Consider the following 72,089-nt stretch of genomic DNA (forward strand, 5'->3'; position numbering starts at 1 on the left):
ATCTATTTGAATTAGCACTTGTGATTTTTACTGTAACAATTCTTTACATCTAATCTACTAATTTCAACTAAGTAAATTATTTTCTTTAATATTCAGAAGATAATGAATTAAGTCCTGCTAGCACAATCCACAATAGTGTGGATTTTAGTTGCTGATTTAAATAAAGTGAAGCATTCTAAATTTGATGATTTCATAAAGGGCATTTTCTAACCAAATGGCCTGCCTAGATTATAGAGGTAAATATGATGGAAATATAACACTGCATTTTGACTCAAAGGTTTAACCTTTAGGCTTAAAAATAAATGATCTGGAGACAGATATTTGTCACATAGACACCTTTACAATTCAGAAAGGAGACTGATTTTTACACTATATGTGGGTAGTGCCCCCTGGTGGAAATATGCTAAAAATAAAAACTTTAATAGTTAAATGCTGTGTAACTTTTCTTTTTAATCTAAAATCTGACTCAAAGATTTGAGTTGGTATTATGGAAATAATAAACGCTATGCTAATTATTAAAATGAATTAATTAGTATTTGATATAAACTTCAAGGTAGTACCTTAAAATATTTACAGTAAAGCAGCTGGATTGCACATGGTAATAGTTCAGTAGAAGTTCCTTGTGGCTCATTTCATGGATTCTATCGAGACACTGGATAATGGGACCTACACTAATTTGCATGCAGAATCTGCCTTGCGAACTGAAATCGATGCATTAAGTACTGCAAAATATTAATTAACTCACTCACACTGGGATATTTGCTGTCATGCCCCATTAGTCACAAAGCAACACTAGTGAACATTCTGTATTCTTCAGCCACACCCCCAAAATACTCAATATTCACACGGAGTATGTAGAAATTTGCACCGTAAAGCCCTGTCAAAATCTGAGTAAGTGGCATGAAACTCAATTTAAAGGATTAAAGGTAAAGTGTTGGACCTTCTGGTTCGAGGGAGTTAAATTATTCTGAAGCAGTATCAGTAAGTTAATTCGATAGCAAACTGTTTCACTGCTTCAAAGGCTTATTTGTTCTTGTCCCTGGCTGTGGAAGGCAGAAATTTAAAATATATACTGGAAGTCTGAAATGGTATACCTGTATCAAAATGTAAACATTTGGTTGGGGTAGCCCACAAATATTTTTCATATATAAAAAAAGCAATGCTCTAAGGTCTTGGACTTTGACTATATAACATTTACAATAGAAGCAAATTTCCAGAAGCTGTGAAGTATCTATTGTGAAGAATCATTATGTATGACTATCAGTCACAGATTATATGCAAGAAGGAAAAGTTTAAAAAGTGCATTTTGGCTTCTTCATAAGAAAAGCTTTGAATATGTATGTATGCGAAAATGTTCATACAGAGTGACTTCAACACCTTTATTTCAGTCTTCTATTCTGATTATACATACAAGCACTTGAAAGTCAATGATAAATTCAGCTACTATATTTTCAAGTGTTTATTTCATATTCTGTTTAAAGAGCCATAAAAATAATACAGTGATTTGAGGGCTAAATTCCTTGGAGTAAATCAAGAGGCATGCAGAAATGAATATCATTATTCCAAAGTGAGTATTTAAATACAAAGTGAAAATTAAACATGCTTACAAGCTCTCAGATCTTTGAGGCATATTTTAGTGTGCATCACTTTCCAAATGTAGGAATAACTTTTTTATATTATTGTTTAAAAAGTTATTTCTGTGATGATGAAAAATAACAATAGATAATGTTATTATCCAGGACATACATTCCTTTTCTCTCTCTCTGTCTCCCTCTCTGTGTGTGTCTCTCTCATGCAGTAGAATCTTTCATTGAATTCTTTCAATTGATGTCAAATAAAGCTAGAATATGTTAGTGATTATTAAAGAAAATGAAGCTTGTGTTTACTTTTACTTTCAAACTGATCTGAAAATTATTTTGACTGTGGATATTGTAAATGAAATCGATCCATTTGAAGTGGATAGGACTTTAGCAAAACTCCATTTGCTGTTACAAAAGAGCTAAGTCTTGAGGTAATCTAACTATTTCTTTTTCTGTACTGCCAAGCAAGAGAAGTCGTATACAATGGGAGCTCTTGGTAAGACTATATGCCCTGGATATAGTCTTATAAGTGCAGCTAAAAGCAAAGATATTAAATTGTAACAATGCCTTTTGGAGGTAACATTTACTTTGGGCTCAATGATAAGTGTTTTCTCATCTTTTGAAACCGGTCAGTTGGCAGCTATAGCATTTTTATTTGGCACGTAAGTCAATAAAAGTACTAACTTTCCCAATATAGCTAGCTCCTGCTTTTCATCCATTCTGAGAATTTTTGATCCCATCAAAGAAAAATTCTTATTTGACAGATTCCTTTCGTAAACAGCAAAGCTGATCACAAAGTTGAAATTTGATTAACAAAATTTAGATCAGGAAGAAAATATCCATGCTTTATGCCCAGTGCTTGGGAATGCATCCAGGTTCATTTGACTTGATTTAGGTAAAGCTCTACCTGAGATTCTGCCACACTGCTCTGGTATCAGAGAGTCTGCTAATAATCTACGTGGAGTCTTACCCTTCACTCCAAACATCATTAAAAACATCATACTCAGCAACGCTACACAGGTTTTCTGCACTACAGCTTTTGCATCTGTATTTATAAGTGACATTGGTCCACAACTTTTCATTCTTACCTTGTCCTTGTCTGATTTCAGTTCAACGGTTATTTCAGCTACATAAAAACAGTTGGGACATATGCTATCACTTATATATGGAATCTGAAAAAAGGACAAAGTTATTTACAAAACAGAAAGAGACTCACAGTCACAGAAAACAAATTTATGGTTACTGGGGGAGAAGGGGATGGGAGGGGATAAGTTGGGAGTTTGAGACTTGCAGATACTAACTACTACATGTAAAAGAGATAAACAACAAGTTCATACCCTATAGCACAGAGAACTATATTCAACATCTTTACATAACTTATGGCGAAAAGAATATGAAAACAAACATGTATGTTCACATATGACTGAAGCATTATGCTGTACAACAGAAATTGACACAACATTGTAAACTGACTAGACTTCAATAAATATATACACTAAAAAATAGAAGATAACAAAATAACAACAAAAAAAAGTTCCTGACAAGGATGGCATAAATATATGCAAATACACTTCTTTCCCCAGTGGAAAAAAAAAATAGGTGGGAGATTTTTACCTCCTTTTCTATCTCTAAAAGAGTTTCTATAAGATGAGATTATCTGTACCTTAAATGATTACAGAGTGTGCCTCTAAATCTGGCATATTATTTTCTAATAATTTGTATAACCTTCACTGCTTCTACGAAAGCAGGCATTCTTATTTTTACAGATTATACTGATGTAGCCAAGCTGAATCTAATACAGCTCTGAAAACTTCTCAATGACTGATTTTTGAATCCTTGTATATCTTGACGGGGTAACAAACATTTTGCAAATATAGCAATATTGTATATTAGTACCAGAATATTTTCTAAGTAAATAATAGAAAGATGACGACCTGCAAAATGAACAAGCGATTCACAAAATAAATACAAATTTTAAAAAACACATTTAAAAAAAAAACTCTCCAAATTGAGATATCTCTCTCTTAGAAAAAGTTAAATAATGGAAACAGTGCAAATAATGTGCAAATAGCCACTTTTTATATACAACTAGTGGCAATATAAGTTGATACCATCCTATTTTGTTACCTAGTCCAAACTCGGTCCACTCACTGCACAACAGGCTAGTAAATCAGGAGACAATTGTTGAGGCAAGGAATAGCAGCTTTATTCAGAAAGCCAGCAGACTGAGTATATGGCAAGCTAATGACTTGGAGAACCATGTTACTCAAGTCAGAATTCAGGCTTCTTTTATACTAAGAAGGGGGGGGTGTGGTTGGTTGTTGCAAACTTCTTGGTGCAGGCATACTTTGTTCTTGTAACTGTCCATGTGGATCAGGTCATGGTGTCCCTGTAAAACCTCTAATACAACAAATATTATTTTCTATTCTGCAACTTGTTATCTTTATAGGAGTGCAAAAGTGTTAACATCCTTAAAGTTCAGAGCCTTGGGAACAGACTCTCCTGTCTATTTCAGGCTAAAGGCAATATTCTTTTACAAAATATGTGGAGCCAGCAAGACTGAGCCTAGAAAAAAGGACATAGGGTTAAAGCCAAAGAAACAGACCTAATCTGGAGTCAGACTTGTTCTTTTCTATTATAATTTCTTGTAGTTATTGGTGAGTTTTTTTTTTAATATCTCTAAGGTCTTGGAGGAAAGATAATTATCACTATAATGAAGATAAGAATATTAGCATCAATGCTGGCTTTGTTATCCTTCTAACACCTATTCTAAGCTTTTGAAATGGAGTAGGATCTAAGAAATGCTTAATTGTGTCTGAATCCCTGAAGTATACCAGCATTTCACATATTGAAAAGTTACATTTGCATATCTGTCCTTCTAGTTAAGTTGTAAATGTTCAGCATCTTAAATTATTTCACTTATAATATAATGTAAACCAAAAAATTGACATCTTCCAGGAGCACAAAGTTACAGTAGTAACTGAACTCAAGGGTAAACTTTGTGGACAATGAATCCTTTGTCCAATAGTCTATGGTAAACTTCACTTTTTCCCATCTTCCTGGAACTGCAGTCTATGGAATACCTTTCTGGAGTGTTAATATTGGGAAAGTTTCTCCAGCTTATTAAAACTAGTCCTTTGACCTTGTTTAAGGAAGCATGGCACCTATTCTAAATATCTTGATATGAAGGGTAGAACTTGATGATTAATTAGCTTAGCTCAACGTAAAATATAGATTTATTTGGAGAAGCTTCAATAAGAAAATTTGAAAAGAGCTTGCCATCATATTTTTTTTCCACTGGACCTGAGGAGACAAATGTAGCCCGTGATGGTGATTTAATGAGGCAATCAGCAGCGTGTCACACCTGACTGATGTGTCCTTTCAAGAGTCTGGCAGGCAACGTGACCACCAAATCTCAGACAAATTTTTCCCAAAGACCCTCTGACTAATCAGCCCCCAGAAAATTCTTTCAGTCAATTGTCTTTTCTTTTGTCCTTGAAACAGTGATTTTTGTTGTTGTTGTTCAGCCCCTCTGTTTTGAATTGAACAGCACGCAATGACCTCAAGATGTTATTTATGATACAGAGCTACAGGTACCTTTCAAAATGTCAAATGTGGAGTCTGGTGGCAAACAGTGATTTCTCCGTGAAGAGCTAGGTAAGAAAATAATAAATGCATTTTTTGCAAAGTGCCCATCTTAATAGCTACCAACCTATCCTAAACACCATGAAGTGTATGATTGTACTGTGTCAGAGTACAGTTACCCCCTCTCCTTAACCCTGACCTCCGTGGGTGTGGACTCGGCGCTGCACACACCAGGTACACACATCAGCTGACTCTCACTGCAATTCAAAGGGGGAATCAGACGATGCAGTCTCAAAGTTAACATGTGGCTTTTCTCATCATCTGTGCATTTTGGAATGTTTTTACTCAAAGTTTTACCAAGTTAAAAGACATATGTGCAATTCAACATGTGATTCCTGCACTGCCTCTGAGGGTCCTCCCACATGGGAGAGAGGTCATGTAGACGGTGGTGACTGACAAGGTGCAGAAATGACCTGTGGTTCCTCTAAAGTCTTGCGGCTCAGAGGCCAGTCCATGAATCAGCGATCCGGCCATCATTTGGGAGCTTGTTACAAATGCAGACTCTCAGGACCCAAAACTACTGATTCAGAATCTCCTTTTAGTAAGATCGTCAAGTGAATTGCATGAGCATGAAAGCGGGAGACACTAATTTAAAATGTTCCTTTGAAGTGTTTGAATATAGGAAACCAATGGCTGCTTGACTTACCAGCCACACAGCTTATGCTGATCCCTTAACCTTTCTAAGCCTCGGGTTTCATATCGGTTACTCTTGCAACATCATCTGTGCTGACACTGGAATGGAGTTGTAAGATCAAATCATGGCCCACAGGAAGGTGTCTGACCCCTGGAGATAAGGTCATCAAGTATGTCATCATTATTAATTTTTCTAGTAGGGAGCTCTCTTTCCATCAGTTGAGGAATATTGATTTTCCAATACCTTAAGTATTTCCAATACTTAAGTTAAACGTAGTTTTTCTATGAAAGTATAGTAAAGCTTTTTGTCTAATGCTCTTCCATATCTGCTCCATCTTTGCTGCCAGGCACGTGGAAGGATTTTACGTCACTGCCCCCGACGCCTTCTGTTGGGCAAAGTCATGTGACCAGTCTGGCCAGTGGCACTGGGCTACAGTGTCACTTTCAGGTAAGAACATTTATTTATCAATGTAAGACTGTGCAAGTGTCGCTTCTCTCTTCAGTGTGATTCTTTTAAATGGTGGATGTTTGATCAATCTGAGTCCCCGAGTGAGGAGGATGTGGGGGGGTCCCCTGTTGGCATTTGGTGAACATGCATCATGAGTGAGAAATAAACGTGTCTGGCTTTAAGCCCCTGAGATTTTGGAGTAGGTTGTTAATACACCATGAAGAGTCGATTTGACGACAGAAGCATCTACTCTGCAGTGCTCACCTTCAAGACTGCAGGCTGGTTTTAGACATCAGGATATCTTCACAAAATAAATACTCTAGAAAAACAAAAAAGATGTTGTGAAAATGTTTACAAATACTCAATCTGATTCATTTGAACAACCACTTACTCTCTGATTCAGCCTTGCCACATCAATCTACCCTATAGAGCTGACCTAAATCTATCTTCCTTACGACTCCTGAGACTGAGATTTCTGTAGTTCCTATTTCTGACTGTATAGTCTAGCTCAGAATTGCATACACAGCTCATGAGTTCTTCCATATTTCAAGGAAAACATTGATAATTGATGGCAGTAAGTTTTCTTGAAGAAACAAGACGCATGCTCTTACAAGCATTTTTAACTCAGAAATTTTGCAAACCTGTAAATAACCCATCAGAGTAAACCAGAAAGATGTAATAAATTTGCAATCATTGGTCCAAATTCTTCAGCTTAATGTCCTAAGTAAACACCCCTAAAATCTGGTCTCGCTCCTTTAATTTTAATTTGTTTCATACAAGTCCTCAAAAAAAAAAAAAAACAAACCTTTTCTCAAACCAGAACACCTTCCATACTATTCTCCAGCAAGTAAAATACATTAACATGAGGTCTGATTGAGAATGTCTGTCAAGAGTTTACTAAGTAGATTACAGTGCAGCTTTCAAAAACTACCCAGCCCTCGTCCTGAGATACTTGTGGTCCCAGGTATGAAAATACTAGGTGGTTCATCCAGCCTTATTTATGAGAAGTATAAGAAAAGTTAAGAATGGGCAAACCAGCTAGGTTTCTCAGAGATCACAACACTCAGAGAACCTAAAATACCAGGCCAGCATGACTCTGAGGGTGTGAGATTGTGGCTCTGCAGTTGTAACAGTCAAGGGCTAAGAGAAACAGAAATGTTATTAACAACCACGGCAGTAGTGACTGTTACACGTTGAGTTCTTACTCTGCGGCAAGTACTGTGAGAAAGCCTTTTCTTGCATTTACTTTTCCCACATCCTTATGAGATAGGTTTTATGATGATTCCTACTTTACGGATGGGGAAACTGAAACTCAGAGAGTTTGTTAAACTTGCCCAAGGTCACGTAGCAAATAGATATTGAAAACTGGACTTTCTGTCTCTAGGACTTACATGCCTAGCACCTTTCTCCAGATTGCTCTAGGCAGAGAGAAAGTTGCAGTCAACCTCTGGAGTAACGGGGGGAAAATCAATAACTGAGGAAGAGTTACACCTCAGCTGTGGTTGCAATTCAGTTTCAAGTGTACACTTGACCTTGAATAGGATCTCTAAAGTGCTTTTCCAGCCGAGATCCGGTGACAGTCACACATTTCACCTTACACTGACACTCTACTGAACAGCAACTGAGTAACTCACTTTCTATGCCTGCAATCATTTTATGTGTTTCAAATATTTGCCATTGGCTGAATCTCTGCACACATATGTTTTCTAAAATAAAGAATCCTTTTCTCATGGAAGCAGTAACTTGCTATCCATCTTTGTTATTTGTGATTTTTATGTATTGATTTTTCTCAACAGCCAATCTTCAGGAAAACTGGAGTTCTCATTTTTCTCAGTTGGCTCTAATTATTAAATCTTACAAAAATATTTCTAAGTAGTTCATCAATTATTCAATATTTAGTTCCAATTAGTAAAAAAGTTTTCCACGGTCCAATTTTCAATATTTATACATCTTGGAAGTTGAGAAACTAAAGATGGCACTGAAGGAGTTTGAAAGTGACACTAAGATTAGAACTAAGGAATTCTGAAGGCATTTGGAGTATATTTTATGTTTGTGAGCAGAAAGAATGTTTATTAACATAATTTTACTTGGTATATTTCGTGATATGCCACAATAAATTCAGAAAGTAACTAGTGTATTGAGAAAACATTACTTTGGTTATTAAAGGCTACAATTTACATCTACCAGTTGATACAACTTTGAGTTTTTCCTGTAATTTTTTTGGAGGTGTCAGTTACTCATCTCTAGAACTGCCCTGACAAGTGCATGAAATTTTATACAATGAGATTAGTTACATGAAAGCCCTTAGACGCTAAATTATTATTAAAAAAAAGTTTTGCTCTTATTGTGAATGCTGATTTTCCTTTGAATATCTGTTGTTAACTCTACAGGGACTAAAAAATATGTGTAGCCCAGAGTAGTTGTCTTATTAATTAAAAAATAACCAGATTAAGGCCTGTTCACTACTTGCCTATTTTGCCTTTATGAACACAGTATGCGATGCATATACTTTGTCTGTCTCTGCACTTGACTGCAGTCTGTAAGATCTGGTAAGACCCAAAGAGGAAATAGAAAATGTGTGTGCGTATGTGTGTAAGATTAGGTATAAAAAGAGATGATAAGATTACTAACTTTTGACAACCTCAATGTAAATCTTTTCAATGTTACCTAGTGAATATTTATTCAAAGGGAGCTTATTATTACAATTGAATGTATAAAATATAATTATTCATTATATTTTTCTATGATAAATTGTTAGTAAACTGTTGTGAAGTAGCCGAATACAATGAACTTTATAACGTTATGAGTATTCCTTTGATTTTTTTTAGTATGTGACAATTTTAAGGACTGTAATATTTTGGTGAGAAATGACTATATGCTTTACTATTAGGGTAGCAGTATTTTGAAGTCTCATAATTAGATTCAATTGACTCTTCAGCATCCAAACCATGGGATAAGTTCCAAAACAGAGAAGTATTGTCACTAATTTCATTCACAGAAGCAACTTGAATAGTTTTATTTTCTTTGTGTCCATAGTAAACAAGCTTCTAACCTCAGAGCTATTTCAGAATGTAATTACTTAAAATGCATTTCCATTAATATGGGTTTCATTACTGAGAGTATATGGGGATGACTAGATAAGAGACGGATTTTTTTCAGGTAATTCATAGTTATAATTAACAATATGCAAAATTAGGATCACCTAATTTTGAAAAAAATGACAGTTTCTTAGCAAAATTATTCTGCTTTATAAAATGTACTCAGTGTGATTCCCAAACCAAACCACACCCTCTTTGTAATAACATTTAAATTTTTAATTACAAAATTAATTTTCCAGACTAGCAGGCTGAAATCAGATACTACAAAATTTATGTTGCCTTTTCCCCCTGGGTTAGTTATCTAAATAACTCAGCTGTTTGCCATCTTTAGAGATAGGTAGACTGACAGCAAAGCAGAGCCAGAAGGTGATCTCTAAAGGTCCTCTTCTGAAATGGCTTGCTGTATGTTCTCAGGATGTATCATTGTTTTTGAATAATTTAAGTCATACTTTAGTATTTAAAAGTCATTTAAAATCGTTCATTGAATTATAACAAAGTTACAGAAGAGTAAATGAACCATAAGTGAGCAGTTCAATCAGTTGCCACAATGTCAAGTCCCCAGCGTAGCAAACTCACAGGTCAAGGACAGGATGCCGTGTGCCACGGTGCCGGTTTGTGCTCCCTCCCAATTCAAACTTACCTCATCTCCAAACTTCTCATATCTTAGAGTGGTTTTACTGTTTTGTTTTGTTTTTTCAGCTTTTTAATACTTACACAAAAGTGTGCTTTTTTAAAAGGCTTTTTTTTCGCTCATTATTTTCGTGAGATTACTGTGTGATTTACACGTAGCAATTCATTCTTTCTCATTGTTTTGCATCATCATGAAGAGTCTCTGCTTTATCCATCCATCTGATTTTTTGATCCACTTGCTAATCTTTTTATGTGTTTTAATCTTCTATTGGAATTCTATTTCATGTCCTCTGGTTGTGTGTACCTAGGAGTTGAATTGCACAAATATATTAAATCATATGAGATGCTGACAAGCAGCTTCCCAAAGGGATGGAACATAATTTACACTCCCAAGAGTGTCTAGTAATTCCTCCATTACTACAATATTGCCAATACGTGGTCTTAACAGCACCATCTTTTTCGTCTTCTCTTTAGTGAATGGTGTATGCTGGTGGCTTGCAATGGGTTTTGTTGGCATTTCCCAAATGACTAATGAAGCTGACAGTCTTTTTACACTCTTATTGGCTTTCTAGAATCTTCACCTATGAAGTTGCCTGTTTAAGATTCTTGCCCATTTTGCTATTAAATTGTCTCTATTTTCCTAGTTACTTGAAAAATTTCTTAATATATTCTAGATGTGTTTAATTTCAGGTCAAAGTGTTCTCAGCATCTTCTGTAACTTTGTGCCTTGATTTTTCACTTTCTTCATGGTGTCTGTAGTGAAATGAACTTCTTAATTTTAAAATAGTTCAACACAACAATCTTTTCCTTAAGCTTTAGTTGTGCTTTTCATATTTTGCTTATGAAATATTTCCCCATTCCAAGGTAATGCAAGAATCATCTGTATTATCTAGACGTTTCATCCATGTGATATTGATGGTTTTAAGATGGGGTCAGATTTATTTCCATATGTACGTCCAATTTACCTAGCACAAGTTTTTGAAATTCTCAACTTTCTTAACTCCTCTGCTCTGATGTCCTTGTCATAAATCAGGTGTCCATATCATCTGTAGGTCAGTTTATGAACTTCATTCTGTCATATATGAGTCCATTTTCATGACAAACATGGACCTGTATTTCTTGTTTTGTAATATTTTTGTTAGGGTTTGTTATCAATATTTCTGCTGGATCATAAAGTGAGTTGAGAAGTTTCACTCTTTTTCTAATAATATTCAGAAAAGTGTGGGTGTGTGTTTTATTTTTCCTACATTGTTTGCAAGAATTCAGCAATGAAGACAACTAGAACAAGAGTGTTCTTCATGGAAAAGCTTTAAATTTTAGATTCAATTATTTTTACTAAAAATAGAAAACTATATATATGTTCCATTTTTCTTCTTCAATTGTATTTTTCTAGGATATTTTCCTCTAGGATATTTTTATTTCCTTTACTATTTCTTATTTATTGCTATAAAATTATTCACTGGTATTAAAAAGTCTGTCAAAATTTATGAACCATGTAATGCCTATATTGTCTGCAGTAATATCTCCTTTTCATTCCTGATATTAATAATTATGTCTTCCCTCCAATTTTTTTTCTCACCAAATCAATCAAAGTTTATCAATTTTATTGGTCCTTTCAAAGAATGTCTTTCTTTCAATTAATTTATCATGTTTGATCAATTTAATTACTTTTCTCTATTATTTTTACCACTCCCTTTCTTTTCTTCTAATTATGCCTCTGAATGCAGTTAATTTTCCTCTAAGCTTTGATTAAGCTTCATCCTACCAGTTTTGATATGCTGTTTGCATATTATTATGCTGTTGAAAGTATTTTTTGATTTCCATGGTGATTTCTTTTTGACCCACTGGGTTTTCAGAAGTCTGTTGCTTTCTAGTTATTTGTGGATTCTGTATTTGAGAATTTGCATACTCACTAAAATGTATTCATAACCCCAAACTCAATACTCTGATTGATTTACTGGTCATCAGCAGACTTGCACAGATTGCTGAGAAATTTTAGACATGATGCCTATGTCCCATCCAAGGCAGAACCAGGGCGCATGCTGCCCTCTTGTTTCAGGTCTCATATGGAAATGACCAGAGGACAGATCGGGGAGGAAGTGAGGAAGCCCTGGTTCGGGGCCATTGGACCACATTTGAATCCCACCTCTGACACCTGTTAGTGGGGCAGCCCCTGGCAAGTCACTTAACATCTGAACATCCCTTGCAAATAAAGAAAAAAGAATCTACCAGGATAAGTATTTTTGGTATTTAAGAGTATAATTGATGTGAGGGATGGATAAATATGAATATATTCCCTAGAAGCGATGATACAGTATTTATTTATCCAGTGTTCATTTTAAAGAACATGACTCTTGAAAATAAGGAGAATTGATCTGTTTCTTTTTCTTAAATAAATTTCTAGCTTCATTGATTTGTCTCCCAGATTCTTTTAATTTTGTTGTCATTTTATGGCCCCTATGTTTCAATCTTGGTGAATGTCCCAAGCACACAGTTGCGTTGGTGGTGTGTTATGGGCTGAATTATGTCCCCTCACATCTTCACCCCTTCGTGGCTACCTGGTACCCCCTCTCTGGCACTTTACTAGGTGTTCTCAGTAGTGGAGCAACTGCTCAGCTGTTCAGCTGTTGGTCTTTAACTAGCCCACTCTTGCTGGAAGATGAATTCAAGTTAAATTTTTCTTATAATGACATCTAATCTGTCTATACTGTTATAGTTCCACATAATTTGGCAAAACAGAACAAGAGAATTGTATTTACTCTCTCTGCATACGCCTGAATGTAAATTTACACCGTGAAACTGACTGCTGGGCTATTATTAACTCCAGAACGCTGGGAGAGCTTTTTTTTCTTTTTTTTTGGATCAGCTTAACAGTCAGGGTTGACAAGGTGGGCTGCACCATGGAAATAAACCCCAAATGTAGTGACTTCAAACGAACAATTTTTTTTTTGCCTTCTCAATTATTCACACTTCATGGGTATCTAGTTAGTGGGGAACTCTGCTGCTGCTTGATTTCATCAAAGACACAGACAGATCTGGAACATTTCTAATCACAGGGAAGAACTGAAAAAGACCCGACAGGTGACGTTCTGGATGTAGCACGCCTTTGCTTACATGCTGCTGACCAAGTGGCATATTTGGACCTTACTTCAAGGAGGCAGGGACAGTAAACCTCATTATGTGATGAAGAGAGGAAGCAGAACATCTGTGAACAGCACTAATGGCTGGTAAACCAGTTTTCCTGTGACCAATGGCCACCATTTCCTAGGAACTGAAAGACGAAGGGTGGAGAATCTGTTACGTCCTTAATTGTTTTCATAGTCTCTGATGGAATTGTATTCATTTTTTATTGCTGACAAAACAAAGTCCCACCAACTTGATTGCTGAAGACAAAGCAGATTGGCTATTTTCCAGGTCTCTAGGGGAAAATTCACAAGTTTAACCAAGCTAAAATCAAGGTGTCAGCAGGCTGTGTTTCTCTCTGGGAGAACTAAGGGGGAACCCATGTCTTGCTCACTTGAGTTGTTGGCAGAAGTTAAGTTCTCTGTGGCTGTAACACTGAAGCCTCTGGTTTTGCACTGGCTAAAAAGTGAGGGCCACTGTCAGCTGCTAAAGGCTGTCACAGTCCTTGGTTCATGGCCCTTTCTTCATCTCCAAGGCCCGCAAAGGGAAATGGTAGTAGAGATCCCCCATCTCTCTCCCCCTCTCTCATTCTCATGTTATATATATATACACACATACATATAATTTCTACGTACACTTTAATTTACAAGTACTGAAATAGAATTTTTTTTCGAAATGCTATTTGTGCTTGATTAATCTCAGTTAGCTGAGTGAGGGCTATCTGGTCCTATGTACGGAGAAATACAACCACAGTCAAGCACTTCATTCTTTTCCTTTGATACTGATGAATCCTGATCCTTTAAAAATAAACTTAACATTTTATAAAGCATGAAATAGAATAGTCTACGTTAGTAAATGAAAGAAAGGGTTTCAATAATGTGCTTTTCCCCCCATGATTCAAGGAGTCTGGCTGAATAATCAACTCAAATATTGAGGAATGGATTCTGTGTAGGGTGGAAATTGTGGCTAGAGTTCTCAGGCATCATGTGGCTTCCAGACAGGTCTCACCCACATTAGTCCATAACATTTCCACAACTGCTCTGTGATGCAGGCAGGGCAGGAATAATTAACCCAGTTTTGCAAGTGAGGAAGTTGAGACTTGGAAGTGGACACACCCACGGTTTTAGAGCTAGCTGTGGCAAAGTAAGAAATCCCTTAATTCAGGTCTCTGTTGTTTTGCTTAAATCTTTTTAGAAGACATTTTCCTGGACATTAAAGGATAACAAATAGGCTGATATTTTCACTCCAAATTCTGTGGCCTTTGTTTCAGAGAATTGTCAGCTGTACAGAAATAGCAGAAGATGGTTCCTCACCTCACATGAAGGGTTAGGGTTAGAGTTAAGGTGATGCATTGGCTGATTGGCACATGGTCAGTTCCAATGCAGAAGATCTCAGAACCCACTGCAGAAAGCTGTGTTCTGCTTTGTGACTTACTAGCTATACAATTGCGGGTAAACAATCACCACTCTGGAAAATACATGTTATTGATATCTTACCTGATTTATTGTTTCACGACTATCAAAATGTCTACGTGGAAGTGAGTTTCTATAAGCTGAGATAAGATGTAGCGAGAAGCCCTTGCACATGGCATTGCTGAAGCTGATCAGCATTCTCTTTCTATTAAAACAATTAAATCCTTCATCTGAAGATAAATCATCTCGTGGACCATATGACATCACCCTGGTGGATAATCTGCCAATGTTCTGCTAGTTCCAGACGTTTCACACGTCTTCCTCTGATAGAAGGGAACGGTGGGTTATGAGACAGTACCTTCCATGGGTCATTGGTGCACGGCACCATCTCTGAAAGCCTTGTCACCAGGAAGAGGACAAATGCCTGCCCTCCCTCCATGAGTGCAATGGATCCGTGTAAACCCAGCCACGCCACTCCTCACGGCGTGTGTGCATCAGACTCCTCGCACTTAGTTTACGCTTTTAGTGTTCGTTACCTACTGTTAGTCTAACCCCTGTTTTGTGGGTTTTGAAGCTTCATCTCACATGTCATCCATCAGACATCATGAAATCACCATCAGGTATACTGTGTCCGAACTCCAGAAATGGTAACCGTTTTCTTCTTCTCATTTTAATTCATCTCATTTTATTTCATTTCAGAGTAACAGTAAAATTTAGAACTCATTCTGATCTAGATCAAGTCACTGCTTGAAACTAATATATTCATGTCCAACTATCATTTTTAAAAAGTTATCCGTGACTGGGACATTGTGCTGTGCACCAGAAATTGACATGTAACTGACTGTACTTCAGTTTAAAATAACTGAATAAAAAACACAAATGTAGTTGGATAAATAAATAAATAAACAAATATTTCTTGGGTCTAATAAAATGCATCAATTTATTTTTAAAAAATTATCCTTTAAGATGAAATTTTGTCTCTTATCCCTGAATTTTCCCAATTTCTGTTCTCTCCTTTTCTAAGAATTCTACTTCCCTCTCTTTTTTAAAGCAAAGTCTTCTGAGATATTTAACAGATAGTTCAAGTACCATAAGAATCCACAAAATTGTGCTCATAATAACAAATGACATTAGAGCATCTAATGTAATATTAATTATTATTTAAATATTGTATTAAATATTTATATTATTTAAATATATTCAAACGCATACGCTGAGTGTTTGCTTAGACATGAAGTCTCCTCTCAAGGAAATCATTTTTTAAATGTAAGAAACATATGTGTAAAATCAAATTCTAGTTTAGCATGTTGAGTATCAATAAGGATTTGTAGAAAACACTGAAAGCACAGAGCAGGTGTAATTAACCCATGCTAGTAAGTAAGAAAATGATTCACAGAAGAGGTGATATTTAGGTTGATTCTCAAAGGATTATTTTAGTGAGATGCAGACCTGAGTAGAGAGTAGGGTGAAAACATGTTGCAGGCAAAAATAATTGTATGATTTATTGTTATCTATTGCTGCATCACAGAGCACAACCTGTTAGGTGGTTTGAAACAGCACACATTTGTTATCTTACAGCATCCCCGTGGCAGGAGTCTGGGCATGCCTAGCTGAGTCCGTCTACCCAGGGTCTCATGTCGCTGCAGTCAAGGTGTTGTCCTGGTCTGCATTCTCATCTGGAGGCACGACTGGGGAAGAACTGGTTTCCAAGCTCATTCAGTGTGTTGGCAGAATTAATATTCTAGTGGCTGGTTGGCTGATGTCCTGATTTGTCACTGGATGGAGCCAGGGGTCTGAAAGCTTCCTTAAGCTCCCTTCTCCATGGGCATTTCAAACGTGGATGTTCACCTCTACAAAGCCATAAAGGTAGCCACTCACTTTTAAGGGCTTTCATCTGATTAAGCCAGGCCCACCTGAGACAGTCTCCCTTTTTATTAACTCAGAATCAACTTATATGAGACTTTAACTACATCTGCAAAATCCCTTAACCTTTACTATATAATGTAACTTGATCACAGGAGTGATAGCCCCACTTTTGCCAAATGTTATTGATTAGAAACAAATGACAGTTTCCAACCACAATCCAGGGACAGGAGTTATACAAAAGCATGCCCACCAGAGTTTGGGAATTATTGGCAGTACCCTGGGGTCTGACTGCCATAATGAGCAAAGATCAGTGCTCAGAAATGATATAATATTGCACACCTGCAATTACTACATGCAGTAGAGAGAGAATGTAAGAGGTGGAGGAGGGTGAAGATCACAGCCTATGAACTTTGAGTGTCTTGTGAAAGAGTTTGGATTTGGTGCTTCATGGGATAAGAAACCATTGCAGAATATTCACAGAGTAGAGCTTGGGTACAACCAGCCTGGAAGCACTGAGCAAGGCAGAGGACAGACCAATTTGGAAGGAGGGAGACCACTTAGAACATCCTCACAATTAACCAGCCGAAGGAGGATATACAGAAAAAGGGAAACCAGATATACAAATCTATTGAAGAAAAATGATTACCAGGGGCTTTGAAGATGGGAAAGAGGGAAGGGTACGAGGTGACTAATTTTTGTCTGAGCTGGTTATAATCTCTGGAACAGGGGCCTCCCAACCTGAGTTTGAACATTGACAAATTGTCCTATCATTGTGTCAAAAAGTACTTAATACAAATCACTCTGTTGAGAATTTCACATAAATTCAAATATTTACTAGATGCATCATCCAACTCAAGGAATGTATCAGACACAGAATGTAAAAGACTGGATGCGTAAGGCTGTGTGCAGTATCGTATCTGATGGACTGTAATGGCGAGATGTCTAGAGATTATGCTAGCTGTAATTTGGTTTTAAAAGGATAGTAAGTAAAGGCTAGATTCAGATATGAAAATTGGGGGTAATACGGGGATTTTTGAGTGAAGGTTAAAGAACTTGCACTTTGTTTTATAGGCAGTGGAGAAATCGATGGTTTTGAAACTCAAGGGGGACACTACTGAAACAGTGCTTTCTGAAAATTAATTTGCAAATTGATGAGCAAGTTTTAGGTTTGATGGACAATGTCTGGAGACAGGAGAATATTTTAAAGAAAATATTATAATCTAGGGTTGAAGACATATGGATTCGGGCCAGTGGGATTGGAAAATGATTGTCGAGAACCTTCACCCAAACTGCACGAAGTTTGTGGTTGCAGGAAATTGCCACAATGGGTCCTTCTTACTTGGTATCTTCACTTTCTAACCAGCATTTTAAGTGCATCCCCATCATACAGATCAGAACCACCATCAGTACACGTTCCACTTGTCATATGCTTTGGGCTTTACCCTTGTGGTCAAAGAATAACAGTTGATTCCTGTTGTTTCTTAAAAATGCGTACCCTTCTTCACCCAAAGGCTACAGCATCCTGCATTAGTGGATAATATTTATTTTACTAATAGTACTAAAATTGCTATTGAATGTACATTACCTGTAGATAATATTATGAACACTCAATAAGAGTTATCCCTTTGAATAAACCATTTGGTTATAAACCCAATGACTGGAGAAGAACCTGAGGTGAAATAACTTGCTAAACTCATAACTCTGGTTAGTAGCAGAGTCTGGATTCTAGCCTGCAACATGCGCAGATGTCTACTGCAGAGACACGGTCTTGACCGCTATGGGACTCTCCTTAATTTGACACTGTAAGCAAAACACTCATGCAATGGAAATATTTAATGGGTTCCATTACTTTAATTGGTTCTCTGTATCCTTCCTGTGGGATTCTCATCCCACTAACTCTTTCTGCAGATGAATTATATGGCCTTTCCACCTTAAGTTATTTCCCCCAAGTGGGGAAAAATTAACTATTAATAAAGATGATTTAATATATTTTTTTGCATAGTAAATTGGAAAGGGGAGGAAGGAATCTGTCATCTGAGAAGAAATCTATTCAAAAATATATTTCTGTGTTGACAAGTTTGAAACATAATAATAATCTAATTTTGATTATTATAGTTGTCATGGGCCAAACTCGCATACAGCCCATTCAGTGAAATGCTCCCCGTGTTATAATCTAAAGTCGCTAAGAAGTCACGTATTCAATGATAAATTTCTCCATTGTCTACGTAGCCATGATAGCCTTCCTTTTCCACTTAGAGCATTTTCTCTAAGAGCATGTGAGGACATCAAACCACATCATAAGCAGGCAGCCTCAAAGGTATAGACAGGATGAATCACTTTTAGTTACTCATTCATTCAATCATTTGTCCTTTCCATGAGGATATCTTGAGCGACGGATGTGATGACTATATTGGCAGTGCGGAAGTGAAGACAAGCTAGCTAATTGCTTTTGTCTTCCTCGGGGCTGACTTTGAATTACCTTACTGATTTAGAAGAGGAGGACAGAGAAGGAGGTGACTCCAATCCCTGGAGAGTTTCTTCCCTCATTTGATAAAGGGAGCTGTCAAGAGAGATGGCCGATATCGGGGCTGTGGCAGGAAATCATTTCCTTGTGAGGACTCACCTGGTGCAAAAACTCATTAGGGAGTCTGGGCAGAGGATGAGAAGAAAGTGTGGAAACTCCCTGAAAGGCAGGAAGATGCTGAGTAGATTGATAATTGTCCACTGATTTTCTGTTTGTTCAGTGAAGAATGTTCCCTTACCCCAGTTATCAAGCTAGAACAGACTTAAAACAATATAATACTTGTTATAAAAAAAAAACAAAGAAAAAGATTTAGACAATGGGAGAATTAAGGTGAAAGAGATGTCTGTTGCCCACATTAACTCAATGACCAAAAAGAGTGAATTAATGTAATTAGCCAAGGTATTTTGACAAGACTGTCAAATGGCTTAATTAAAATGAACTTTTTCTTATGTTTGTAACACTCAAAATGCCTTGTTGAGGTAAATCGAGTTACACTCCTCTCCTCTTCACTTGACAGGTAAGGAACACGAGTTTATTACCATATTTTTTGTGGATGGATAGTAACACTTAACTTTCCTAACAGTTGCTGGTCCATTTAACCTATTTCTTGTTTCAAGAAGGAGATACTTTTATCACTAGTCTCAATAACCCTTATTGGTTTATATCATACATAACCTGGAAAAAATGGAGATTCAAAAACACAAAGAGATTGGCAAATTAACTTTTCAGCTAGAACTAGTCAGTGGGGCATTTTCTGACTTTAGAAGGGTTTGTTTTCCAGCAAGTGTGAAAAGTGCCCTATGCCTTCCTTAAACCACCACGGAACATCTCAGTCCACTCTTGGGAAAAACAAGACTGCCCTAGAATGTAAAGAATTTTAACAGGCTTCTTAGTCACCATCATCTGTGTGAATATTATGAAAAATCCACTGAAATTCATTCACTTATTAAAACTTTTTTTAACTTAAGTATAGTTAGTTACAGTGTGTCAATTTCTGGTGCACAGCACAATGCCCCAGTCATGCAAATATATATACATATAGTCATGTTCATATTCTTTTTCATTAAAGGTTATTACAAGATATTGAATATGGTTCCATGCTAGACAGAAGAAATTTGTTTTTATCTATTTTTATATATAATGGTTAACTTTTGCAAATCTCAAACTTCCTAATTTATCCCTTCCCATCCCTAATTCAAAAAGACATATGCACCCCATTGCTCACAGAAACACAAGAACAATAGCCAAGACGTGGAGGCAACCTAAATGTCCATCAACATACGACTGGGTAAGGAAGTCATGGTATATTTATACAATGGAATACTACTCAATGATTAATAATAATAATAATAATAATAATAATAATAATAATAATGCCATTTGCGGCAACATGGGTGGATCTGGAGGTCATCATTCTAAGTGAAGTCAACCAGAAAGAGGAAGAAAAATACCATATATCACTCATATGTGGAATCTAAATCAAAAAAAGAAAAGAAAAAAGAGGCCACTAATGAACTCATCTACAAAACTACAAAAATGTAGCTACTTATACTGTTTATTACTAAATGAGGCATGTGTAATTAGCCATTCTCTGCATTATTACCTTAAAACCATTCAGTGCGTCCTGTTTCCCCATGATTCTCCAACAGATCCTGGAGGTCTGGGGACCATAACCTATAATCTGGAAAACATGAATTCTGAATCTGTACTACAAAGGATTTCTGTAAGGAAAAATTGAGACAATTACACAAAATATGTAAACATAGGGCACTGCTTCATCCATCCTTCCATCAGCAGACAATTTATACTAGTCTCCCACCTAGGATTGTACCATCTGAGATTGTTTTAGTGTAGATGTCTGTCTGGGTACTTTGCACATCATTTTACCACCTGTCATTATTGGAAGATATGTTGACTTTTAAATTAATTTCATGTGGTCCAGACCCACAGTTTTGTAAGAGCAATGCTCCTTATCAAATGAAATTGAATATTAAAGGGGCTTTTGTGTACATTTTTAAGTGAGTTTATTGAATAGCATATTGAACTTTTTTTACGTATAATGCACAATCGATTTCTCACCAGTAAACTACATCTCAACACCGAAGCTCTTAGACAGCCCCAGATGTGGACTCTGCCTCAAAACATTAAGATCTGGCACCCTTTTATGCTTATAGTATTGGAAACTTCGTCATGATACACTGTAAACAGATGAAAGATGATCTACCAGTTTTGTGAAAAATACAAACAAAAGGGATAAATATATAAATAACAGAGCAGTCACCTTGGCTCTTCCCTTCAGTCTGGTTGGCAGGAACATGAAATGTTTACACATCTGGCCTTTAGATGCACCTAGAACATTTGTTTAAAATCTAAAGAACCAGTTTAGTCCTCCAGATAGTGAAAGCTATGTGTCTGCTGTATTTTTCTGTCTGGGGAAATTTTGCAAGTCAGTTTTTTCACAACCATCCCAGAGTGAGCACAGTGGGCTGAGTGCCCGAGCACCCCTGTTTCAGTGACTCTGACTCTGAGGAAAGAGGGGAACTCCATACATTTCTGGGCCATTTTTTCTAATACGTCGAGGCTGCCAACTCAGCATGGAGCTTGGTAGTGCAGTAAAGGGTACCATGTGTTTGAAACTGTATTTTTACCATCTCCAGTTTTTAAGATCTTTGTCTTTGGGAGCATTTCATAAGTAGGCACTAAGCAGTTTTTTGGGGTTTTTTTTTCCTTGCCTGCAATGGTTAGATAAAGAGGATTCTAACATTTTTTTAGATCTTAAAGCTGCCTCGATGACATTGCTCTGCATTTTAAGGAGATGCTTGGAAAAATAAAGCACTATAATTTTTAAAGATCCACTAACATTCACTTACCTTCTATAAATGTGCTGTGATAGTTCACGGAAACTGAAAGGTTTCAAAATGACTTCTGAGCATTTCTTGGAAGGGTTCAGAGTAACTTTCATGTTTGAATGAAACCTACTTTCTGAGACGCTGTCTACAGATTCTGGATGTAATTTTCTAAGGTGGAATACTTTGTCCCATTTTTTTGTCTCCATTCTTCCAGCAGTAATTTCGTCTGTGAAGGATGACACACGTCTGTGGACCCACACAATAGGAGATGATGACAATGGGAAACTACCCTCACGGCACAATGTATTGCTCTGCGTCTCCTAAACTCCAAGAATAAAAGACCTTTTTTTCCAGCACTGTATAATTTTCACACATCTTCCTCTTCACTAAATGCCTCATTAGCTTTATCTTAAGTGGGTTTTGTTTACCTAGAAATTTGTATGCTTCGTGAAATAAGATGATTTTTCAAAGTGACAGAAACGCAGCATTCCCACTGTGCTACTTAGAAATCTGTTGCTAAGAGTGTTCTGTTTGAAAATCAGAGCACAAATTGGGTCCTTCCTCTCAGTGCTGTTGGGTTAAAGTCTTCCTCAGACCTCTCTCCGTGTGACATCCCATTAGCTCACCCTGGTTTGGATTAGAGCCAAGCTCCCGTCTCCAACCCCATGATTGATTCTCTGCTTCCCGGTGCACAGCATGTGCCCCTGACCGGCTTCAAGTGTTTGTTTGACCTTCTGTGTCTGTTCCACGACAGCACTCACTTTGGGAGTGTGCACTGTCTACTTTGTATGCTAGGTGTTAACCAGACGTACAATAGGAAGGCGAGAGGATGGTTCCAATCTTACCTAAAGCTTGTACGCCTGTGGTGACCGTTTTTCTAAACCCAAAATTGAGACAAATTGGTTGACAAATATGAATAAACTTGTGGGCACAGAGGGAGATAATATTTTAAGATAGAACAATCCTGGAAAAAAGCCCACAACACTGAGTTCAGACACAAACAAACCCAAATGCAGACACACACACACACACACATCCTTGGTTCCAAGCACAGCCACCCCATCCTCCTCAGCAGAAATTACCACTGATCGATGGTAATTTTACAAGTTTACTCTGCATAGAGTTATCTATACACTGCGTGCAATTTCCTTTTCAGCCAATTTAATTTACTCACGTTTTTGAACGCATCTCAAAGACACAGTTAAATATTAGATACTTTCCTACAAATTCCATGAGCCCCAATATTTTAATCTTATGTTTATATATAGCATCTTATAAATTTTATAAATATTTTAATTTTATGCTTATATATAGCAATTTATGAATCTTGTAGTCAATAAAAATCTGAAGCCCTTCATTAGTAGGATTTCACACTTATTTTCTGATTTCCAAACACTCAGACTTTGTGTAGATTCCATAGTATTGCATTTTGTTCAATAAGACAGTAGACAAAATACTGTTTTGCACAGGTGATGTATAATCTCACAACACATTAAGTATTAAAAGAATAATTGCTGGCATCACCCTGACATATTTTCTGTAAGAACACACACATACACCCCACACATATACACATGTATATATATATTCTATTTAAAATTGTAGATCAATTTTTTAGTTTTTATACTGCTTTTAAGTAACAAATATTTCCAAGTAGCTTAAAAAGCAGTTGCCACAATCAAGACAAGGATTTCACAGTGTATTTGCCAATAAAAGCATTTCAAATAATTTATGTTCAGTTGTGCAGGGTTTTTAAGGGTCCACGCAGACAGCTGCGAGTTATCTTGGAGAATCTATAACGAAGGTAACTCTTATGAGACTTACTCCCTCCCATATGGAAAAAATATTACAGCCTTGACATTGATGCACGCAATATATTTCTAAGATGACATTTACACAATACCGTTCTTGCCAGTAAAAAGTAACACTCCAAAGAAGAAAGTGTTTCTATAGTATGGTACAATATGCCGCAAGAGGTCTAATGTTCCAATTTCTACACTTTTTCTACTCATTCTCTGAACAAGTCAGTATTAACCAGATGGAAATATTTTTTAAATAATCCAGTATGTGTAGCACTAAAATATTCATTTAATCTAAGGAAATTTAAAAGGTGATCAAATGTGATTTGTGTGAAAAATACAGTGCAATGTTTATTACCTTCATGTTTCATTTCACCTTTACGTCTCTGAGCTGTTTGCAACTATGTGCACAATGCTGTGACTCTGACCTCCCAGAAGCACTCTTGGCACCTTCCGCCCTTGCCAGCCCCCGATGCTGAACTAGATGGGTGGCATCTCCAGGCTCTTTTGCTGTCTGGCTTCTGAGGTGTGTTTGGACAATGGGTGACATGGGGTGGAGCTCAGAGGCAGTAGAATGAGGTGGGAAGTGGATCCCAGCTCCCTGCCTACTGGGAGGTGCACCTTTATAGGAGGTTGCTGGGTAGTTCCCTGCTGGAACTGGAACCTCTCCAGTCCCCATAACTGCTGTCTTCCTGGGTCTTGCAGCCAAGGGTAGAGGCAGCTCCCTGCTGTGCAAGCTTTGAGAACACCCATCCCTTACCAGTGTCCCATAGCCTGTCTATGGATCTGTAAAGAGTCCCTTCATTCACTCTGTCTGTTTTTTTAATTAAGTATGGTCAGTTACAATATGTCAATTGCTGGTATGCAGCATAATAGTTCAGTCATACATATCAATACACATATTCTTTTTCATATCAGTTACTACAAGATGTCAAATATAGTTCCCTGTGCTATACAGTAAAAATATGTTGTTTATCTAGTTTATATATAATAGTTAGTATCTGCAAATCTCGACCTCCCAATTTATCCCTTTCTACCCCCTTTGCCCTGGTAACCATAAGTTTATTTTCTATGTCTTTGAGTCTGTTTCTGTTTTATAAATAAGTTCATTTATCTTTTATTTAGATTCCACATATGACTGATAGCATATGGTATTTTTCTTTCTCTTTCTGGCTTACTTAACTTAGAATGACAATCTCCAGGTCCATCCACGTTGCTGCAAATGGCATTATTTTATCATCTTTTATGGCTGAGTAGTATTCCATTGTATAAATATATTACAACTTCTTTACCTAGTCACCTGTCAATGAACATTTAGACTGTTTCCATGCCTTGGCTATTGTATATAGTGCTGCTATGAACATTGGGGTGTTCATATTAAAATTAGAGTTCCCTCCAGATATATGGCCAGGTGTGAGATTGCTGGATCATAGGGTAAGTCTGTTTTTAGTCTTTTGAGGAATCTCCATACTGTCTTCCATAATGGCTGCACCAAACTACATTCCCACCAGCAGTGTAGGAGGGTTCCCTTTTCTCTACACACTTTCCAGCATTTATTGTATGTGGACTTTTTAATGATGACCATTCTGACTGGTGAGGAGTGAGATATTTATACAAAGGAATATTACTCAGCCATAAAATATTAAAAAAATGCATTTGTGGCAACATGGATGGACCTGCAGATCATCATTCTAAGTGAAGTCAGCCAGAAAGAGAAAGAAAAATACCATATGATATCACTTATATGTGGAATCTGAAAAAAAGGGGGGGGAAAGGACACAAATGAACTCATCAAAACAGAAACTGACTCATAGACAAAGTCAACAATGTTATGATTACTGGGGAAAAAGGGGTGAGTAGGGATAAATTTTGGTGTTTGAGACGTGCAAATGTTAACCACTATATATTAAAATAGATAAAAATCAGATTTCTTCTGTGTAGCACAGGGAACTCTATTCAATATCTTGTAATAACCTTTAATGAAAAAGGATATATGCATGTATATGCATGACTGGGACGTTGTGCTGTACACCATAAATTGACACACTGTAACTGACTGCACTTGAATAAAAAAACTGCATTCACTTTTGAACCACAGTGTTCTTTAGTGTCTTTCATCCTCACGTGTCCACTTTAAAGTGCACCAAACTCCAGAGATTCAGAAAAAAAGAATCTTTATTTCCTTTATGCAAAGTTTCAAATTATATCTTCTCTTCAAACAGAGCCAGAGCTTTCCATAAATGTTTTTAAGTGAGACCAATCTCAGGGTCAGCAAATCAGTATAGTTTAAATCTTCTGGGACAGAAATGGAGAAAAGTTGTTGTCTTCATGGACGTTAACAGGTATATTTTTAGGTTTTTTTTTAAATATGGCAAGAGTGTATCTATGAAAATACTCTAAATTTATTTTTCTTAGTCCTGTCTGTTGAATTTGGCTTCCTACAAGTTTGATCATTCTTTTCCCTACTTTCTCTTCTCCAAGTTAACTATTTACTGTTTCATTATAATACTAATCAAATCCATTTAAGGCACTGAGTTTCCCTCCAAATCATCCAAAACTCTTCTTAAATCATCCAAAAACCTGATGATCATTCCCTTTATTCCTCTGGGCCACATTCAAGAGACATATTTTCCTAAGAGCAAATTATTATTTGATTCTTTGAAAGTTGGGCTTACTCTATGACTTACTGCTTGGTAAGTTCCTGCTGCAAATATTTAAATTAAATCATCATGGACTGTGGACCCAGCAATAAAGTATACTGTTTAATAATAATTTCCCATTTTAAAACCTGTTATAAAATACATTTATTCCATTTATTTTTGTAATGTTGAGAGGGAGACAAAATGATTGTCCCTGTCTTACATCCATACAAAAATTGAAAGGTTATGAGTGGATTAAACCAAGGCCATCTGATTGCTGAGTGGTAGACAGGGAATCTAAGACTCAGGGCTTCCTTCTCAGAGTCTTCTGGTCTCTGTCTGGTACCAGCCTCTGGTTGGTACCACTGCATCACTTCAAGGTGGTAACTGGGAACAGTATGGTCCGGTCTGTTTAATGCCTGGTGATAACTTTAGTGAACATATAAAGATGTGAAGTAAATAGTACATGGTAGACACAGATGAACTCTAGTGAGGGACATTCAGACATCTGACCCCAAAGTAGAGTTAATCTGAGTTGTTGGCAGCTTTTAGGAGAGATTGTATTTTAGAAATAGTCAGCTACTGAATTTGAACTCTATCTTGCCCCTAATACAATATTTTATTGATGGGGAAACACAGAGCAAAATGTTCATCTAAAGCAATGGGATAAGTGGTCCTAGGATCAGACACAGGACCCTGGGGTGCTAACTACAAGAGCTCGCAAGGTAGCCCACAGCTAAGTGTTTGACTTAAATGAACTATAGTAGCAGACCTAGAATAAATCCAGTTTATCCTGATTGTCTGAGTCTGTTTAGAGTGTCAACTCGGTGATTATCTCAGATTAAAAACAGTATTGCACTGTAAAGAGAACACAGGTTGGAATGCACACAGACAGGGTCCAAAACCCTGCTCAGTCCCTTTTCATCTGGAGACCTGGAGCAACTTAATGTCACCAAGACTCAGATTTCTTAATGTTGGCGCAGATACAATAACTTTGTATGCAGGCCAGATACCTACCATACATAAGCTCGTTCCTATTTACCATGGGAGTATTTCATGTTAGTTTCTTTCACGTAGAAAGACCATTGTGAAGACAAAACCTCCATCCTGGCTTTGCTGTGAAAAGGCCATTTAGCCTTAAATGAGTCACTGCCTCTCTCTGGGTGTCATCGTTAAAATGAAGTGGCAAACCGACACCACAGGGAATCCCATCTCACACCTGGCAAAAGTGTTCTCCTCGAAAGACAGCAAACAGCAGGTCTTGGTAAGGATGTGGAGAAAAAGGAATCCTCCTGCACTGCTGGTGGGAATGCAAATTGGGGCAGCCACTATGGACAGCAGTATGGAGGTTTCTCAAAACATTAAACACAGAACTACCATATGATCCAACAATTTCACTTCTGGATATTTACCTGAAGGAAACAAAAACACTAACTTGAAAAGATACATACACCCCAATGTTCATAGCAGCATTATTCATGATAGCCAAGATAAGGAAGCAAACTAAATGTCCATCAACAGATGAATGGATAAAGAAGACTTGGTGTATGTATGATAGAATCTTATTTCACCATCAAAAAAGGAATTTTTCCATTTGTGACAACATGGCTGGATCTAGACGGTGTTACACTAAGTGAAATAAGTCAGAGAGGGAACGACATATATCATATGATCCCACTTGTATGTGGAATAGGAAAACAAAACAAAAAAACTGAAAACAGACTTGGGGTACAGACAACAAACTGGTGGTTACCAGAGGAAAGGGGGTTGAGATGGGGGTAAAATTAGTGAAGGAGACCAGACCTCTAGTTACATAATAAATAAACCACAATGGCATAACATACAGCATAAGGAATATAGTCCATAACATGGTAACAGCTCTGTGCGGGGACAGATGGTTACTGAACGTATCATTTCACAATGTTTGCAAATGTCAAACCACTATGTAATACACCTGAAACTCATATAATATTGTGTGGCAACTATATTTCAATTAAAAAGAGAGAAAAAATGAAATAAAATTACCTTTTAAGACTTTAGATTTAAACAGAAAAATCAAAACAAAACGAAATGGCCTCTTTTTCCAACTAGGCAACTACTCTTCTTTAATGATTTGCTTCTAAGTTGCTAGAATTTAGTTCCATAATCTTTTAGTCTCTTTACACAAACATTTTCAAACACTTGTTCTCAGTGTATCCATAAATAAATGCTCCATAAAATCAGCTATATTCCTAGCTACTAGCTCTCTACGGACTTTTACATCTAAATAGCATAATCTCTTATATCAGCTCAGCTGCGAACTAACCAGACTATTTACAGCCTAAACTATAAGGAAAGATCATTTGGTGTGAGAATAATTTACAGAAGAGTAAGATCCTCTGTGTTCATCAGAGTAGGTGCTGCCTATCTGTTCTTAACAGATTCTGCCACATGGTTTAATTGACTTTAGCTCAAAACACCCAAATGGGGAGACTTTAACAAAAGATACAGCTGCTGTATCATCTAGTAAGTGCAAAGTCAATAGCAATTTAAGGGAAATAGCTGGTAATCGGAATAAATTATAACTGGGATTACTTTTTGCAAAGTTTGCCCAAGTTATCATTCAGGGGTGGAATATACCTGTATTTTTAAGACTTTTATTTTAAAGTTGGAATAAACTCCAAGCACAGGAAATGCTTGTTTGCTAAGAACAGAAATAAGTCATGTTTTGTCCATCACAAGCACACTGGGCTATGTGATCCACAAATCTCACATTCAGGCAAGGTCAAAGCACACATTCTCACATCACCTTCGGAAACTTTGTAGCGGGCTGGGTGTAAATTCACCTTTAGGTTATGAGCAGGTAATTTGTCATTCCTCTTAGAAAACAGAAAATGGTTTTTGGAGGTTGGTTCTGTGCTGTGATAAATTTTTAACCTTTACTGGGACCTCACCAAGCACAGAGCCGTGTGTGAGTAAACGTCCCCATAGTTGGGGGCGCACAGCTGTCATTGTTGGGCACCAGATGATTATCCCCACAGCTGTTTCCACATTTTAAGAAGGAAGCATGGAAACTGAAGACAGTTTGTAATGAAAGAAAGAACAGAAGAAAAGAAGTGGGGAGGGCAAGAAGGAGTTATAAATTAGAGCCTAAAATTACAGATCAAGAGATTAAAATCATCTGGGTTTGCGTGCCCCCCAAACTCATGTATTGACATTCTAACCCTAGTACCTTAAGAATGTAACTGTATTTGAAGAAAGGTCTTTAAATAGTAACCAAATTAAAATGAGGTCATTAGGGTGGGCCCAAATCCAATGTAATATGTCTTTATAAAAAGATTAGGACAGAAACACAGGGAGGGAAGACCATACGAAGACACACGGAGAATTTGGCATCTACAAGCCAAGGAGGGAACTTTCAGAAGAAACCAACCCTGCTAACACTTTGACCTCAGACCTTTAGCCTCCAGAACTGCGAGAAAATACATTTTTGTTGTTTAAGCCACACACCCAGTCTCTGATACATTTTCGTGGTAGCTGGACCAAACTGAAACACCGAGCAATGGAAGGGATACTGTGTGTCAATTTAATACTTGTGTTTGACTATCAGAAGTTTCACTTAATGGATAACTTTCATCAGCTGTCTTAGATGTACATAATTAGATGACATGAAAGGGGCAAAGAATTGGACTTTCTAGTCATTTTTTTAAGTTGAATACACTGTAATAAATTAGACTGAAATATTCATCATAACTTTTTGTTCATGAAAGTGTTGATATCAACTCATAGACAAAAAAAAAATACTGCCATTCAAAGATCAATCAAGTGATATCGCCGAATAGATACATGGACAATGTCTTCAGTCCTGATTGTGAAAATCACCTTTGAATGCACAACAGCCTGACTTGAGTGAGGGCTTTATCTTAAGTCTCAGTATGGATAATGGGATCTTCTCAGGCCCTACTCAAATGTCACCTAAAAAACCTGAAGGTCTTCTACACTTGCCCATTTCTTAAATATGTAATGGAAAATAACAGAACCATTAAAGTGAGGGGAAATTTACACAACAGTGAATCAAGCCTCTTAGGAGATTGAATTCTTGATGTTGTAAATATCAAGATTTAAGTGAAAAAGGCTTTAAATTCAAGAGGATTTATTGGCTTATTCAACCAAAAATTCTAAGGAAGGAGTTTAAGTGTGCTTTGATCCTGAGGGTCCCTAGATTGCCAGATTTCTGTCTTTAGTTTACAATAATTCTCTCAGCACGGTTATCCTTCGTATGCCAAATATATCCTCTAGTGTCTTTCTACATCATAATAAAATAGGTGCCTCTGTTACAAGCTTTATGTTCAGAGAATATATTCTCATAACATTCAGACAACTGGTCCAAGTGTGGCCATCAACCAGCATCATGAGGAGATGGTTCTTCTAAGTGAAGTCAGCAGAAGGAGAAAGAAAAATGCCATTTGATGTCACCCATATGTGGAATCTAAACAAAGAAAAAAGAGGACACTGATGAACTCATCTAAAAAGCAGAAACAGACACATAGTCAACAATCTAATGGTTACAGGGGGTAAGGGAGTGGGAATGGATAAATGGGGAGTTTGAGATTTGCAAAGGTTAACCACTATATATAAAAATCGATAAACAAGAAGTTTCTTCTGTAGAGCACAGGGAACTATATTCAATATCTTGTAGTAACCTCTACTGAAAAAGAATATGAAAATGAATGAATATATGTATATATATGCATGACTGGGATATTGTGCTGTACACCAGAAATTGGCACATTGTAACTGATTGTATTTCAATTAAAAAAAAAGCATCAGCATAATTCCCTACGTGACTGTGAAAAGTTCAAATTCTAGGTAATTTGTCCGGTAATTAGAAAAGGTAACTTACCAATTTATCAGTCTCTGAATAAGAATTTCTGGGATCGGGGCTCCAAAATCTGTCTTAAATCCTTCAAATGATGTTGATAAACACTACATTTTGAGAAGCTCTGTTCTAGAGCAATTGTTTCAAACCTGGTTTTATATAAGCTATCACCTGGGGGAGGTTTTAAAATAATACCATGGCCTAAGTTGCATCTCAGAGATGCTAATTTTGTTGATCTGAGGAAGGGACAGGACCATGCAGACTTTGCTCTGAATGCAGGTTTCATTTACACATTTAGTTAAATAACACGAGTCCCCAACAACTAAAATTTCTGGTGCCACGACTTATTAACTGCCTGTCATTGCATAGAAAGTAAACTCCACTGCCACTTCTTCAGCCCACAGATCCCTATGAAAATAACAAATGCGCATTAGGATCAGTGACCGGTCACATCACTCTACAGCAGCTCTGTGGTTACTGCACATCTGTTACTCAGGTCACAGACGTAGACTGCAAAGTGGTCTCTCAGTGATAACCCCACATAGTGTCATAAAGACGGATAATCAATGCAGGAGATTGGCCAACAAAGATAAGAGGGCAGCAAAGAAAGGAAAAGTGAAAATGCTGAAAGTGAGCTATAGATCAAGTGTAAATGAATAGTAAGAGAATTAGCTGATCGTGGGAATGTTGAGTCCCGCTATTGCTCCAGATTCTATTCAATCTTTCTTTTTTAATTGAAGTACCATCAGTTACAATGTGTCAGTTTCTGGTGTACAGCATCATGCCCAGTCAGGTATATACATACATAGATTCATTTTCATATTCTTTTCCATTAAAGGTTATCACAAGCTATTGAATGTAGTTCCCTGTGCTCTACAGAAGAAATTTGTTGTTTTATCAGTTTTTATATGCAGTGGCTATGATTTGCAAATCTCTAACTACCAAATTTATCCCTTCCCATCCCCTTTTCCATAAACTCTAGACATGAAGTCAGAGGAACTTACCGAAGGCAAAGTTATAACATAAATGAGGAAAATGGTTGTGGGGAAAGAAAACCGGATGAAGGTGTCCCTGAGGAAGTGTCAGTGGCAAAAAAATTCACATTAAATAAACTCCTGGAGGTATCTCACAATGTGGAAAGTCCAAAGGCTAAAATGTTGGAAGCTGATCTAAACTCGGAGAAGGGTATGAAAATTTGCCAGAGCACAGAAAACTGCACGTTCCCTAACATGTTTTAGAACAAGAAGGCAAGCACTGTTCCAATTACTTCTGATAAATTTTCCACAAAGAAAGAAAACATTATTCTCAATATTTATGACACTTAAAATTGCAGTGTCATAAACATTAGTTTCACTTAAAAAATGTACCCAACATTAAATAAACAGTAAGAGAGTTTTATAATATTTTGACAAAAAATGGTTAAAGGTCAGGGAGCCAGTGTAATTTTTCCAATGATTGTTAAGACCGCTTTGCACTGAGGGAGCTGAGCGGGCATTTCTGCAGGTCTGTGCTACCATGTGAACTGGGGACTGCCTGCACCCAGAACTCCCTGGCAGTGGGTGGGGGTCCTCCAAAGTAGGGCGGAGGACCACCGATCCGAGCAGCAGCTCTCACAATGAGCTTCTTGAACGTTAGCATCGATATCAGTACCTTATCATTTACTAGAAATGTAATGTCATGTGTTCCAGCCCACTAGAGGTGGGGCCCAGGAATTTGTGTTTTATTTAACAAGCTCTCCAGGTAATCATCATTCAAATGCATGCTAAAGATGAAGGATCACTGATGCAGAGAATAGAGTGCTTCCCTTACCCAGAGGTCAGCATGAGGGGCAGCCTTTTCCAGGCATCCTGTGTGGTCCAGTCCTTAACTGAGACACTCAGCACTCACTATTGTCACTGAGAAGGTGGCCGCTGGGAGGAGTCCAATAATATCTACTCTAACTCTTTTCTTATAAGCTTCTCAAAAAAAAAAAAAAAGAAAAGCTTTAAAATTAAAAGGGAAGAAAATCTAAGAAAGGCATGGTTTTTAAGTAGGCATGCAAGTTATTGAAATTTGATAACTGTGTTTCATAAAAAATGTTTCCTGATTCCACTGAACTGAAAGTGTAACGGAGGTACTGCTTAAAGGAACTGATCCACAGACAATATACTGACCTAGGAAGCTTCCTTTCCAGGATCCTTGTGTCAGGCAGCATCTAACGTAGCAGGGAGAGAGGAGCTCTGAAGAGCTGTGCAAGGTGAGAGACGTTTATAGGTCAAATTGTGCATGAACAATGAAGTTAGCTGGGGCCTTGGTGATGGGTTAAAACAGGGTTACCCTATGGAGAAGGGCCTTCATGGCACGAGGTCCTGGGTTCAATCCCCAGCACTTCCATTAAAAAATAAATAAATAAACCTAATTACCTCCCCCACCCCCCCAAAACAACAACAACAACAAAATTTTTTAAGTGCACCAGGAAACTTTTGGGAGTGAAGAATGTTTATTATCCTGACTGTGGTGGTGGACTCACAGGTGTATACCCATATGCCAAGATTTATCAAATAGTACTCTTCATAACCAGTTTGTTGTAGTCAGTTTTACCTCAGTTGAAGTTTTATGAACTAGAGAAAAAGAGAGAGAGAAAGAAATAACTTTGTCCCATAAATTGACACATATTAAGATGATGTTAACTCTCAATTTTCTGTTATTTTTGCTGTATTTTCTCCATCAGCAACTGAATTGACAACTTACGCCTAATTTTTATGAAGATTATTTACCATACACCCATAAGTTTTGTAATTTTTTTCCCATAATTTGCTAGTAAACTGAAGTATAAAATAGTACTAATATCAAAAATAATTTCCAAATTCTTTAGTAACAAATGCACTTGGTTTATTTCTTGGATCTCCTGATTTCAAAAGAATAATTAGCAAATTAAACATAGGATTCTGAAGTAAATGTTAAACATTTTAACATACATCAGCCTTCATAGTTTCACAAAATCATATTTTAAAAATTATATTTGGATATTTAGATGAAGATAAATTAAATAAGATGGTATTAAAATGATCCACAAAAAGTCAAAATATGAACCAAAGTATACTAGTATATTTAATATTTTCCCTTAAAAATTACCCAATAGACATGTAACATTTTATTCCATTCCTTTCAAGCAAACGAATGACTGGTTTTCAAAAACTAACACGAAAAGCCATCATATGTAATCATTTGCAAAACAAGGAAAAGAAAAGTAAAGAAGGAAAGGAAGAAATTAACCCGGACTGAGCGCACATCAACTGCCAGGAACCATGTGAAGTTCTTTATATACGATGTTACATTTAATCAAGAGTCAATCCAGAGCTTAGTCAGCAGTTTAAAATTTAATACCAAAGCTTCAGTCTGGAATATTGGTCATGTTCAAGATCCAATGACAAAAGAGTAAATATTGTTTTTTTTTTTTTACCATAACACAGTGCTTAATATAGTGCCAGATTTATTGTGGATGCTTAATATGTTTTCTCTTGATGAATGCATGTATTGTCCACTTACCCTAATTTTTAATTCCCACTAAGAATATTACAGCAAGAGACAGATAATATGTGTCTACAGAATATTCCATTTAAGAGATGAGAGAACCCTAACTGGTTGGCTGTCTGGTCACAAAAGCAAAGACCAGCTCACCCTCACCCCCCAAAAAACGAAAAGTACTGTGAAAAGAGTCCATTAGAAAGCCCAGTGGCAGCGGCTGCATCCCCATGCCCAGGGAAGGTAATTGTAGGACTTCCCCCTAACAGGGAACACCTGTGACTGAAGATAGCTCTGTGGACGTGTCTCTCGAGCTCCCCCACGCACACAGAAGCGTTCCGGAATCCTGAGGGTGGGGAGGTTCCACCAAAGGTCGGCAGCATGTGGGTTCTAACAGAATCCCTTAGCTCGCCACACCTAAGTGTTTTCCTAAGTCTGGCTGCTAGGGAAAGCTAGGGGGGTGTGTTGGAAAGCCCAGTGTAAGCGGCTGCTTCCCCATGTCCATGGAAGGAAATTATCGGACTTCCACTAACAGGGAACACCTGTGACTGAAGATAGCTGCATGGAGGAGTTTCTCGGGCTCCCCTATGCACAGATAAGGGTTCCGGAATCCTGAGCGTGGGGAGGTTCCACCAACGGTCGGCAGCACGAGGGTTCTAACGGAATCCCTTAGCACGTCTCCCCTGAGAGTTTTCCTATGTCAGGCTGTCAGGGAAAGCTAGGGGGTTGCTGGAAAGCCCAGTGACAGCGGCTGCCTCCCCATGTTCAGGGAAGGAAATTATCGGTCTTCCCCCTAACAGGGAACAACTGTGACTCAAGATAGCTGCATGGTGTAGTCTCTCGTGCTCCCCCAAACACACAGAAGGGTTCCGGAATACTGAGCGTGGGGAGGTTCCACTAAAGGTCGGTAGCGCGTGGTTTCTAATGGAATAATTTAGCTCATCTCCCCTGAGTGTTTTCCTGAGTCTGGATTCCAGGGAAAGCTAGGGTGTTGTGCTGGAAAGCCCAGTGGCAGCGACAGTGTCCCCAAGGTCAGGGAAGTTATTTATCAGAATTTCCCCTGAGAGAGAACCCCTGTGAATGAAGATAGCTGCGTGGAGTAGTCTCACGTGCTCCCCCACGCACAGCGAATGGTTCCGGAATCCTGAGCGTGGGGAGGTTCCACCAAATTCGGCAGCGCGTGTGTCCTAATGGCATCCCTTAGCTCGTCTCCCCTGAGTGATTTCCTGAGTCTGGCTGCCAGGGAAAGCTAGGGGGTTCTGCTGGAAATCCCAGTGGCAGTGTCTGCATCCCCATGGTCAGTGAAGTTAATTATTGGAAGTCCCCCTATCAGGGAACACCTGTGTCTCAAGATAGCTGCATGGAGTTATCTGTCAATCTCCCCCACGCACAGAGAATGTTTCCAGAATCCTGAGCGTTGGGAGGTTCCACCAACGTTCGGCAGCGCTTGGGTTCTAACGGAATCCCTAAGCTCATTACTCCTGAGTGTTTTCCTAGTCTGGCTGCCACGGAATTCTAGGGGGTTCTGCTGGAAATCCCAGTGGCAGCGGCTGCATCCCCATGGTCAGGGAATTTAATTATCGGAAGACCCTCTAACAGGGAACACCTGTGACTGAAGATAGCTGCGTTTAGTTGTCTCTCGAGCTCCCCCACTCACAGAGAATGGTTCTGAAATCCTGAGCGCAGGGAGGTACCATCAAGGGTCGGCAGCACGTGGGTTCTAACGGAATCGTTAAGCTCATATCCCCTAAGTGTTTTCCTAAGTCTGGCTGCCAGGGAAAGTTAGGGTTTGTGCTGGAAAGCCCAGTGGCATTGACTACATCCCCATGCTTAATGATGGTAATGATAGGACTTCCCCCTAACAGGGAACACCTGTGAATGAAGATAGCTGCGTGGAGCGGTCTCTCATGCTAAACCACACACAGAGAATTGTTTCGGAATCCTAAGCGTGGGGAGGTTCCAATAACGGTCTGAAGCATGTGGGTTCTAATGGAATCCCTCAGCTCGCCTCCCCTGATTGTTTTCCAACGTCTGGATGCCAAGGAAATCTAAGGGTTTGTGCTTGAATCCCAAGTGGCAGCTGCTGCCTCCCCATGCTCAGGGAAGTTATTTATCAGACTTTCCACTTACAGGCAACACCTATGCCTGAAAATAGCTGCGTGGGCGTTCTCTCGTGCTCCCCCACGCACACAGAATGGTTCCAGAATCCTGAGAATGGGGAGATTACACCAAAGGTCGGCAGCGCGTGGGTTCTAAAGAAAATCGTTAGGTCGTCTCCTCTGAGTGTTTTCATGAGTCTGGCTGCCAGGGAAAGCTAGTGGGATGTGCTGGAAAGCCCAGTGGATCGGCTGCATCCCCATGCACAGGGAAGGTAATTATAGGACTTCCCTATAAAAGGGAACACCTGTTACTGAAGATAGCTTCGAGGAGTGGTCTCTCCTGCTCCCCCATGCACAGAGAATGGTTCCGGAATCCTGAGCTTGGGGAGGATCCAACAATGGTCGGCAGAATGTGGGTTCTAATGGGAACCCTTTGCTCGTCTCCCCTGAGTGTTTTCCTGATTCTGGCTGCCAGGGAAAGCTAGTGGGTTGTGCTGGAAAACCCAGTGGCAGTGGCTGCATCCCCATGCTCAGGGAAGTTAATTATAAGAGTTCCCCCTATCAGGGAACATCTGTGACTGAAGTAGCTGCGTGGAGTTGTCTTTCGAGCTCCCCAATGCACAGAGAATGGTTCCTGAATCCTCAGCCTGGGGAGGTTACAACAAAGGTCGGCAGCTCGTAGGTTCAAATGGAATCCCTTAGCTCGTCTCCCCTGAGTGTTTTCCAGATTCTGGCTGCCAGGGAAAGCTAGGAGGTAGTGCTGGAAAGCCCAGTGGCAGCAGCTGCCTCCCCAAAATCAGGGAAGTTATTTATGAGGCTTTTCCCTAGCAGGGAAAACCTATCACTGAAAATAGATGCGTGGGAGTGTCTCCCGAACTCCCACACGCACACAGAACTGTTCCGGAATCCTTAGCGTGGGGAGGCTCCACCAACTGTCGTCAGCACGTGGGTTCTAATGGAATCCCTTATCTCGTCTCCCCTGAGTGTTTTCCTGATTCTGGCTGCCAGGGAATGCTAGGGGGTTGTGCTGGTAAGCCCAGTAACAGCAGCTGCCTCCCCATGCTCAGGGAAGGTAATTATTGTACTTCCCCCAAACAAAAACACCTGTGACTGAAGATAGCTGCATGGAGTTGTCTCTCGAGCTCCCAAACTCACAGAGAATGCTTCTGGAATCCTAAGCATGGGGAGGTTCCATCAACGGTCTGCAGCGCGTGGGTTCTAATGGAATCCCTTAGCTCATCTCCCCTGAGAGTTTTCCATCTGACTGCCAACGCAAGCTAAGGGACTGTCCTGGAAACCCAAGAGGCTGCGGCTGCATCCCCAAGGTAAGGGAAGTTATTTATCAGAATTTCCCCCATCAGGGTACACCTGTGACTGAAAATAGCTGCGTGGAGTTGTCTCTCGAAATTCCCCACACACACAGAAGTGTTCCGGAATCCTGAGAGTGGGGAGGATCCACAAACCGTTGGCAGCACGTGGCTTCTAATGGAATCCCTTAGCTGAAATCCCCTGAGTGTTTTCCTCAGTCTGGCTGACAGGGAAATCTAGGGGTTTGGGCTGAAAATCCCAGTGGCAGCAGATGCTTCCCCAAGGTCAGGGAAGGTATTTATCAGACTTTCCCCTAACAGGGGACACATGTGAATGAAAATAGCTGCGTGGTGTTTTCTCTTGAGCTCCCCCACGCACTGAGAATGATTCCGGAATCCTGAGCGTGGGGAGGTTCCACCAGCGGTCGGCAGTGCGTGGGTTCTAACCGAATCCCTTAGCACATCTCCCCTGAGTGTTTTCTTAAGTCTGGCTGTCAGGGAAAGCTAGGAGGTTGTGCTGGAAACCCCAGTGGCAGCGGCTGCATCCCCATTCAAATGAAGCTAATTATAGGACTTCCCGCTAAAAAGGATCACCTGTGACTGAAGATAGCTTTGTGGAACTGTCTCATGTGCTTCCCCACCCACAGAGAATTGTTCCAGAATCCTAAGCGTGGGGAGGTTCCACCAAATGTCGGCAGCGATTGGGTTCAAACGGAATCCTTAGCTCGTCTCCCCTGAGTGTTTTCCTAAGTCTGGCTGCCAGGGAATGCTAGGGGGTTGTGCTGAAAAGCCCATTGGCAGCGGCTGCATCCCCATGCATAGGAAAGTTAATTATAGGACTTCCCCCTAACAGGGAATACCTGTGACTGAAGATAGGTTCGTGGAGCCGTCTCTCGTGCTCCACCACGAACAGAGAATGGTTCTGGAATCCTAAGCGTGGGGAGGTTCCACCAACAGTCGGCAGCACGTGGGTACTAATGGAATCCCTTAGCTCGTTTCCCCTGAGTGTTTTCCAACATCTGGTTGCCAAGGAAAGCGAGGGGGTTGTGCGGGAAAGCCCAGTGGCAGCAGCTGAACCCCCATGCTCAGGGAAGGTAATTATAGGACTTCCCCCTAACAGGGAATACCTGTGAATTAAGATAGCTGCGTGGTGCGGTCTCTCGTGCTCCCCCACAGACACAGAACGTTTCCAGAATCCTGAGCATTGGGAGGATCCACCAAAGGTCGGCAGTGCGTGGGTTCTAATGGAATTCCTTTGCTCGTCTCCCCTAAGTGTTTTCCTGATTCTGGCTGCCAGGGAAAGCTTGGGGTTTGTGCTGGAAAGCCCAGTGGCAGCGGGTGCCACCCCAAGTTCAGGGAAATAATTTATCAGTGTTTCCCGTAACTGGGAAAACCTGTGACTGAAGATAGCTGTGTGGACTGATCTATCGAGCTCCCCCACGCACACAGAAGTGTTCCGGAATCCTGAGCGTGGGGAGGTTCCACCAAAGGTCAGTAGCACGTTGGTTATTACGGAATCCCTTAACTCGTCACCCTGTGTATTTTTCTAAGTCTGGCTGCCAGAGAAATCTTGGGGTTTGTGCTGGAAGGCCCAGTGGCAGCGTCTGCATCCCCATGCTCTGGGAAGGTAATTATAGGAATTACCCCTAACAGGGAACACCTGTGACTGAATACAGATGTGTGGAGCGGTCTCTCATGTGACCACATGTACAGAGAATGGTTCCTGAATATTAAGCGTGGGGAGGTTCCAACAACAGTCGGCAGCGCATGGGTTCTAACGGAATCACTTATATCGACTCCCCTGAGTGTTTTCTTGAGTCTGGCTGCCAGGGAAAGATAGGGGGTTGTGCAGGAAATCCCAGTGGAAGCGGCAGCTTCCCCAAGGTTAGGGAAGGTATTTCTCAGACTATCCCATAACAGGGAACATCTGTGACTGAAGATAAATACGTGGATGTGTCTCTCGAGCTTCCCCCCACACACAGAAGGGTTCCGGAATCCTAAGCGTGGGGAGGATCCACCAACGGTTGTCAGCGCGTGGGTTCTAATGGAATCCCTTAGCTCGTGTCCCCTGAGTGTTTTCCTATATCTGACTGTCAAGGAAAGCTTGAGGTTTGTGCTGGAAATCCCAGTAGCAGTGGCTGCATCCCCATGCTCACGGAAGGCAATTATAGGGAATGAAGGTGTGTAACGCGAGGCTTGTTGTGGATGGTGGATGTTAGGTAACCAGGCAGAGATCTGTGGGTGGATCTGTGTGATAGAGGGGCTGCTGCCCTCTGTGGAGCTTGGCTTAAGTCTTTGGTCCTGATAATTGTGTAAGTTGGAGATACTGCTGCTGACCAAAGAGCTGAGGTCACGGGTCAGTTTTCAGAACCTAAAAGGGCAGACAGTGAAAGATCTGCCTGTAATCAGCTGACTGGTGAGGCTCCGAGGTACTTTCAGACTTGCCCAGCCCTGGCGAAGTCGACTATATGGGAGACACGAAGAGAAGCTGGCCGAAAAGCTGGCTGCACGGATTGAGGAGAGATGCGAACACATGGATGAGAGATGTTCTGCTACAATGGAGAATACTGGCGTGGAGACAGCTGTAGAGGATACCAGGCTCAAAAGACATTCATGAGACATATTGAACCTCGCTGATACTGGCAGAAACATACGTAGTGCCAATGTGGACTTGAGGAAGTTTCTCAATTCTCTTCTCCAAGAACGGGTCCAAGGTCCCTGACGTCTGCAAGAGAAGAGATGGCAGAGATGATCAAAACGCTCCTGTTCTTGGAAGAGGTTGTGAGAATCCACACGTCCCAAGGGGCCTTCCCAAGCCATTCAGACCAAAATTCACCAAGCCCAGGTAAGAATTTTCCCAGGTTTGGGCCTAGCTAGCAAGCACATGCCCTTCCCTCCCCTCCACTCAGGCATCCATTTGGAAGGATCAGTACCTGAGCTGCAATGAAGCCATTACAAGAAGAGCAAGCCCCTCCTAGAATCAGAGTACATCCAGCTTCACACTCTGTGAACAACAGTGAACTCCTTAAAGGTCAAATAGTCTCGGCTGAAATAGATAGGAATTGAATATTAGCTCACACCTAGAAAAGATGGCCTTCCGCTAGATTCAGCAAATGTGGTGTTTAAGTCTACCCTGGGGTGAAGGGAGTGTGGTAAGTGAGGGGAATCTTTGACTGAAATAGAATCTGTATTAGGTCTCAGTATTTCAAGACAGTATAGGTAAATAGTACAAGTCAGAAAGTGAACTGTACTGTAAAAGTCGCCAATGACATTAAAGACAAAGCTTATGTGGATCGTCTTTCACTTAAGTCAAGCCCCCGGGGGCACTATATCATGGGGGTGCAGACTTGGTTGCGTTAAATGGCTTTACCCAACATGATCGGATGATTAAGCGTTCTCATCATTGATAGAAGAACACCTGGTTCTCAATAGACTAGCATAACTGCAGCAGGGTTCTCCAAGTTATAATGCCTCTAGGTGCTTTTGGATTCAAACCTAAATATATATATTTGGGTTGTTTCCTCATGTATTTTCCTAGAGAGGGATGTTACCCCTTGAAATGCCAACATTGGCCAGTAGGTGTCATTGGGAGTAAAGGGCACCATATGCACAAGTGTATTCAAGGTTGGGGGTTATTTCATGGTTCCTGTTGGTTTCGGAGGCTTCAACCGTAAAGAGCTGACATGACCCCTTTAACAGTTTGGACTGCTAGTTTGCATTCTATCGGTCTAGTTTTTACGTAGAGCTGACAAAATGTTACCAAAATTGACAAGTCTGGCTTCTAGGTCGATTTAGTGTGTTTCAAAAAATAACTTCATTTTCGTATAACTCCCAAAACATGTAAATGAATTCTGCTAAACTTCTTAAAGACTGCAAATGAGATATCAACACAATGTCAAAATAGGGGTCTTAGGACAATCCCTCCCACCAAGGCTGTATAGAAACAAAGAGCTAAGCAAATATCACATTTCTGTGAAATGTATCTGGATAGTGTTGATTCATCGATGCCCAGTTGGCAGAGAAGAAGTGCAACCTGCACTCACTCGCTCCCATGTACAGAGCAATGGAAACAACCACTCACCCAGCCCTTGGCACAGGACACTTGCCGAAGGGAGGTCTGTTAATTCCAAAGACAGGATGAGGCCTCAGGACACCTGGAAGCAGGAGAAGGCAAAGAAGGGAATGGAAACCAGTGCAGGGTCTGACCCCTGGTGATGGAGCAACAAGGGTGAAACTCTGTTTAACTTGGACGCACACTCTCAAGCGCACAGGAGACATGGGATTGAAGGTGATGTGCTGAGATTTACAAGAGTGCACAGCAGATGCTTGGCTGACAGAACTCAAATAAACCAGCGCAAAATATCCCCACAGTTGATTCTGAGACCAAGATCCGAGCTGCCAAATTTGAGGTACCAGAGGCAACGGACAGTGAGGGATAGGGCTACGGATGATGGCACACGCTGAGTCTCAGGGATCTGGAGTGCGTTGTGGCATGTGGTGGGTCTAATCAAGAGAGCAAACCGAACTGTGTACCAATGATAAAGCAACCACACTGGCCACGCGGTTGTGATTACCGATATGTCCCATGGCCACACCCAGTGCATCTGCAGGACCAGGGACCAATTGGGCATTTTGCCAATAGAACACGTGTGAGGCTGAATCAGAGCTTTCATGCATCTGGTCTGAGGGATCCAGGGGGCCTTGGGTTTGAAATCAGAATTAAAAGCCTTAGGATCTGTTACATTCATAACCAGGGCTGGGATTATGGTTTGGTTTGAGGCACAGGATATGCAAAAGCTCTGTGGTTGCCTTCGTGCACCCGTGCCACAAGGATGAGAGGACAAGGAAGAGTGGTCCAAGTCCACAGCGTGAGAAGAGGAAGCATTTCCTTCAGCACTATCTCCCAAAAGCGGATGCTACATTTTGGATGGCACAGGCACGGTACGGCACCGAGGACACCAAGGTAGGTCTGCGGGATCATTCCAGCAGGCCCTGATGTGTGACATCCATGGATGTGCTTCCAATGCTGTTTCAGTAGACAGAGAAGCTCTGGGAAGAACTGCTTTCATTGGGACATTCCCGTGGCACTACAAAGCACAAGCGCACTCTCAGTTTGCTGTTTTGGAAACACTCCAAAATGACATAGAGCAGAATGCGGAGCTGAGAACCTTTAGAAGCCTCATTTCCACAAGAGGAAGTGTCCTGCGCACTTTCAGAACTGTGAGATAAGCGTAATCAAAATGAAGTTATGCTAATGGAAATAGTATGGGTTGTTCATCACAACAAATGCAACACCAGCAATTGGAGATATACCAGACAACACAAACAGGAACAGAATATGGCATCAATGTCTAGGAGAAATTGTCCTCACAGAAATCCCATGGAATTGCGTAGAGCCAAGAGTCTAAAATTTTCACTTAACAAAGCCCTAGAAGTCTACACTAGATACCTGATATTACCTGACCAGTAGAGTTGAAGAAGTAAAGTAAAAGAAACAGGAAGTACCATTTTCAGTTCCAAAGATATTGAAGGCCCAAAGATAAGCTTTCAAACAACTAGACTGCAAAACATTATCCAGACCATGTGTTGAAAATGGAGGTCAGGAAAACACTGAAGAACAACAGTGTCTCAGAATCACACAAGGCAGAATACCAGAAAAGGGGAAGAGAAAGTCTAAAGACGAGCCAAAACAGATCAGAAAACTCAATGGATGTGATAATATCAGGGCTAAAATTCAGTACTTAGCAGACTAGATAATGCAGAGGGACGCGTGAATGACTGTGAAGACAGGGGAACAGAAATCACTCGGTCAGAAGCGAACATAGGAAAGCAAGTGCAAACCAATGAAAACATTGCTGTTGAATACTGGGTTAAGAAAGGGCATGAAAGATTAGAATTCATAAGAGTCCCAGATGGAAAAGCAAGAGATAAAGAAACAAAAAATGTCTGAAAATTTATCTGTAGAAAAATCAGACTGAAACTTGCTGAAAGCCAAGAAAGAATCATCTATGCGAATTCAGGAATTACACAGCATCCAAAGGAGGTGGAACCCCAATAGACCTACCAGCAGCTGTATGATTCAAATCAACAAAGTTCACGAATATCCCAGTGATTTAAAATGCACCTATAGGAAACAACATAGTCACAAGGGAAACTCCAGAGGGGTTTCAGCTGATATCTTGGCAGCAATATTGCAGGACAGGGAGGAGTGCCAGGACACAGACCATACCCTGAATGGCCAAATGCTGCCACATAGGGAAGCCTATGCCCCATAACTATCAATTCTAATAACGGCAGATTTTGAGAATTCCAAAGAAAAGCAAATCTTAAAAGAATTCATCAGATGAAAACTTATCCTACAAGAATGTTTGAGAAATCTACCCTGAATAGAAAAGCAGCAAGATGAAATGTAGAGAAGAAACCATTATTGGAAAGGCAAGAAGAGCATGAGTGGCAAAGAAAAAACAAGAAGAAGGCAAGGAGGACATCAAACCCCTAAAGATGGGAGAGGGAAGCAGGAAATCATAGGTGATTGGAAGCACTCTCTTAACTGAATCAGCTTATTTGACTCTCTGTTTGAAGCGAAAGGAGAGATGCATGGACTGACGGGTTTGCTAAACAAGCATGAAGTAGACCAACAAAAATTCAAACCAACTAACAAGCAACAAAATGTACGGATGGCTGCCATTTACCAAGGGAATCATGATTCTTCAAAAGAAAATACTCAAGGTGATGTCAGGGATCATTCAGCACGCATCGACCAAGTATCGCAGCTTACATGTACTCTGCACACTTGTATTTGGAAATCAGAGGCGTGCATTCATATTCGTAAATATTGATTCATAAGAGCATATCGTGACCTAAACCAAATGCCGATTTGGAATCAAATGGATTCCTAGTCCGTGATGTAGACTTGTATGTCTCCAACAGGATGAAGGAATGCCATATTTTATGCTATGTAGAGAAGAAATATAAGAAGCCACCTAACAAAGGCAAGTAGCTCTGCCAAAGTGTACTAAGAGCAAAAGAGACAGACCGTAAAGTGCACACTGGGGTTGGTTTCATTTCTTGGAATTTCAGCCCCCATGAAACAAATGGATCCATGTCCTGAGAGTGCGGGTGTTTCAGCTGAAATCAGGGACGCATATGTATACCGGGTGTATGCATATTATAGGAGCATAAGTCTCCTTTAGTGGGTCTCTGTATACTGTGAACTGTTAGAAAGTTTAAAGACGTGTGAAACCATCAACTGAAAAGGGACCCACTTCCCTCCAGTGGTTCTGTGCAAACAGATCTGAAGAAAAGGAAAGAGGGAAGAAGAAAGGCCCATGGGACGCTAGTGGGTAGAATCACATTTACCTTAGGAACGTCTCGTCAGATGCAGCCATTCCTCAACACTGACAAGATGCAGCAGCCATTGGGGATGGCAGTTACCGGTTGGATTCCAGGTGGAATGTTGGTGTGTACCGCGAGGCTTGTTGTGGCTGTTGGATCCTAGGTAAACGGGCAGAGTTCTGTGGGTGGATCAGTGTGATGGAGGGGCTGCCGCCCCCTGTGGAGCTTGGCTTAGGTGTTTGGTCCGGGATCTGTGTAAGTTCGAGATACTGCTGCTGCCCAAAGACCTGAGTTCACAGGTCAGTTTCCAGAACCTGAAAGGGCAGACAGTGGAAGATCTGACTGTCATCAGCTTACTGGTGAGGCTCCGAGGTACTTTCAGACTTGCCCAGCCCTGGCGAAGTCGACTTTATGGGAGACACGAAGAGAAGCTGGACGAAAAGATGGCTGCACGGATTGAGGAGAGATGCGAACACATGGATGAGAGATGTTCTGCTACAATGGAGAATACTGGCGTGGAGACAGCTGTAGAGGATACCAGGCTCAAAAGACATTCATGAGACATATTGAACCTCGCTGATACTGGCAGAAACATACGTAGTGCCAATGTGGACTTGGGGAAGTTTCTCAATTCTCTTCCCAAGAACGGGTCCAAGGTCCCTGACGTCTGCAAGAGAAGAGATGGCAGAGATGATCAAAACGCTCCTGTTCTTGGAAGAGGTCGTGAGAATCCACACGTCCCAAGGGGCCTTCCCAAGCCATTCAGACCAAAATTCACCAAGCCCAGGTAAGCATTTTCCCAGGTTTGGGACTAGCTAGCAAGCAATTGCCCTTCCCTCCCCTCCACTCAGGCATCCATTTGGAAGGATCAGTACCTGAGCTGCAATGAAGCCATTACGAGAAGAGCAAGAACCTCCTGGAATCACAGTTTCTCCAGCTTCACACTCTGTGAACAACAGTGAACACCTTAATGGTCAAATAGTCTCGGCTGAAATAGATAGGAATTGAATACTTGGCTCACACCAAGAAACGATGGCCTTCTGCTAGATTCAGCAAATGTGGTGTTTATGTCTTCCCTGGGGTGAAGGGAGTGTGGTAAGTGAGGGGAATTTTTGACTGAACGTGAATCTGTATTAGGCCTCAGTTTTTCAAGACAGTATAGGTAAATAGTACAAGTCAAAAGTGAACTGTACTGTAAAAGTCGCCAATGACATTAAAGACACAGCTTATGTGGATCGTCTTTCACTTAAGTCAAGCCCCCGGGGGCACTATATCATGGGGTTGCAGACTTGGTTGCGTTAAATGGCTTTACCCAACATGATCGGATGATTAAGCGTTCTCATCACTGATAGAAGAACACCTGGTTCTCAATAGACTAGCATAACTGCAGCAGGGTTCTCCTAGCTATAATGTCTCTAGGTGCTTTTGGATTCTAACCTAAATGTATATATTTGGTTTCTTTCCTCTTGTATTTTCCTAGAGAGGGATGTGACACCTTGAAATGCCAACATTGGCCAGTAGGTGTCATTGGGAGTAAAGGGCACCACATGCAGAAGTGTATCCAAGGTTGGGGGTTATTTCATGTTTCCAATAGTTATTTCATGATTCCTGTTGGTTTCGGAGGCTTCAACCGTAAAGAGCTGACATGACCCCTTTAACAGATTGGACTGCTAGTTTGAATCTATCTGTCTAGGATTTCCGTAGAGCTGACAAAATGTTACCAAAATTGACAAGTCTGGCTTCTAGGTCGATTTAGTGTGTTTCAAAAAATAACTTCATATTCGTATAACTCCCAAAACATGTAAATGAATTCTGTTAAAATTCTTAAAGACTGCAAATGAGATATCAACACAATGTCAAAACAGTTGTCTTCGGACAATCCCTCCCACCACGGCTGTATAGAAACAAAGAGCTAAGCAAATATCACATTTCTGTTAAATGTATCTGGATAGTGTTGATTCATCGATGCCCAGTTGGCAGAGAAGAAGTGCAACCTGCACTCACTCGCTCCCATGAACAGAGCAATGGAAACATCCACTCACCCAGCCCTTGGCACAGGACACTTGCCGAAGGGAGGTCTGTTACTTCCAAAGACAGGATGAGGCCTAAGGACAGCTGGAAGCAGGAGAAGGCAAAGCAGGAAATGGAAACCAGTGCAGGGTCTGACCCCTGGTGATGGAGCAACAAGGGTGAAACTCTGTTTAACTTGGACGCACACTCTCAAGCGCACAGGAGACATGGGACTGAAGGTGATGTGCTGAGATTTACAAGAGTGCACAGCAGATGCTTGGCTGATAGAACTCAAAGAAACCAGCGCAAAATATCCCCACAGTTGATTCTGAGACCAAGATCCGAGCTGCCAAATTTGAGGTAGCAGAGGCAACGGACAGTGATTAATAGGGCTACGGATGATGGCACACGCTGAGTCTCAGGGATCTGGAGTGCGTTGTGGGATGTGGTGGGTCGAATCAAGAGAGCAAACCGAACTGTGTACCAATGATAAAGCAACCACACTGGCCGCGCGTTTAAGATTACCGATATGTCCCATGGCCACACCCAGTGCATCTGCAGGACCAGGGACCAATTGGGCATTTTGCCAATAGTGCACGTTTGGGGCAGAATCAGAGCTATCGTGCATCTGGTCTGAGGTATCCAGGGGGCCTTGGGTTTGAAATCAGAATGAAAAGCCTTAGGATCTGCTACATTCATAACCTGGGCTGGGATTATGGTTTGGTTTGAGGAACAGGATGTGCAACAGCTCTGTTGTTGCCTTCGTGCACCCGTGCCACTAGGATGAGAGGACAAGGAAGAGTGGTCCAAGTCCACAGCGTGAGAAGAGTAAGCATTTCCTTCAGCACAATCTCCCAAAAGCGGATGCTACATTTTGGATGGCACCGGCACGGTACGGCACCGAGGACACCTAGGTAGGTCTGCAGGATCATTCCTGCAGGCCCTGATATGTGACATCCATGGATGTGCTTCCACTGGTGTTTCAGTAGACAGAGAAGCTCTGGGAAGAACTGCTTTCATTGGGACATGCCCGTGGAACTACAAAGCACAAGCGCACTCTCAGTTTGCTGTTTTGGAAACACTCCAGAATGACATAGAGCAGAATGCAGAGCTGAGAACATTTAGAAGCCTCATTTCCACAAGAGGAAGTGTCCTGCGCACTTTCAGAAATGTGAGATAAGCGTAATCTAAAGGAAGTTATGCTAATCGAAATAGTATGGGTTGTTCATCACAACAAATGCAACACCAGCAATTGGAGATATACCAGACAAAACACACAGGTACAGAATATGGCATCAATGTCTAGGAGAAATTGTCCTCACAGAAATCCCATGGAATTGCGTAGAGCCAAGAGTCTAAAATTTTCACTTAACAAAGCCCTAGAAGTCTACACTTGATACCTGATATTACCTGGCCAGTAGAGGTGAAGAAGTAAAGTAAAAGAAACAGGAAGTACCATATTCAGTTCCAAAGATATTGAAGGCCCAAAGTATAAGCTTTCAAACAACTACACTGCAAAACGCTATCCAGACCAAGTGTTGAAAATGAAGGTCAGGAAATCACTGAAGAACAACAGTGTCTCAGAATCACACAAGGCAGTATACCAGAAAAGGGGAAGAGAAAGTCTAAAGACGAGCCGAAAAATATCAGAAAACTCAATGGATGTGATAATATCAGGGCTAAAATTCAGTCCTTAGCAGACTAGATAATGCAGAGGGACGCGTGAATGACTGTGAAGACAGGGGAACAGAAATCCCTCGGTCAGAAGCTAACATAGGAAATCAAGTGCAAACCAATGAAAACATTGCTGTTGAATCCTGGGTTAAGACAGGGCATGAAAGACTAGAATTCATAAGAGTCCCAGATGGAAAAGCAAGAGATAAAGAAACAAAAAATGTCTGAAAATTTATCTGTAGAAAACTCAGCCTGAAACTTGCTGAAACCAAGAAAGAATCATCTATGCGAATTCAGGAATTACACAGCATCCAAAGGAGATGGAACCCCAATAGACCTACCAGCAGCTGTATGATTCAACTCAACAAAGTTCACGAATATCCCAGTGATTTAAAATGCACCTGGAGGAAACAACATAGTCACAAGGGAACCTCCTGAGGGGTTTCAGCTGATATCTTGGCAGCAATATTGCAGGACAGGGAGGAGTGCCAGGACACAGACCATAACCTGAATGGCCAAATGCTGCAACCTAGGGTAGCCTATGCCACAAGACCACCATTTCTAATAAAGGCAGAGCTAGAGAATTCCACAGACCGGCAAATCTTAAAATAATTCAGCATTTGAAATCTTCTAAAAGAAAGCTTGAGAAAACTCCCCTGAATACAAAAGCAGCGAGATGAAATGGAAAAAGAAACCATTATTGGAAATGCAAGAAGAGCATGAGTGGCAAAGTAGAAACAAGAAGAAGGCAAGGTGGTCATCAAAACCCTAAAGATGGGAGAGGGAAGCAGGAAATCATAGGTGATTGGAAGCACTCTCTTAACTGAATCAGCTTATTTGACTCTCTGTTTGAAGCAAAAGTAAAGATGCATAGACTCACGTGTTTGCAAAACTAGCGAGAAGCAGACCAACGAAGAATCAAACCAACCAACAAGCACCAAAAGGGTACTGATGGCTGAAATTTAATAAGGGAACCATGAATATTCAAAAGAAAATACCCAAGTTGATATCAAGGTTCATTCAGCACCCATCGGCTTAGTATCGCGGCTTGCATGTACTCAGCGCGCTTGTATTCGGAAATCAGAGGCGTGAATTCATATTCGTAAATATTGACTCATAAGAGCATATTGTGACCTAACCGAAGTGCCGATTTGGAATCAAATGGATTCCTAGTCCGTGATGTAAAATTGTATGTTTTCTAACAGGATGAAAGTATGCCATATTCTACGCTACGTAGGGAAGAAATGAAAGAAGACTATAACAAAGGCAAGTAGCTCTGCCAAAGGGTACTAAGGGCAAAAGAGACAGACAGTAAAGTGCACATTGGGGTTGGTTTCATTTCTTGGAATTTCAGCCCCCATGAAACAAATGGATCCATGTCCTGAGAGTGCGGTGGTTCAGCAGAAATCAGGCGACGCATATGTATTCCGGGTGTACGGATATTATAGGAACATAAGTCTCCTTTAGTGGGTCTCTGTGTACTGTGAACTGTTAGAAAGTTTAAAGACGTGTGAAACCATCAACTGAAAAGGGACCCACTTCCCTCCAGTGGTTCTGTGCATACAGATGTGAACAAAAGGAAAGAGGGAAGAAGAAAGGCCCATGGGACGCTAGTGGGTAGAATCACATTTAACTTAGGAACCTCTCTTCGGATGCAGCCCCTCCCCCAACACTGACAAGATGCAGCATCCATTGGGGATGGCAGTTACCGGTTGGATTCCAGGTGGAATGTTGGTGTGTACCGCGAGGCTTGTTGTGGCTGTTGGATCCTAGGTAACCGGGCAGAGTTCTGTGGGTGGATCAGTGTGATGGAGGGGCTGCCACCCCCTGTGGAGCTTGGCTTAGGTGTTTGGTCCGGGAAGCTGTGTAAGATCGAGATACTGCTGCTGCCCAAAGACCTGAGTTCACAGGTCAGTTTCCAGAACCTGAAAGGGCAGACAGTGGAAGATCTGCCTGTCATCAGCTTACTGGTGAGGCTCCGAGGTACTTTCAGACTTGCCCAGCCCTGGCGAAGTCGACTTTATGGGAGACACGAAGAGAAGCTGGCCGAAAAGCTGGCTGCACGGATTGAGGAGAGATGCGAACACATGGATGAGAGATGCTCTGCTACAATGGAGAATACTGGCGTGGAGACAGCTGTAGAGGATACCAGGCTCAAAAGACATTCATGAGACATATTGAACCTCGCTGATACTGGCAGAAACATACGTAGTGCCAATGTGGACTTGAGGAAGTTTCTCAATTCTCTTCTCTTAGAACGGGTCCAAGGTCCCTGACGTCTGCAAGAGAAGAGATGGCAGAGATGATCAAAACGCTCCTGTTCTTGGAAGAGGTCGTGAGAATCCACACGTCCCAAGGGGCCTTCCCAAGCCATTCAGACCAAAATTCACCAAGCCCAGGTAAGCCTTTTCCCAGGTTTGGACTTAGTTAGCAAGCACTTGCCCTTCCCTCCCTTCCACTCAGGCATCCATTTGGAAAGATCAGTACCTGAGCTGCAATGAAGCCATTAGGAGAAGAGCAAGCCCCTCCTAGAATCAGAGTTCCTCCATCTTCACACTCTGTGAACAACAGTGAACTCCTTAATGGTCAAATAGTCTCGGCTGAAATAGATAGGAATTGAATACTTAGCTCACACCTAGAAACGATGGCCTTCTGCTACATTCAGCAAATGTGGTGTTTATGTCTTCCCTGGGGTGAAGGGAGTGTGGTAAGTGAGGGGAATCTTTGACTGAACTTGAATCTGTACTAGGCCTCAGTTTTTCAAGACAGTATAGGTAAATAGTACAAGTCAGAAAGTGAACTGTACTGTAAAAGTCGCCACTGACATTAAAGACACAGATTATGTGGATCGTCTTTCACTTGAGTCAAGCCCCCAGGCCACTATATCATGGGGGTGCAGACTTGGTTGCGTTAAATGGCTTTACCCAACATGATAGGATGATTAAGCGTTCTCATCACTGATAGAAGAACACCTGGTTCTCAATAGACTAGCATAACTGCAGCAGGGTTATCCTAGCCATAATGACACTAGGTGCTTTTGGAATCAATCCTAAATATATATATTTGGTTTCTATCTTCTTGTATTTTCCTAGAGAGGGATGTTACCCCTTGAAATGCCAACATTGTCCAGTAGGTGTCATTGGGAGTAAGTGGCACCACATGCACAAGTGTATCCAAGTTTGGGAGTTATTTCATGTTTCCAATAGTTATTTCATGCTTCCTGTTGGTTTCGGAGGCTTCAACCGTAAAGAGCTGACATGACCCTTTAAGAGTTTGGACTGCTACTTTGCATTCTATCTGTCTAGGATTTCCGTAGAGCTGACAAAATGTTACCAAAATTGACAAGTCTGGCTTCTAGGTCGATTTAGTGTGTTTCAAAAAATAACTTCATTTTCGTATAACTCCCAAAACATGTAAATGAATTCTGTTAAACTTCTTAAAGACTGCAAATGAGATATCAACACAATGTCAAAACAGTGGTCTTCGGACAATCCCTCCCACCACGGCTGTATAGAAACCAAGAGCTAAGCAAATATCACATTTCTGTGAAATGTATCTGGATAGTGTTGATTCATCGATGCCCAGTTGGCAGAGAAGAAGTGCAACCTGCACTCACTCGCTCCCATGTACAGAGCAATGGAAACATCCACTCACCCAGCCCTTGGCACAGGACACTTGCCGAAGAGAGGTCTGTTACTTCCAAAGACAGGATGAGGCTTCAGGACACCTGGAAGCAGGAGAAGGCAAAGCAGGGAATGGGAACCAGTGCAGGATCTGACCCCTGGTGATGGACCAACAAGGGTGAAACTCTGTTTAACTTGGACGCACACTCTGAAGCGGACAAGAGACATGGGATTGAAGGTGATGTGCTGAGATTTACAAGAGTGCACAGCAGATGCTTGGCTGACAGAACTCAAAGAAACCAGAGCAAAATATCCCCACAGTTGATTCTGAGACCAAGATCCGAGCTGCCAAATTTGAGGTAGCAGAGGCAACGGACAGTGAGGGATAGGGCTACGGATGATGGCACACACTGAGTCTCAGGGATCTGGAGTGTGTTGTGGAATGTGGTGTGTCGAATCAAGAGAGCAAACCGAACTGTGTACCAATGATAAAGCAACCACACTGGCCGTGCGTTTGAGTTTACCGATATGTCCCGTGGCCACACCCAGTGCATCTGCAGGACCAGGGACCAATTGGGCATTTTGCCAATAGAGAACATGTGGGGCAGATTTAGAGCTATCGTACATCTGGTCTGAGGAATCCAGGGGGCCTTGGGTTTGAAATCAGAATGAAAAGCCTTAGGATCTGCTACATTCATAACCTGGGCTGGGATTATGATTTGGTTTGAGGCATAGGATGTGCAACAGCTCTGTGGTTGCCTTCATGCACCCGTGCCACAGGGATGAGAGGACAAGGAAGTGTGGTCCAAGTCCACAGCGCGAGAAGAGGAAGCATTTCCTTCAGCACTATCTCCCAAAAGCGGATGCTACATTTTGGATGGCACCGGCACGTTACGGCACCGAGGACACCAAGGTAGGTCTGCGGGATCATTCCAGCAGGCCCTGATGTGTGACATCCATGGATGTGCTTCCACTGTTGTTTCAGTAGACAGTGAAGCTCTGGGAAGAACTGCTTTCATTGGGAAATTCCCGTGGCACTACAAATCACAAGCGCACTCTGAGTTTGCTGTTTTGGAAACATTCCAAAATGACATAGAGCAGAATGCAGAGCTGAGAAACTTTAGAAGCCACATTTCCACAAGAGGAAGTGTCCTGCACACCTTCAGAAATGTGAGATAAACGTAATCAAAATGAAGTTATGCTAATCGAAATAGTATGGGTTGTTCATCACAACAAATGCAACACCAGCAATTTGAGATATACCAGACAACACACATGAACAGAATATGGCATCAATGTCTAGGAGAAATTGTCCTCACAGAAATCCCATGGAATTGCGTAGAGCCAAAAGTCTAAAATTTTCACTTAACAAAGCCCTAGAAGTCTACACTAGATACCTGATATTACCTGACCAGTATGGTTGAAGAAGTAAAGAAAAAGAAACAGGAAGTACCATTTTCAGTTCCAAAGGTATTGAAGGCCCAAAATATAAGCTTTCAAACAACTAGACTGCAAAACGCTATCCAGACCAAGTGTTGAAAATGGAGGTCAGGAAAACACTGAAGAACAACAGTGTCTCAGAATCACACAAGGCAGAATACCAGAAAAGGGGAAGAGAAAGTCTAAAGACGAGCCATATATTATCAGAAAACTCAATGGATGTGATAATATCAGGGCTAAAATTCAGTCCTTAGCAGACTAGATAATGCAGAGGGACGCGTGAATGACTGTGAAGGCAGGGGAACAGAAATCCCTCGGTCAGAAGCGGACATAGGAAAGCAAGTGCAAACCAATGAAAATATTGCTGTTGAATCCTGGGTTAAGACAGGGCATGAAAGACTAGAATTCATAAGAGTCCCAGATGGAAAAGCAAGAGATAAAGAAACAAAAAATGTCTGAAAACTTATCTGTAGAAAAATCAGACTGAAACATGCTGAAAGCCAAGATAGAATTATCTATGCGAATTCAGGAATTACACAGCATCCAAAGGAGGTGGAACACCAATAGACCTACCAGTAGCAGTATGATTCAAATCAACAAAGTTCACGAATATCCCAGTGATTTAAAATGCACCTGGAGGAAACAACATAGTCACAAGGGAACCTCCAGAGGGGATTCAGCTGATATCTCGGCAGCAATATTGCAGGACAGGGAGGAGTGCGAGGACACAGACCATAACCTGAATGGCCAAATGCTGCCACCTAGGGTAGCCTTTGCCAAATGACCACCATTTCTAATAACGGCAGAACTAGAGAATTCCACAGAACAGCAAATCGTAAACATTTCAGCAGTTCAAAACTTATCCTACAAGAATGGTTGAGAAATCTACCCTGAATAGAAAAGCAGCAAGATGAAATGGAAAGAAGAAACCATTATTGGAAATGCAAGAAGAGCCTGAGTGGCAAAGTAGAAACAAGAAGAAGGCAAAGTGGTCATCAAAACCCTAAAGACAGGAGAGGGAAGCAGGAAGTCATAGGTGATTGGAAGCACTCTCTTAACTGAATCAGCTTATTTGACTCTCTGAAGCGAAAGGAAAGATGCATAGACTCACGTGTTTGCAAAACTAGCGAGAAGCAGACCAACAAAGAATCAAACCGACCAACAAGCACCAAAAGGGTACGGATGGCTGAAATTTAACAAGGGAACCATGAATATTCAAAAGAAAATACCCAAGGTGATGTCAAGGGTCATTCAGCACCCATCGACTTAGTTTCATGGCTTGCATGTACTCAGCGCGCTTGTATTCGGAAATCAGAGGCGTGCATTCATATTCGTAAATATTGATTCATAAGAGCATATCGTGACCTAACCCAAGTGCCGATTTGGAATCAAATGGATTCCTAGTCCGTGATGTAAAATTGTATGTCTTCTAACAGGATGAAGGAATGCCATATTCTACGCTACGTAGGGAAGAAATGAAAGAAGCCTATAACAAAGGCAAGTAGCTCTTCCAAAGTGTACTAAGGGTAAAAGAGTCAGACAGTAAAGTGCACATTGGGCTTGGTTTCATTTCTTGGAATTTCAGCCCCCATGAAACAAATGGATCCATGTCCTGAGAGTGCGGTGGTTCAGCAGAAATCAGGCGACGCATATGTATTCCGGGTGTACGGATATTATAGGAACATAAGTCTCCTTTAGTGGGTCTCTGTGTTGTGAACTGTTAGAAAGTTTAAAGACGTGTGAAACCATCAACTGAAAAGGGACCCACTTCCCTCCAGTGGTTCTGTGCATACAGATGTGAACAAAAGGAAAGAGGGAAGAAGAAAGGCCCATGGGACGCTAGTGGGTAGAATCACATTTACCTTAGGAACCTCTCTTCGGATGCAGCCCCTCCCCCAACACTGACAAGATGCAGCAGCTATTGGGGATGGCAGTTACCGGTTGGATTCCAGGTGGAATGTTGGTGTGTACCGCGAGGCTTGTTGTGGCTGTTGGATCCTAGGTAACCGGGCAGAGTTCTGTGGGTGGATCAGTGTGATGGAGGGGCTGCCGCCCTCTGTGTAGCTTGGGTAAGGTCTTTGGTCCGGGAAGCTGTGTAAGTTCGAGATACTGCTGCTGCCCAAAGACCTGAGTTCACAGGTCAGTTTCCAGAACCTGAAAGGGCAGACAGTGGAAGATCTGCCTGTCATCAGCTTACTGGTGAGGCTCCGAGGTACTTTCAGACTTGCCCAGCCCTGGCGAAGTCGACTTTATGGGAGACACGAAGAGAAGCTGGCCGAAAAGCTGGCTGCACGGATTGAGGAGAGATGCGAACACATGGATGAGAGATGTTCTGCTACAATGGAGAATACTGGCGTGGAGACAGCTGTAGAGGATACCAGGCTCAAAAGACATTCATGAGACATATTGAAACTCGCTGATACTGGCAGAAACATACGGAGTGCCAATGTGGACTTGAGGAAGTTCCTCAATTCTCTTCTCCAAGAACGGGTCCAAGGTCCCTGACATCTGCAAGAGAAGAGATGGCAGAGATGATCAAAACGCTCCTGTTCTTGGAAGAGGTCGTGAGAATCCACACGTCCCAAGGGGCCTTCCCAAGCCATTCAGACCAAAATTCACCAAGCCCAGGTAAGCCTTTTCCCAGGTTTGGACTTAGTTAGCAAGCACTTGCCCTTCCCTCCCTTCCACTCAGGCATCCATTTGGAAGGATCAGCATCTGAGCTGCAATGAAGCCATTATGGGAAGAGTAAGCCCCTCCTAGAATCAGAGTTCCTCCAGCTTCACACTCTGTGAACAACAGTGAACACCTTAAAGTTCAAATAGTCTCGGCTGAAATAGATAGGGATTGAATAATTATCTCACACCAAGAAACGATGGCCTTCCGCTAGATTCAGCAAATGTGGTGTTTATGTCTTCCCTGGGGTGAAGGGAGTGTGGTAAGTGAGGGGAATTTTTGACTGAACTTGAATATGTATTAGGCCTCAGATTTTCAAGACAGTATAGGTAAATAGTACAAGTCAGAAAGTGAACTGTACTGTAAAAGTGGCCACTGACATTAAACACACAGTTTATGTGGATCGTTTTTCACTTGAGTCAAGCCCTCGGGGCCACTATATCATGGGGGTGCAGACTTGGTTGCGTTAAAAGGCTTTACCCAACATGATCGGATGATTAAGCGTTCTCATCACTGATAGAAGAACACCTGGTTCTCAATAGACTAGCATAACTGCAGCAGGGTTCTCCTAGCTATAATGACACTAGGTGCTTTTGGAATCAATCCTAAATATATATATTTGGTTTCTTTCCTCTTGTATTTTCCTAGAGAGGGATGTTATCCCTTGAAATGCCAACATTGGCCAGTAGGTGTCATTGGGAGTAAAGGGCACCACATGCACAATTGTATCCAAGTTTGGGAGTTATTTCATGTTTCCAATAGATATTTCATGCTTCCTGTTGGTTTCGGAGGCTTCAACCGTAAAGAGCTGACATGACCCTTTAAGAGATTGGACTGCTACTTTGCATTCTATCTGTCTAAGATTTCCGTAGAGCTGACAATATGTTACCAAAATTGACAAGTCTGGCTTCTAGGTCGATTTAGTGTGTTTCAAAAAATAACTTCATTTTCGTATAACTCCCAAAACATGTAAATGAATTCTGTTAATCTTCTTAAAGACTGCAAATGAGATATCAACACAATGTGAAAACAGGGGTCTTCGGACAATCCCTCCCACCACGGCTGTATAGAAACCAAGAGCTAAACAAATATCACATTTCTGTGAAATGTATCTGGATAGTGTTGATTCATCGATGCCCAGTTGGCAGAGAAGAAGTGCAACCTGCACTCACTCGCTCCCATGAACAGAGCAATGGAAACATCCACAAACCCAGCCCTTGGCGCAGGACAATTGCCGAAGAGAGGTCTGTTAATTCCAAAGACAGGATGAGGCCTCAGGACACCTGGAGGCAGGAGAAGGCAAAGCAGGGAATGGAAACCAGTGCAGGGTCTGACCCCTGGTGATGGAGCAACAAGGGTGAAACTCTGTTTAACTTGGACGCACACTCTCAAGCGCACAGGAGACATTGGATTGAAGGTGATGTGCTGAGATTTACAAGAGTGCACAGCAGATGCTTGGCTGACAGAACTCAAAGAAACCAGCGCAAAATATCCCCACAGTTGATTCTGAGACCAAGATCCGAGCTGCCAAATTTGAGGTAGCAGAGGCAACGGACAGTGAGGGATAGGGCTACAGATGATGGCACACGCTGAGTCTCAGGGATCTGGAGTGCGTTGTGGGATGTGGTGCGTCGAATCAAGAGAGAAAACCGAACTGTGTACCAATGATAAAGCAACCACACTGGCCACGCGGTTGTGATTACCGATATGTCCCATGGCCACACCCAGTGCATCTGCAGGACCAGGGACCAATTGGGCATTTTGACAATAGAACACGTGTGGGGCTGAATCAGAGCATTCATGTATCTGGTCTGAGGGATCCAGGGGGCCTTGGGTTTGAAATCAGAATTAAAAGCCTTAGGATCTGTTACATTCATAACCAGGGCTGCGATTATGGTTTGGTTTGAGGCACAGGATATGCAAAAGCTCTGTGGTTGTCTTCGTGCACCCGTGCCACAAGGATGAGAGGACAAGGAAGAGTGGTCCAAGTCCACAGCGTGAGAAGAGGAAGCATTTCCTTCAGCACTATCTCCCAAAAGCGGATGCTATATTTTGGATGGCACAGGCACGGTACGGCACCGAGGACACCAAGGTAGGTCTGCGGGATCATTCCAGCAGGCCCTGATGTGTGACATCCATGGATGTGCTTCCACTGGTGTTTCAGTAGACAGAGAAGCTCTGGGAAGAACTGCTTTCATTGGGACATTCCCGTGGCACTACAAAGCACAAGCGCACTCTCAGTTTGCTGTTTTGGAAACACTCCAGAATGACATAGAGCAGAATGCGGAGCTGAGAACGTTTAGAAGCCTCATTTCCACAAGAGGAAGTGTCCTGCGCACTTTCAGAAATGTGAGATAAGCGTAATCTAAATGAAGTTATGCTAATCGAAATAGTATGGGTTGTTCATCACAACAAATGCAACACCAGCAATTGGAGATATACCAGACAACACAAACAGGAACAGAATATGGCATCAATGTCTAGGAGAAATTGTCCTCACAGAAATCCCATGGAATTGCGTAGAGCCAAGAGTCTAAAATTTTCACTTAACAAAGCCCTAGAAGTCTACACTAGATACCTGATATTACCTGACCAGTAGGGTTGAAGAAGTAAAGTAAAAGAAACAGGAAGTACCATTTTCAGTTCCAAAGATATTGAAGGCCCAAAGATAAGCTTTCAAACAACTAGACTGCAAAACAATATCCAGACCATGTGTTGAAAATGGAGGTCAGGAAAACACTGAAGAACAACAGTGTCTCAGAATCACACAAGGCAGAATACCAGAAAAGGGGAAGAGAAACTCTAAAGACGAGCCAAAACAGATCAGAAAACTCAATGGATGTGATAATATCACGGCTAAAATTCAGTACTTAGCAGACTAGATAATGCAGAGGGACGCGTGAATGTCTGTGAAGACAGGGGAACAGACTTCCCTCGGTCAGAAGCGAACATAGGAAAGCAAGTGCAAACCAATGAAAACATTGCTGTTGAATCCTGGGTTAAGAAAAGGCATGAAAGTTTAGAATTCATAAGAGTCCCAGATGTTAAAGCAAGAGATAAAGAAACAAAAAATGTCTGAAAATTTATCTGTAGAAAAATCAGACTGAAACTTGCTGAAAGCCAAGAAAGAATCATCTATGTGAATTCAGGAATTACACAGCATCCAAAGGAGGTGGAACCCCAATAGATCTACCAGCAGCTGTATGATTCAAATCAACAAAGTTCACGAATATCCCAGTGATTTAAAATGCACCTGGAGGAAACAACATAGTCACAAGGGAAACTCCAGAGGGGTTTCAGCTGATATCTTTGCAGCAATATTGCAGGACAGGGAGGAGTGCCAGGACACAGACCATACCCTGAATGGCCAAATGCTGCCACATAGGGAAGCCTATGCCCCATAACCATCAATTCTTTTAACGGCAGATTTTGAGAATTCCAAAGAAAAGCAAATCTTAAAAGAATTCATCAGATGAAAACTTATCCTACAAGAATGTTTGAGAAATCTACCCTGAATAGAAAAGCAGCAAGATGAAATGTAGAGAAGAAACCATTATTGGAAAGGCAAGAAGAGCATGAGTGGCAAAGAAGAAACAAGAAGAAAGCAAGGAGGACATCAAACCCCTAAAGATGGGAGAGGGAAGCAGGAAATCATAGGTGATTGGAAGCACTCTCTTAACTGAATCAGCTTATTTGACTCTCTGTTTGAAGCGAAAGGAGAGATGCATGGACTGACGGGTTTGCTAAACAAGCATGAAGTAGACCAACAAAAATTCAAACCAACTAACAAGCAACAAAATGTACGGTTGGCTGCCATTTACCAAGGGAATCATGATTCTTCAAAAGAAAATACTCAAGGTGATGTCAGGGATCATTCAGCACGCATCGACCCAGTATCGCAGCTTACATGTACTCTGCACACTTGTATTTGGAAATCAGAGACGTGCATTCATATTCGTAAATATTGATTCATAAGAGCATATCGTGACCTAAACCAAATGCCGATTTGGAATCAAATGGATTCCTAGTCCGTGATGTAGACATGTATGTCTCCAACAGGATGAAGGAATGCCATATTCTATGCTATGTAGAGAAGAAATATAAGAAGCCACCTAACAAAGGCAAGTAGCTCTGCCAAAGTGTACTAAGAGCAAAAGAGACAGACCGTAAAGTGCACACTGGGGTTGGTTTAATTTCTTGGAATTTCAGCCCCCATGAAACAAATGGATCCATGTCCTTAGAGTGCAGGTGTTTCAGCTGAAATCAGGGACGCATATGTATTCCGGGTGTATGCATATTATAAGAACATAAGTCTCCTTTAGTGGGTCTCTGTGTACTGTGAACTGTTAGAAAGTTTAAAGACGTGTGAAACCATCAACTGAAAAGGGACCCACTTCCCTCCAGTGGTTCTGTGCAAACAGATCTGAAGAAAAGGAAAGAGGGAAGAAGAAAGGCCCATGGGACGCTAGTGGGTAGAATCACATTTACCTTAGGAACGTCTCGTCAGATGCAGCCATTCCCCAACACTGACAAGATGCAGCAGCCATTGGGGATGGCAGTTACCGGTTGGATTCCAGGTGGAATGTTGGTGTGTACCGCGAGGCTTGTTGTGGCTGTTGGATCCTAGGTAACCGGGCAGAGTTCTGTGGGTGGATCAGTGTGATGGAGGGGCTGCCGCCCCCTGTGGAGCTTGGCTTAGGTGTTTGGTCCGGGATCTGTGTAAGTTCGAGATACTGCTGCTGCCCAAAGACCTGAGTTCACAGGTCAGTTTCCAGAACCTGAAAGGGCAGACAGTGGAAGATCTGCCTGTCATCAGCTTACTGGTGAGGCTCCGAGGTACTTTCAGACTTGCCCAGCCCTGGCGAAGTCGACTTTATGGGAGACACGAAGAGAAGCTGGACGAAAAGATGGCTGCACGGATTGAGGAGAGATGCGAACACATGGATGAGAGATGTTCTGCTACAATGGAGAATACTGGCGTGGAGACAGCTGTAGAGGATACCAGGCTCAAAAGACATTCATGAGACATATTGAACCTCGCTGATACTGGCAGAAACATACGTAGTGCCAATGTGGACTTGGGGAAGTTTCTCAATTCTCTTCTCCAAGAATGGGTCCAAGGTCCCTGACGTCTGCAAGAGAAGAGATGGCAGAGATGATCAAAACGCTCCTGTTCTTGGAAGAGGTCGTGAGAATCCACACGTCCCAAGGGGCCTTCCCAAGCCATTCAGACCAAAATTCACCAAGCCCAGGTAAGCCTTTTCCCAGGTTTGGGCCTAGCTAGCAAGCACATGCCCTTCCCTCCCCTCCACTCAGGCATCCATTTGGAAGGATCAGTACCTGAGCTGCAATGAAGCCATTACGAGAAGAGCAAGAACCTCCTGGAATCACAGTTCCTCCAGCTTCACACTCTGTGAACAACAGTGAACTCCTTAAATGTCAAATAGTCTCGGCTGAAATAGATAGGAATTGAATACTTAGCTCACACCTAGAAACGATGGCCTTCCGCTAGATTCAGCAAATGTGGTGTTTATGTCTCCCCTGGGGTGAAGGAAGTGTGGTAAGTGAGGGGAATCTTTGACTGAACTTGAATCTGTATTAGGCCTCAGTTTTTCAAGACAGTATAGGTAAATAGTACAAGTCAGAAAGTGAACTGTACTGTAAAAGTCGCCAATGACATTAAAGACACAGCTTATGTGGATCGTCTTTCACTTAAGTCAAGCCCCCGGGGGCACTATATCATGGGGTTGCAGACTTGGTTGCGTTAAATGGCTTTACCCAACATGATCGGATGATTAAGCGTTCTCATCACTGATAGAAGAACACCTGGTTCTCAATAGACTAGCATAACTGCAGCAGGGTTCTCCTAGCTATAATGCCTCTAGGTGCTTTTGGATTCAAACCTAAATATATATATTTGGTTTCTTTCCTCTTGTATTTTCCTTGAGAGGGATGTGACACCTTGAAATGCCAACGTTGGCCAGTAGGTGTCATTGGGAGTAAAGGGCACCACATGCACAAGTGTATCCAAGGTTGGGGGTTATTTCATGTTTCCAATAGTTATTTCATGATTCCTGTTGGTTTCGGAGGCTTCAACCGTAAAGAGCTGACATGACCCCTTTAACAGTTTGGACTGCTAGTTTGAATCTATGTGTCTAGTTTTTCCGTAGAGCTGACAAAATGTTACCAAAATTGACAAGTCTGGCTTCTAGGTCGATTTAGTGTGTTTCAAAAAATATCTTCATTTTCGTATAACTCCCAAAACATGTAAATGAATTCTGTTAAAATTCTTAAAGACTGCAAATGAGATATCAACACAATGTCAAAACAGTGGTCTTCGGACAATCCCTCCCACCACGGCTGTATAGAAACAAAGAGCTAAGCAAATATCAGATTTCTGTGAAATGTATCTGGATAGTGTTGATTCATCGATGCCCAGTTGGCAGAGAAGAAGTGCAACCTGCACTCACTCGCTCCCATGAACAGAGCAATGGAAACATCCACTCACCCAACCCTTGGCACAGGACACTTGCCGAAGGGAGGTCTGTTACTTCCAAAGACAGGATGAGGCCTCAGGACACCTGGAAGCAGGAGAAGGCAAAGCAGGGAATGGAAACCAGTGCAGGGTCTGACCCCTGGTGATGGAGCAACAAGGGTGAAACTCTGTTTAACTTAGACGCACACTCTCAAGCGCACAGGAGACATGGGACTGAAGGTGATGTGCTGAGATTTACAAGAGTGCACAGCAGATGCTTGGCTGATAGAACTCAAAGAAACCAGCGCAAAATATCCCCACAGTTGATTCTGAGACCAAGATCCGAGCTGCCAAATTTGAGGTAGCAGAGGCAACGGACAGTGAGGGATAGGGCTACGGATAATGGCACACGCTGAGTCTCAGGGATCTGGAGTGCGTTGTGGGATGTGGTGGGTCGAATCAAGAGAGCAAACCGAACTGTGTACCAATGATAAAGCAACCACACTGGCCGCGCGTTTAAGATTACCGATATGTCCCATGGCCACACCCAGTGCATCTGCAGGACCAGGGACCAATTGGGCATTTTGCCAATAGTGCACGTGTGGGGCAGAATCAGAGCTATCGTGCATCTGGTCTGAGGTATCCAGGGGGCCTTGGGTTTGAAATCAGAATGAAAAGCCTTAGGATCTGCTACATTCATAACCTGGGCTGGGATAATGGTTTGGTTTGAGGAACAGGATGTGCAACATCTCTGTGGTTGCCTTCGTGCACCCGTGCCACTAGGATGAGAGGACAAGGAAGAGTGGTCCAAGTCCACAGCGTGAGAAGAGTAAGCATTTCCTTCAACACAATCTCCCAAAAGCGGATGCTACATTTTGGATGGCACCGGCACGGTACGGCACCGAGGACACCTAGGTAGGTCTGCAGGATCATTCCTGCAGGCCCTGATATGTGACATCCATGGATGTGCTTCCACTGGTGTTTCAGTAGACATAGAAGCTCTGGGAAGAACTGCTTTCATTGGGACATGCCCGTGGAACTACAAAGCACAAGCGCACTCTCAGTTTGCTGTTTTGGAAACACTCCAGAATGACATAGAGCAGAATGCAGAGCTGAGAACCTTTAAAAGCCTCATTTCCACAAGAGGAAGTGTCCTGCGCACTTTCAGAAATGTGAGATAAGCGTAACCTAAATGAAGTTATGCTAATCGAAATAGTATGTGTTGTTCATCACAACAAATGCAACACCAGCAATTGGAGATATACCAGACAACACACACAGGTACAGAATATGGCATCAATGTCTAGGAGAAATTGTCCTCACAGAAATCCCATGGAATTGCGTAGAGCCAATAGTCTAAAATTTTCACTTAACAAAGCCCTAGAAGTCTACACTAGATACCTGATATTACCTGGCCAGTAGAGGTGAAGAAGTAAAGTAAAAGAAACAGGAAGTACCATATTCAGTTCCAAAGATATTGAAGGCCCAAAGTATAAGCTTTCAAACAACTACACTGCAAAACGCTATCCAGACCAAGTGTTGAAAATGAAGGTCAGGAAATCACTGAAGAACAACAGTGTCTCAGAATCACACAAGGCAGTATACCAGAAAAGGGGAAGAGAAAGTCTAAAGACGAGCCGAAAAATATCAGAAAACTCAATGGATGTGATAATATCAGGGCTAAAATTCAGTCCTTATCAGACTAGATAATGCAGAGGGACGCGTAAATGACTGTGAAGACAGGGGAACAGAAATCCCTCGGTCAGAAGCTAACATAGGAAATCAAGTGCAAACCAATGAAAACATTGCTGTTGAATCCTGGGTTAAGACAGGGCATGAAAGACTAGAATTCATAAGAGTCCCAGATGGAAAAGCAAGAGATAAAGAAACAAAAAATGTCTGAAAATTTATCTGTAGAAAACTCAGCCTGAAACTTGCTGAAACCAAGAAAGAATCATCTATGCGAATTCAGGAATTACACAGCATCCAAAGGAGATGGAACCCCAATAGACCTACCAGCAGCTGTATGATTCAACTCAACAAAGTTCACGAATATCCCAGTGATTTAAAATGCACCTGGAGGAAACAACATAGTCACAAGGGAACCTCCAGAGGGGTTTCAGCTGATATCTCGGCAGCAATATTGCAGGACAGGGAGGAGTGCCAGGACACAGACCATATCCTGAATGGCCAAATGCTGCAACCTAGGGTAGCCTATGCCACAAGACCACCATTTCTAATAACGGCATATCTAGAGAATTCCACAGACCGGCAAATCTTAAAAGAATTCAGCATTTGAAATCTTCTTCTAAAAGAAAGCTTGAGAAAACTCCCCTGAATACAAAAGCAGCGAGATGAAATGGAAAGAAGAAACCATTATTGGAAATGCAAGAAGAGCATGAGTGGCAAAGTAGAAACAAGAAGAAGGCAAGGTGGTCATCAAAACCCTAAAGATGGGAGAGGGAAGCAGGAAATCATAGGTGATTGGAAGCACTCTCTTAACTGAATCAGCTTATTTGACTCTCTGTTTGAAGCGAAAGGAAAGATGCATAGCCTCACGTGTTTGCAAAACTAGCGAGAAGCAGACCAACAAAGAATCAAACCAACCAACAAGCACCAAAAGGGTACGGATGGCTGAAATTTAACAAGGGAACCATGAATATTCAAAAGAAATTACCCAAGGTGATGTCAAGGGTCATTCAGCACCCATCGACTTAGTATCGCGGCTTGCATGTACTCAGCGCGCTTGTATTCGGAAATCAGAGGCGTGCATTCATATTCGTAAATATTGATTCATAAGAGCATATCGTGACCTAACCCAAGTGCCGATTTGGAATCAAATGGATTCCTAGTCCGTGAAGTAAAATTGTATGTCTTCTAACAGGATGAAGGAATGCCATATTCTACGCTACGTAGGGAAGATATGAAAGAAGCCTATAACAAAGGCAAGTAGCTCTGCCAAAGTGTACTAAGGGTAAAAGAGACAGACAGTAAAGTGCACATTGGGCTTGGTTTCATTTCTTGGAATTTCAGCCCCCATGAAACAAATGGATTCATGATCTGAGAGTGCGGTGGTTCAGCAGAAATCAGGCGACGCATATGTATTCCGGGTGTACGGATATTATAGGAACATAAGTCTCCTTTAGTGACTCTCTGTGTACAGTGAACTGTTAGAAAGTTTAAAGACGTGTGAAACCATCAACTGAAAAGGGACCCACTTCCCTCCAGTGGTTCTGTGCATACAGATTTGAACAAAAGGAAAGAGGGAAGAAGAAAGGCCCATGGGACGCTAGTGGGTAGAATCACATTTACCTTAGGAACCTCTCGTCAGATGCAGCCATTCCCCAACACTGACAAGATGCAGCATCCATTGGGGATGGCAGTTACCGGTTGGATTCCAGGTGGAATGTTGGTGTGTACCGCGAGGCTTGTTGTGGCTGTTGGATCCTAGGTAACCGGGCAGAGTTCTGTGGGTGGATCAGTGTGATGGAGGGGCTGCTGCCCCCTGTGGAGCTTGGCTTAGGTGTTTGTTCCGGGATCTGTGTAAGTTCGAGATACTGCTGCTGCCCAAAAACCTGAGTTCACAGGTCAGTTTCCAGAACCTGAAAGGGCAGACAGTGGAAGATCTGCCTGTCATCAGCTTACTGGTGAGGCTCCGAGGTACTTTCAGACTTGCCCAGCCCTGGCGAAGTCGACTTTATGGGAGACACGAAGAGAAGCTGGACGAAAAGCTGGCTGCACGGATTGAGGAGAGATGCGAACACATGGATGAGAGATGTTCTGCTACAATGGAGAATACTGGCGTGGAGACAGCTGTAGAGGATACCAGGCTCAAAAGACATTCATGAGACATATTGAACCTCGCTGATACTGGCATAAACATACGTAGTGCCAATGTGGACTTGGGGAAGTTTCTCAATTCTCTTCTCCAAGAACGGGTCCAAGGTCCCTGACGTCTGCAAGAGAAGAGATGGCAGAGATGATCAAAACGCTCCTGTTCTTGGAAGAGGTCGTGAGAATCCACACGTCCCAAGGGGCCTTCCCAAGCCATTCAGACCATAATTCACCAAGCCCAGGTAAGCCTTTTCCCAGGTTTGGGACTAGCTAGCAAGCAGTTGCCCTTCCCTCCCTTCCACTCAGGCATCCATTTGGAAGGATCAGTACCTGAGCTGCAATGAAGCCATTACGAGAAGAGCAAGAACCTCCTGGAATCACAGTTCCTCCAGCTTCACACTCTGTGAACAACAGTGAACTCCTTAAAGGTCAAATAGTCTCGGCTGAAATAGATAGGAATTGAATACTTAGCTCAAACCTAGAAACGATGGCCTTCCGCTAGATTCAGCAAATGTGGTGTTTATGTCTTCCCTGGGGAATTTTTGACTGAACTTGAATCTGTATTAGGCCTCAGTTTTTCAAGACAGTATAAGTAAATAGTACAAGTCAGAAAGTGAACTGTACTGTAAAAGTCGCCAATGACATTAAAGACACAGCTTATGTGGATCGTCTTTCACTTGAGTCAAGCCCCCGGGGGCACTATATCATGGGGGTGCAGACTTGGTTGCGTTAAATGGCTTTACCCAACATGATCGGATGATTAAGCGTTCTCATCACTGATAGAAGAACACCTGGTTCTCAATAGACTAGCATAACTGCAGCAGGGTTCTCCTAGCTATAATGCCTCTAGGTGCTTTTGGATTCAAACCTAAATGTATATATTTGGTTTCTTTCCTCTTGTATTTTCCTAGAGAGGGATGTGACACCTTGAAATGCCAACATTGGCCAGTAGGTGTCATTGGGAGTAAAGGGCACCACATGCACAAGTGTATCCAAGGTTGGGGGTTATTTCATGTTTCCAATATTTATTTCATGATTCCTGTTGGTTTCGGAGGCTTCAACCGTAAAGAGCTGACATGACCCCTTTAACAGTTTGGACTGCTAGTTTGAATCTATCTGTCTAGGTTTTCCGTAGAGCTGACAAAATGTTACCAAAATTGACAAGTCTGGCTTCTAGGTCGATTTAGTGTGTTTCAAAAAATAACTTCATTTTCGTATAACTCCCAAAACATGTAAATGAATTCTGTTAAACTTCTTAAAGACTGCAAATGAGATATCAACACAATGTCAAAACAGTTGTCTTCGGACAATCCCTCCCACCACGGCTGTATAGAAACAAAGAGCTAAGCAAATATCACATTTCTGTGAAATGTATCTGGATAGTGTTGATTCATCGATGCCCAGTTGGCAGAGAAGAAGTGCAACCTGCACTCACTCGCTCCCAAGAACAGAGCAATGGAAACATCCACTCACCCAGCCCTTGGCACAGGACACTTGCCAAAGGGAGGTCTGTTACTTCCAAAGACAGGATGAGGCCTCAGGACACCTGGAAGCAGGAGAAGGCAAAGCAGGGAATGGAAACCAGTGCAGGGTCTGACCCCTGGTGATGAAGCAACAAGGGTGAAACTCTGTTTAAATTGGACGCACACTCTCAAACGCACAGGAGACATGGGACTGAAGGTGATGTGCTGAGATTTACAAGAGTGCACAGCAGATGCTTGGCTGATAGAACTCAAAGAAACCAGCGCAAAATATCCCCACAGTTGATTCTGAGACCAAGATCCGAGCTGCCAAATTTGAGGTAGCAGAGGCAACGGACAGTGAGGGATAGGGCTACGGATGATGGCACACGCTGAGTCTCAGGGATCTGGAGTGCGTTGTGGGATGTGGTGGGTCGAATCAAGAGAGCAAACCGAACTGTGTACCAATGATAAAGCAACCACACTGGCCGCGCGTTTAAGATTACCGATATGTCCCATGGCCACACCCAGTGCATCTGCAGGACCAGGGACCAATTGGGCATTTTGACAATAGTGCACGTGTGGGGCAGAATCAGAGCTATCGTGCATCTGGTCTGAGGTATCCAGGGGGCCTTGGGTTTGAAATAAGAATGAAAAGCCTTAGGATCTGCTACATTCATAACCTGGGCTGGGATTATGGTTTGGTTTGAGGAACAGGATGCGCAACAGCTCTGTGGTGGCCTTCGTGCTCCCGTGCCACTAGGATGAGAGGACAAGGAAGAGTGGTCCAAGTCCACAGCGTGAGAAGAGTAAGAATTTCTTTCAGCACAATCTCCCAAAAGCGGATGCTACATTTTGGATGGCACCGGCACGGTACGGCACCGAGGACACCTAGGTAGGTCTGCAGGATCATTCCTGCAGGCCCTGATATTTGACATCCATGGATGTGCTTCCACTGGTGTTTCAGTAGACAGAGAAGCTCTGGGAAGAACTGCTTTCATTGGGACTTGCCCGTGGAACTACAAAGCACAAGCGCACTCTCAGTTTGCTGTTTTGGAAACACTCCAGAATGACATAGAGCAGAATGCAGAGCTGAGAACCTTTAGAAGCCTCATTTCCACAAGAGGAAGTGTCCTGCGCACTTTCAGAAATGTGAGATAAGCGTAATCTAAATGAAGTTATGCTAATTGAAATAGTATGGGTTGTTCATCACAACAAATGCAACACCAGGAATTGGAGATATACCAGACAACACACACAGGTACAGAATATGGCATCAATGTCTAGGAGAAATTTTCCTCACAGAAAACCCATGGAATTGCGTAGAGCCAAGAGTCTAAAATTTTCACTTAACAAAGCCCTAGAAGTCTACACTAGATACCTGATATTACCTGGCCAGTAGAGGTGAAGAAGTAAAGTAAAAGAAACAGGAAGTACCATATTCAGTTCCAAAGATATTGAAGGCCCAATGTATAAGCTTTCAAACAACTACACTGCAAAACGCTATCCAGACCAAGTGTTGAAAATGAAGGTCAGGAAATCACTGAAGAACAACAGTGTCTCAGAATCACACAAGGCAGTATACCAGAAAAGGGGAAGAGAAAGTCTAAAACGAGCCGAAAAATATCAGAAAACTCAATGGATGTGATAATATCAGGGCTAAAATTCAGTCCTTAGCAGACTAGATAATGCAGAGGGACGCGTGAATGACTGTGAAGGCAGGGGAACAGAAATCCCTCGGTCAGAAGCGGACATAGGAAAGCAAGTGCAAACCAATGAAAACATTGCTGTTGAATCCTGGGTTAAGACAGGGCATGAAAGACTAGAATTCATAAGAGTCCCAGATGGAAAAGCAAGAGATAAAGAAACAAAAAATGTCTGAAAACTTATCTGTAGAAAAATCAGACTGAAACATGCTGAAAGCCAAGATAGAATCATCTATGCGAATTCAGGAATTACACAGCATCCAAAGGAGTTGGAAACCCAATAGACCTACCAGTAGCAGTATGATTCAAATCAACAAAGTTCACGAATATCCCAGTGATTTAAAATGCACCTGGAGGAAACAACATAGTCACAAGGGAACCTCCAGAGGGGTTTCAGCTGATATCTCGGCAGCAATATTGCAGGACAGGGAGGAGTGCCAGGATACAGACCATAACCTGAATGGCCAAATGCTGCCACCTAGGGTAGCCTTTGCCAAATGACCACCATTTCTAATAACGGCAGAACTAGAGAATTCCACAGAACAGCAAATCTAAAAAGAATTCAGCAGTTCAAAATTTATCCTACAAGAATGGTTGAGAAATCTACCCTGAATAGAAAAGCAGCAAGATGAAATGGAAAGAAGAAACCATTATTGGAAATGCAAGAAGAGCCTGAGTGTCAAAGTAGAAACAAGAAGAAGGCAAGGTGGTCATCAAAACCCTAAAGATGGGAGAGGGAAGCAGGAAATCATAGGTGATTGGAAGCACTCTCTTAACTGAATCAGCTTATTTGACTCTCTGTTTGAAGCGAAAGGAAAGATGCATAGCCTCACGTGTTTGCAAAACTAGCGAGAAGCAGACCAACAAAGAATCAAACCAACCAACAAGCACCAAAAGGGTACGGATGACTGAAATTTAACAAGGGAACCATGAATATTCAAAAGAAATTACCCAAGGTGATGTCAAGGGTCATTCAGCACCCATCGACTTAGTATCGCGGCTTGCATGTACTCAGCGCGCTTGTATTCGGAAATCAGAGGCGTGCATTCATATTCGTAAATATTGATTCATAAGAGCATATCGTGACCTAACCCAAGTGCCGATTTGGAATCAAATGGATTCCTAGTCCGTGATGTAAAATTGTATGTCTTCTAACAGGATGAAGGAATGCCATATTTTACGCTACGTAGGGAAGATATGAAAGAAGCCTATAACAAAGGCAAGTAGCTCTGCCAAAGTGTACTAAGGGTAAAAGAGACAGACAATAAAGTGCACATTGGGCTTGGTTTCATTTCTTGGAATTTCAGCCCCCATGAAACAAATGGATCCATGATCTGAGAGTGCGGTGGTTCAGCAGAAATCAGGCGACGCATATGTATTCCGGGTGTACGGATATTATAGGAACATAAGTCTCCTTTAGTGGGTCTCTGTGTACTGTGAACTGTTAGAAAGTTTAAAGACCTGTGAAACCATCAACTGAAAAGGGACCCACTTCCCTCCAGTGGTTCTGTGCATACGGATGTGAACAAAAGTAAAGAGGGAAGAAGAAAGGCCCATGGGACGCTAGTGGGTAGAATCACATTTACCTTAGGAACCTCTCGTCAGATGCAGCCATTCCCCAACACTGACAAGATGCAGCAGCCATTGGGGATGGCAGTTACCGGTTGGATTCCAGGTGGAATGTTGGTGTGTACCGCGAGGCTTGTTGTGGCTGTTGGATCCTAGGTAACCGGGCAGAGTTCTGTGGGTGGATAAGTGTGATGGAGGGGCTGCCGCCCCCTGTGGAGCTTGGCTTAGGTGATTGGTCCGGGATCTGTGTAAGTTCGAGATACTGCTGCTGCCCA

Source organism: Vicugna pacos, unplaced genomic scaffold (genome assembly GCF_048564905.1).
Source record: "Vicugna pacos unplaced genomic scaffold, VicPac4 scaffold_20, whole genome shotgun sequence".
Classification (NCBI taxonomy): Eukaryota; Metazoa; Chordata; class Mammalia; order Artiodactyla; family Camelidae; genus Vicugna; species Vicugna pacos.